We start from the raw sequence: 71258 nt of genomic DNA, 5'->3' as shown, positions 1-71258 counted from the left end.
GGACTGGCTTCCCTTACAAACAGCTCTTCATTCACTATACAAAGACTGGAGGAAAAATGCACATGTGGACAATTTATGGATGGACCACCTGCACCCCAATCCTGACTGCTCCACACTAACACTCAGCAACTAGATCCCTTCCATACCCTCCTGTGTCTGTCCCCAGGCTCCTTAACTGGTTCCGCTGCGCCTCGCCCAGAGCTCACCTTCAGAGAGATTGTCTACCAGCTTCACTCAATGGACAGTCTGTTCCCCAACCCAGGGACAACTTCACATTTACCCTGAACAGTAACTCAGTACATTACAGTACAGGAGTGTACAGTCTGATCCCCCTTTTTCAGAAGAAGACAGAGTCACAGACAGATGATGAGACTTGACCAAGGTCACACAGAGAGTGAGCACTGGGTCAAGGAGAGAACCCATGTGCTGATTCCAGAGCCCATGCTCTTCCTAACCACTAGGCTAGACTGGTCCTTGGATCTCCCCGCTGGCTTTCCACAATACTGAGTCAGCCTAAGATCTGCATCCACATGCCCAGGGCCCTGAGCCCAGGCTGGATGGGCCATCCACCAACAACATGGCTCTCACCTGGAAGAGCTGGTGGGAGTAGTGGTGAAGGTCCGGGTGAAGGCACAGACACAGCCCTGAGAAATTCCTTCCACTTCAACAACAAACAACAAACAATAAGCAAGAGTACCCCCTAAGAACCCGACGTGTTTACAGGCTCCCACGTCATTCCCTAGTCAGGGTCTGACTTGACACTCATGCTGAGGGGATAGCTGTTCACATGGGGAGTTGCATGTCAGGAATGGGGAGGGCAACTGTAGGAGATGTCTGCTCCCAGTGACATGTCCCCATGACAACCACTTCACAAGTTCATGGGATGCATTTTTCTCAGGTGCTGAAGAGATGGATATTATGAGGAAACTGTGAGGTTAAGTAGTAGCCCAGGTTCTCAGTGTAAGGATCTGGTATGGGAGCCACCAAACTCCACAGCCTGTGTCCCTAGTGCCCAGGGTGGGCAGGGCAGACATGGACGCAGTTCAGACCTGGGTTGTCTGTGGGAAGACTGAGGGCTGGGGAGGGGAGGGAATCTGGAAGGAAGAGTTCTGGTGGGAGGGAGCCTGACCAGGCGAGAGAGCAGTGTGGCATCTGGGGGGAGCGGGCTACACACACTCACCTTCCTTGAACACCCCACTGACAGAGAAGCAGAACATCGTTTCCTGATAAGGAAGAGACCAGGTACTCAGTCACCCCTCATCCTCTTTCCCACCTGCGCCTTTCTGCCCCTCACCACCAAGCGAGGAGCAGGTGTGTCCACCTCAAAGGAGCTGAAGTCATGCTGAGTTTTGGGTAATGCACAGAGGGCACGCACAATGTCATGTTTTGTGTGTTTCATCATCTGGACACGTGGGTCTGTGGGGGAGGGGAAGAAGGGAAAGTCAGGGCAGCCACACGATGGAGCCTGTGATTGGCCCCCTTACCACCCTTTCCGGCCCATTCTTCCCACCACACACTCACTGGGGTCCTTGAGCATCTTCATATTCCTGTTGTCCAAGAAGTGCGCACGCATGCTGCTTCTAGGAGACACAGAGGAACAGTGGGTGGTGGTCTGGCCAGCATAGGTGTCAGCAGGAGCTGCCCTGCATCTGCTGGGGAACCACATGGCCTGGGGGAGGAGTCTACGCTGTGATACTCACAAGCCTGAGTCCTTGGAGTGGAATGGAATGGTCAGGAAGAAGCAGGCCTCCTCATGATAAAAGCCCAGCAGTTCCTAGGGATCTCCATAGTCATGGATCAAGTAATAGCTGAGGGAAGAAGTGAGGCGAGTCTCTCTCTGTGGTCTGAAGCACAAAGAAGACTTGAAAACTCCCATGAGCAGACCTGAGCTTGGGTGGCCTCCCCTGTCCTGGCCCTCCCCTTGTTCAGATTCCCAGGGGTACTTACTGCTGCAGGAATTGCAGGATTTGACTGTTCACCTGATCAGAGCCAAAGAAACTTCCCTGGAATTAAAACAGTCCTCTGGACAAGGGCTGACACACACTCTTGTACCACCTAGAACCCTGCTGGATCCTCTGTACTCACCTTACACATTGGTAAGCACTTGGGGGCTTCCACAGCACATTTAGAACCTGAGAGTGTCTCCTGGCCATCCTAGGGGAGGGAAGAGGAAGTCAGCAGTGCAGTCCAGCATGTGGTGCTGGATGGTCAGGGAAAAGGATGGGCCCAGGATGGGTTGGGGATCAGAGGTCAGGGAAGAAAGTGTCCCTGGAAATGCCAGTGGTAGGACTACATTTTCAGTCACCTCCATGGTTTACCTGAAGCCTGTGGCACACATGGCTAAAGAAGATCCAGAGCCTTTTCAGGTTCCCACAGAGAATGGTACGCCCCCCTCCCCCAGGACATTTAAGGGTCAAGTTCAAAAATGGAACTTGAATGGGTCCTAATAGATTTCAGAGTAGTTTATGGGCACTGTCAGTGCTCTTTAGAGGAGTCTGTGATCAAGGAATGCACTTACCAAGCTTTTTAACCTGGGGAACAATTCCAGGATGGTGCTGTCAAAATTAAGACAAAAGAGAAAAGTCCGTGAAACTGTGGACATGACCTTCCTCATTGGAGCAAGTCACTTACATCATCACAGCCCTGTGTGCCCCCCCACAGAGCCCAGTATCCTACCATTCCAGGGCTCTTAGGTCATCTCACCCATGTCACAAATCCATGGACTGACTCAGAGAGAGACTGTTTATTCCATTCCTTCCTACCACCCTCTCTTTCATCTCCTTCCATGGGTAACTCCCAGCCAGACTGTTCCGACTCCCTTCTTTGGTTCCACAAGGGCCAGCACTTCAAATCCAGTCTGCAGGCCTTCTTCCCCTCCCTCTCTCCCTCCCTTCCTTCCTTCAGGACCCAGGGAAGGCTGTGGAGAGAAGAGGATATGGGGAGAGAGCCTGGTGCTTTGCTGCCTCACTGGGGGTCCAGCACTCTTTCAAAAAGTCAGGACACACCTCAGGGATGCCCTCAGGCCCAGGATGCTGTGGCAGGGAGGTGACTGAGGTGGGGCTCAGGAGGTAGGGAGGGAGATGGAAGGGGATGAATATGGAGTGGACGGAGGAGGGGAGAGATGAGACATAGGGGTGTAGAGACAAGGCAGAGGAAGACCTCATACTGGTTATCACGGAAAGCGGTGCACACAGTATTTCTGTCTGCACACATCCCTTCTGGTTCCAGCTGCTGACTGTTGTCCATCTCCCCTGAAGCCTTCACCTGGAATTATGGGAATACCCACATGGACCAGATGGCTCTGCACCCACACCCTTCCTTTCCCTACAAATCCACTTCCGCTCATCTGTCACCACCCCATGAGGCCTCCCACATTTCTTTCAAAGGAGGATCTGGGTGCCCCACCTCGCCTCAGTGTTGGAGAGGTTCAAGTTTTTGGTGGAAGCATTCTCTATAGGGTGGACAGGCCATGCACCAGGTAGGGCTTCTTGTTGCTCAGGTCCAAGGACAAAAGCTATGATGAGAAAAGAGAGTGAGGATCCCAAAGGGGATAACTGAGACAAATCTGCTTTTTCTACCTGATCTATCTGACCACCCACACCATCAGCCCCAACACTGGGCCTAGGTCCTCAAGTTGGGCATGATTGCTGAATGGATGTGAAGGGAAGCAGCCATGCCATTTCTACAGTTCTGTGTCATTCCAATATGACAGGTTATCAAGTCTCCAGGAAGCCAGGATGAGGGAGACAAGCTGAGAGGGTCCACGCTGGTGTACTTACAGCACCAACTGTGATACCCCATGATATCATCTCTGAGTGCTCTACCCAGACAGACCCTCTACCCTCACCTCCCCTACAATTACTGCTGTAGCCATACCAGGGCCAAAGCAGAGTCTCTGGATACCAAGAGCTTGCTGGCAGGCATCCTATGGTTTGTTCATAGTAAGCTGCAGAGTTAGGGATGGGGTTCAGTGGCTCTGAGTCTGAGGGTGGGTTGGGGAAGAGGACTGTCTGGGTATGAGTGCACAGCTTGTGCTAAGTCTGCATTACCTGTCCCACCTTTTCAGACTTCAGCGCCTTCTGCACAGACTGGGGTGTGTCACAGGGTTCAACAAAGATAGATATCTGTAGAGAACACAAGAGGGGCTGGGTAAGCTCCAGGAAATCTGTGCATGGGATCAAGCAAGACCATGCCCCTCCCCTGCCCTCTTATCCTTAGTCAGCCCCTGACACACACTCTTTCATTATCCTCACTGAAAATCTTGCTGTTGACATTCTTCAATGCACAGGCAATGTTGACATTCTCTACAAAGAACTGGGCTTGCATTTTCTCAGAGTGACAGGAGAAACAGAACATGAGACCAGAGTGAATTCTCTGTGCTTGCCACCTACCCCTTTTCCTTTCATCGCCTCCATGCCCTCTCTTACTTTGACTAGAATGAAGGGCACACTGAATTGCTTCAGAATGCAATTAAGCAGCCACTTCTCATCATATTTTATACCAAAGGCAATGTAGGAGCCAAAGAACAAATGGGAAACAAAATTGATATAATAGAATCCAAGGTTAAGGTAAGACACAATTGTGTCTTGCTTTAGGACATTTTATCAGGCTTTAAATCATTTTTGAAAATAGGACAATATCTGTTATCACTGACTTTGGCACCAGACATGGATTTTCTAGGTACCCCCTTTTTTTTCATTCAAATACTTTTCCTGAAAAAATCAAGTTAGTATGTTTCACAGGTACTTCCTTTAATAAAGTTCCACATGAGGTACACCTCACCGGCCCCTCTGACACAGACCCCAGAGACTCAACCTCCTCCTACACCCAGCTAGAGCCAAACACGTAATCTGGTGAAGTCCTCCATCTCCCTGGCAGTAGTTTCCTCCTTTGCTTTTATTTTATTTTATTTTTTCCTCCTTTGCTTTTAGATAAGCTCTCCCATGTTCCTCTTTGCAGCCAGTCTGTTTCCTTTCTGTTGCTTCTCTGAACTCATCCTTAGATGATCTAAGAAGATTCCTCGTAGTAATAAGATGGATTATGAACTCCACTTCCCCAGAAAAGTTCCCAGCATCTCTACATAAGTCCAACATGACTGTCTGTCATCTTCTACACATTAGGTCCATTTAGCCAGGACACTCACTATGATCTTGAACCAGCTCCCAAAGGTCTTATCCTGTCTGTTTCTCTCCATTCTTCTCTCTGGAGGCTTTTGCTTTGTCTCCATGTTAACATGCATTTGGTCTTGTTTCTGAAAACTACTTCTCTGATGATGGGGTGGAATGGCATATGGAGCACTGTGGGGAAGTGGAGAGAACAAAGTGGTCCATATAGGCTTGGCAAGTCTTCTTTACATTTTTCCAAATGATATTAGAGCTACAGTGAAGAATGCTCAAACATTAACCTCGTCCCATCATTTTTCACTCTGCCAGGTTGGAGAGAAGAATGACATGTTTAGCTACAAGGTTTTGGTTGGTACATGTCAGTCATGCTGACTGGTCACTTACTGTCTTGCTTGGTTGTCCATATGAGCATCACGTGCTTCTGATGGGAAGCAGATGGTGCTGCTGGGAAGTGACCTGTTCAGACCAATATTTGTGTTGCCTTTGGTAAATACCCCAGCTTTGTGCTCTTCTTTGTAAAAGGTTCACTTTATCAGTGCGCTCTAAAATCATCAACAACAGGTTGATGGTCACAGTACCAGAAGTCCTCAGTAAATATCATGGCTACTGAAGAAATATCATTGACTTTATAATCTGAACGGAAATGTATCACAATGCTAAAAGTAAAGACTAAGAGACCTCACTGTGGCTCCATTTTTCAGGAAATGAGAGATAGGGATCAGTCACAGCTAAGAAGAAAACAGGCACTGGGGAAAGGGTCTGGATCTAGAGTGTAGTCTGTGATGTTAGACCCTGCTGTACTTGGTTCAGGCTAGGTGGCCTGTGACAAGTGGCTTTTCATCCCCAAGTCTCACTTTTCTGTTCTGCTCTAGGAGGACAAAAAACATACTCTTAAATCTACCATGGTGTGATGGTTCCAGGGTCAAAGTGACCTATCTCCCTGAAGGAAGAATTAGAGAAATAAAAGATAAGTCTGATGTAAAGATCCAGAATGTAGTCTGGAGAGACATAATATGGAGAATACCAAAAGAGAAGTATGGAGAATTACAGGTGATGCGAAGAGTATATCTAACACATGGCTAATGTGAGTCCCAGAGAGGAGAGGGAATAGTAGAGAAGAGGTATTTGAAGAGAATAGGGTTGAGAAGTTTCCAAAAGTAACAAGACATCAACTCAGTATAAGAATATTATTAAGAAAAAAGTATAATGGAGGAGAAACATTCTTACAAGAATATACATTCATTTCATCATCATGTAGCAAAAACTTGGAAATTTGTGACTAAATGTTTCAATCTAAAATATTATAGACTCTTTGGGGCAGAAGAAATATCATCCTTAGTAGAGGCACATAGCAGAGAAGGCAATGGCACCCCACTCCAGTACTCTTGCCTGGAAAACCCCATGGACGGAGGAGCCTGGTAGGCTGCAGTCCATGGGGTCGCTAAGAGTCGGATACGACTGAGCTACTTCACTTTCACTTTTTACTTTCATGCATTGGAGAAGGAAATGGCAACCCACTCCAGTGTTCTTGCCTGGAGAATCCCAGGGACGGGGGAGCCTGGTGGGCTGCCGTCTATGGGGTCGCCCAGAGTCGGACACGACTGAAGTGACTTAGCAGTAGCAGCAGAGGCACATAGACGCTATAAAGAAAGACTAACGGCATTGGGAATATATAGGCAAATTTAAATGAGTATTGGCTATAGAACACAATTGACATTTCCTCTGGGGATTTAAATATAGAGACAACGATAATGTGTGACAATAAATTTGGAGACAGTTTAGAGAATCAAAGTGTCTCACGTCCCATAATCCTCTGAGCAGTTTTAAAGAACTAATTAACTAACATTAGACTGTGAAAATGCAAACATGTCCACTGTAATCTGAAGAGTGAACACTACAAGAACAGCAAAAGAAAGTTTAACTAGATAGCCATGTGAAGTAACGATTTAATAGTTATAAAACATCAACTATATCAAAGGAAAGGCAAGGGAAAGGAATGTATATGAGGTAAAAATAAATATACAGTAATATGATATACATAAACCAAATTAGATCTATTTATATTAAAAGATTCAGGCTAAATACTCCAAATAGACATTTTATCAGACTGGTCAAGAAACCTCTCATCAAATACTCCTGAAAAGAGACACATGCAAAATTTAATCATCAGGAAAATTAGAATATAAAAAATGGCAAAATGTACACCTTTTCCACATTAACCTCAGAAAACTGGTAATAACCATATCAGTAAAAGGTACACTTTAAAGGGAAATTTCTTTATGGTAACAGGTTCAATGCAATAAGAAGATAGTAATACAAATTCTAAATTTGTATGCCTCTTAAAGCCAGCATACAAAGCAAAAACTGACAGAAATAAACAATGGACAAATCCACAGTCACAGTGGGAAATTTTAACACATATCACTGAGTGACACATAAAATGGAGGACAAAATCTCAGCTAGAGGGAAGAGGATTTTAAAATACAACTTAAACAAATTTATTTAATTAACGTAGAACAATGCACATAAATACTCATCAAACATTCCAGAATAGTTCACATGCCAGGCAATAAAGCCTCAACAATCTTCTACGGACTAATACAATTTACCCTGACTAGTTAATGTAATATCCATTAGTAATGGTGGGTTTTTCTGCCCCTCCCCCACCTCTAGTATAAATCCAAAGAATATTAGTTTATATAATCCTACCCTCCACCTAGGTGACCCTCGCCACTCTCCAAACCCTAGACCTGAGAAGATAACATGACTCATGCCTTTTCCTTAGCCAGGGAAAAATTCAAGTCAGCAACGGCCATTTTCGTCGGAGGGGAGGTTTACCACATGGAATCGAGATGGGTGTGTCAGAGCCCGCTTGGCCCATCTCCTCAAGAGACAGGAAAATAGTCAGTCTGGGCTCTCTCCCACCTTTCAAGGACAGTCAAGTGGTTGTGAGGTCCTGTGGTTTGGGGTGGGGGAGGGAACCCAGAACCCTTTCTGCTTTGAGGGGATCTGAAGAGAAGGTCTCATGCAGACCACTCACCCATAGGGTGGCCTGAAGGCAGAGATCTGTCACCACCGTCCTCACAGGCTGCCCTGGAAGAGAATCTGTGGGTCTGGAGCTGGAAGCTTGTAGAATATCAAAGAAGGCTGCTGAGGTAGGAGAGTGCAAGCCCCAGACCACTTCGTCACAGCCACACAAACAAGATGGGGTCCTAACAGGAAGTCCCTTCCCCAAGGTCATAGAGGAGGAGAGTCTTGGGGGCCAGAGGAGACTTAACTTCCTGTACTTACTGCCCTCTGAGTTTGCTACCAACCTAACATCCAGGGAACTCTTTCCAAGGGTACCACCCCTGCAGAGGAGGCCAGTTAGAATTAGGAGGCTTAGGGATCTTGATACATGTAGCTACAAACACAGAGAACTCTCTGTGCCAGACGCTGCATCAGCTACATTACACTGTGTTCCTTCATTTTGCAGACCCAGAGAACTGGGAGGGCCAGCAGTAGGAAACGTGCTGTCCTTGCTACATTGCATCTGTTCTTCCCTGTATTCCTCACAAGGGGAGTCTGATACCAAAATCATCAACTTTCCAAGGTTGCTGAGGCTTACTGAGGTGCTACACTTGTCTAGGGTCATTCAGATGCTTCTGGGAGAAACAGGCCAGAATTGAGCTCCATGGACTGGAAGATGACTTCTTGAAGCATAGCTTTACTAAATACTTGGTGCAATATAGGGGCTTTTCTGAAGTTTGTGCAAAGTACCTGACTATTCTAAACATAATAAAATGTCTAGAATTAATTCTAACCTATTCCAGAGAGATCATACCAAAAAACAACAGCAGCAAAAAACCGTGAAAATATAAAGTAAATACCAAACAGAGCTTGGTAGCTTACTGCAATGACAGTAGAAAAAAACAAAGTAGTCTCTCCTTAAAAAAAAAAAAAAAATGTAGTCAATGTAGGCAGATATCCCCTAGTGCAGGGGTCCCCAACTCCTATTGGGAACCAGGCTGTACAGCAGAGGGTGAGTTGAGGGGGGAGTGAGTAAGGGAAGCTTCATCTGCTGCTCCCCACAGTTCCCCATTGCTCACTTTACTCTCAAACATCTCCTCCCTTAGAGCCAGAACTATAGATCTGAAAGTCTCAAATCAGAGGTTTTCTAAAGATGGAAGGAGGGAGAAGCCTGGGCTCTAGTTCATGAACCAGAATTTTCTTTCACACACACACAAAAAATGAGCACACTGGTCATAGCAAACAACCACTTCCGACAACAAGAGACACTCTGCACGTGAACATCACCAGATCGTCAATACTGAAATCAGGTTGATTATATCCTTTGCAGCTGACGACAGAGAAGCTCTATACAGTAAGCAAAAAGAAGACCAGGAGCTAACTGTGGCTCAGGTCATGAACTCCTTATTGCCAAATTCAGAATTAAATTGAAGAAGGTATGGAAAACCAGTAAGCCATTCAGTTATGACCTAAATCAAGTCCCTTAACATTATACAGTGGAAGTGACAAATTGATTAAAGGGATTAGATCTGATAGAGTACATGAAGAACTGTAGATGGAGGTTCATAACATTGTACAGGAGGCAGGGATCAAAACCATCCCCAAGAAAAAGAAATGGAAAAAGGCAAAATGGTTGTTTGAGGAGGGCTTACAAATAATTGAGAAAAGAAGCAAAAGGCAAAGGAGAAAAGGAAAGATATACACATCTGAAAGCAGTTCCAAAAAACTGCAAGGAGCAATAAGAAAGCTTTCCTACATGATCAATGCAAAGAAATAGAGGAAAACAATAGAATGGGAAAGACTAGAGATCTCTTCAAGAAAATTAGAGATACCAAGGGAATATTTCATGCAAAGATGGGTACAATAAAGGACAGAAACAGTACGGACCTACAGAAGCAGAAGATATTAAGAAGAGGTGTGCAAGAATACACAGAAGAACTATACAGAAAAGGTCTTAATGACCCAGATAACCATGATGGTCTGATCACACACCTAGAGACAGACATCCTGGAATGTGGGCCCTACAAGCAAAGCTAGTGGAGGTGATGGAATTCCAGCTAAGCTATTTAAAATCCTAAAAGATGAGGCTGTGAAAGTGTTGAACTCAATATGCCAGCAAATTTGGAAAACTCAGCAGTGGCCACAAGACTGGAAAAGGTCAGTTTTCATTCCAATCCCAAGGAAGGGCAATGCTAAAGAATGCTCAAACTACTGCACAATTGCACTCATTTCATATGCTAGCAAAGTAATGCTCAAGATTATCCAAGCCCGGCTTCGACAGTACATGAATTGAGAACTTTCAGATGTACAAGCTGGATTTAGAAAAGGCAGAGGAACAAGAGATCAAATACCAATATCTGTTGGATCATAGAAAAAGCAAGAGAATTATAGAGAAAAAATCTACTTCTGCTTTATTGACTATGCCAAACTATTTGACGGTGGGGATCACAACAAACTGTGGAAAATTCTTCAAGAGATGGGAATAACAGAACACCTTACCTGCCTCCTGAGAAACCTGTATGCAGGTCAAGAAGCAACAGAACCGGACATGGGACAATGGACTGGTTCCAGATTGGGAAAGGAGTACGTCAAGGCTGCATATTGTCACCCTGCTTATTTAACTTATATGCAGAGTATATCATGCAAAATTCCAGGCTGCATGAAGCAGAAGCTGGCATCAAGACTGATAGGAGAAATATCAATAACCTCAGATATGCAGATGACACCACCCTTATGGCAGAAAGTGAAGAGGAAGCAAGTCCAGAAAGCAATCCAGCGTTGAGAGAATAGACAGCACAAATTTGTCTTTTCGACAGTTGATTTGAAGCATGTTTTACAGAGTATGTGGTTACAAGGCAGTGTCACAGGCTCATTGAGGATTTCCACACAGATCCGGCACTGGCATTCCAACAAGGAAGGGATGGTGTGTTTGGGTACAGCTGTTTTAATATGCTATAAGGTGTATTCACCATCAATACCAGAATTCTGAGATTGGAAGCATCAAATGTCTTTAAGTAAAAAGGTTCTGTGAGCCAGGTATACCGTATGACACCAGAAGGCAGTGAATTTGTCCGTGTTAAAGACAAGTATCCAGAAAGGAAACAAATGAACCTTGACTGCTACCAGACATTGACAACCGTTGTGGTAGGGCAGATGGTGGGCACTAGGCTTTCTGTGGGGCAGAAGGCACTTGCAAAGTCCCATTCCTCCCTCTTACCAGGTAAGGACCCTCCCTTAGTCCTGGGCAGCTAAGCCTCTAAGGCCACTTAAGCTGAGGCTGCTGAGGTGCACAGACCCCAGGACACCACTCCATGAAGACCAGTGCTTCCTCAGGGATGCCAGGCTCCTCAGCAGAGGGACTTCTGTTTGACTTTTGCTGTGGGGTCATGGCTGTGCACTTTTCAGGGCTTTGAGCCCTCCCTCCCCTCTCTGAGGTCTGTGGGAAAAGGCTAATCTTAGAGGCAGTTAGGTAGCAATCCTACGAGGGCTTGTGAGGTCACAAATTTCTCTCTCTCTCCTTTTTCTGGATTTAGATTCCTCCATACATCCAGGATGATTTCAAATCAAGATCCTTAGTTTCATGTCCACAGACCATACTGCCAAATAAGGTCTCATCACAGGTTGGGGGTGTGAGGTTTGGACATGTCTTTTTCTGGACATAAGTCAACCCACTATAGTGATGTGTGTGTGTGTGTGTGTGTGTGTGTGTGTGTGTGTGTGTGTGTGTTGCTTAGTCATGTCCGACTCTTTGTGACCCCATGGACTTTGGCTGCCAGGCTCCTCTGTCCATGGAATTCTCCAGGCAAGAATACTGGAGTGGGTTGCCATTTCCTTCTCCAGGGGATCTTCCCAACCCAGGGATTGAAACCAGGTGTCCTGCATTGCAGGCGAATGCTTTCCCCTCTAAGCTGCTAGGGAAGCTCTATAGTGATAGAAGGGTTTAAAAAGTAAAATAAAATCTTACCTTTTGTTTGTAAGTGTATAGATAAATATATAAATGTCTGCATAAGAAAGAGTAAAATGGGTTCTTTTAAAAAAATTGTTTTTAATGAAGGATAGTTACAATATTGTGATGATTTCTGCCATCCATCAACATGAATCACTTATAGGTGTATGATACACATATAGTGTATCACTTACATGTCCCCTCCCTCTTAAACTTCCCTCCCTTCTCCCTCCCCAGCCCACCCCTCTAGGTTGTCACAGAGCACAGGGTTCTGGTTCCCTGTGTCATACAGCATATTCCCACTAGCTATGTATTTTTTATGATAATGTATCTGTTTCAGTGCTACTCTCTCAAATCATCCCATTTCTCCCTCCTCCACAGTGTCCAAAAGTCTATTCCCTATGTATGTATCTCCATATCTGCTCTGTGGATAGGTTCATCTGTAACATCTTTCTAGATTTCATGCTGCTGCTGCTGCTAAGTCGCTTCACTCGTGTCCAACTCTGTGTGACACCATAGATGGCAGCCCACCCGGCTCCTCTGTTCCTGGGATTCTCCAGGCAAGAATACTGGAGTGCATTACCATTTCCTTCTCCACTAGATTTCATATATATGCATTAATATTCAGTATTTGTCTTTCCCCTCCTGCCTTACTTCATATTGTATAATAGGCTCCAGGTTCATCCCCCTGATTAGAACCAAGTCAAATGCATTTCCTTTTATAGCTGAGTAATATTTCATTGCATATATGTACCAAAACTTATTTATCCATTCATCTGTGAATAGACATCTAGGTTGCTTCCATGTCCTAGCTATTGTAAATAGTTCTGCATTGAACATTGGGGTCGATTTATCTGTTTCATTTATTGTTTCCACAGCTTATATGACCAGTAGTGGGATTTCTGGGTCATAAGGACAGGCAAGCCTGGCTTGCTGCTATCCACGGAGTTGCAAAGGGTCAGACGTGACCGAGCTGCTAAACAACAAAATGGTAGTTTATTCCTAGTTTTTTAAGGAATGTCCACACTGTTTTCCATGATGGATGTATCAATTTGCATTCCCACCAACAGAGCAAGAGGGTTTCCTTTTCTCCACACCCTCTCCAGCATTTATTGTTTGTAGAATTTTTGATGATGGTTATTCTGATTGGTGTGAGATGATACCTCACTGTAGTATTGATTTGCATTTCTCCTATAGTGAGTGATGTTGAATATCTTTTCATGTGTTTATTGCCCATCTGTATGTCTTATTTGGAGAAGTGTCTGTTTAGGTCTTCTGTCTATTTTTTGATTGGGTTGTTTGCTTGTCTGATATTGAGCTGCATGTGCTGCTTGTATTTTTGGAGATTAATCCATTGTCAGTTGTTTCATCTGAAATTATTATCTCCCATTCTGAGGGTTGTCTTTTCATCTTGTTCAGAGTTTGCTTTGCTATGCAAAAAGTTAGGTTTTAAGTTTTGTTAGATCTCATTTGTTTATTTTTGTTTTTATTTCCATTACTCTGGGAGGCGGATCAAAGAGTATCTTATTGCTATATGTCAGAATGTTCTACCTATGTGTTCCTCTAAGACTTTTATATTTTCTGGCCTTATGTTTAAGTCTTCAATAATCCATTTTGAGTTTATATTTGCATATGGTTTTCTGAAGAGTTGTGTGCCCTGATGACAATGAATCTTATCAAGTGAGAAGCAGCACTGTGAACTAGTTATATGTTGGGTTCAGCAGTCACCTAGAATCTGTTCACAGTTTAGTCTTGTGACTGGTTAGCCTTGCCCTCAATGTGCCTCTTCCCTGAATGAGTACACCCTGTTACCTAAGTCTCTTGGCTAAGAGGTATTCCCATTCTGATTCTGAGTCGCTTTTCTATAGAAGGCTGGGGATGTGTATTTATACATGGTGGTGGTTTAGTCGCTAAGCCAGGTCTGACTCTTGCAACCCTATGAAAAGCCTGCCAGATTCCTCTGTCCATGGGATTCTCCAGGCAAGAATACTGGAGTGGGTTGCCATTTCCATCTCTAGGGTATTTAAATGTATTGTTGTGTAATTGCCAAGTCATATATGACTCTGGGACCTCATGGCCTGCAGCATGCCAAAATTCCCTGTTCTTCACTGTCTCCTGGAGTTTGCTCAAACTCACATCCATTGAGTCAGTGGTGCAATCCAACCATCTCATCCTCTGTCGCCCCCTACTCCTCCTGCCCTTAGTCATTCCCAGAATCAGGGTCTTTTCCAATGAGTCTGCTCTTCCCATCAGGTGGCCAAAGTATTGGAGCTTCAGCTTCAGCATGAGCCCTTCCAATGAATATGCAGGGTTGATTTCCGTTAGGATGGACTGGTTGGATCTTCTTTCTGTTCAAGGGACTCTCAAGATTCTCAATTTGAAAGCATCAATTCTTCGGCACTCAGCTTTCTTTATGGTCCAACTCTCACATCCATACATGACCACTGGAAAAACTATGGCTTTGACAAGATGGACCTTTGTCGGCAAAGTAATGTCTCTGCTTTTTAATACACTGTCTAGATTTCTCATAGCTTTTCTTCCAAGGAGCGTCTTTTAATTTCATGGCTGCAGTCATGCCCTTAATGTGCTTGATTTCCCTGATGTTTAAAGTCAGGTAACAGTAGTTCCTCTTCATAGACTGCGGTGAAGAATTAATGAACAAGTACAGGTTTAGCACTTACAACAGTGTAGGGAACTGAGGGAGTCAGCAATAATAATTAACAATTCTTAGAATTATCACACCATGATAGCACTAATTTTCCATTAGTGTTTCTAATCCCATTTTTATGATTACATGGGTGTATATCATGTCTGACTCTTTGCGACACTATGGACTGAAGCCCGCCAGGCTCCTCTGTCCATGAGAGTCTCCAGGAGGGAGTACTGAAATGAGTTGTCATGACCTCCTCAAAGGCATCTTCCTGACCCAGGGATCAAACCCCTGTCTCTTATGTCTCCTGCATTGTCAGATGGGTTCTTTTACCACTAGTATCACCTGGGAAGCCCATATTGATATTGCTTCAAGAAAGTGGTTTTATAGTATGATAAGTAGGCTATCACCTGATTACTGTGCTCTAAGATGAACAGTTATATGTATATAGTAAAATGTCTCAAAAACAAATATATACTCAACTGTTAAGAACCCTTCTCCATGAATAATAGGATTTTAAGGGTATTTAATTATTTTTCCTAAAGGCATGTTTCATTTTTTATAAAATAAAGTGTCTTGGATAAGTCTTCTTAAGTGAATAATGCAAAGAAGTACAGGAAAACAATAGAATGAGGAAGACTAGAGATGTCTTAAGGAAAATAAAGGTACCAAGTGAACATTTTGTGCAAGGATGGGCACAATAAAAGATGGAAATGGAAAGGACTTAACAAAAGCAGAAGAGATTAAGAAGAGGTGGCAAGAATATACAGAAGAACTATACAAAAAAGATCTTAATGAATCAGATAGCCATGATGGTGTGGCTACTGACCTAAAGCCAGACATCCTGGAGTGTGAAGTCAAGTGCACCTTAGGAAACATTATTATGAAAAGCTAGTGAAAGTTATGGGATTCCAGCTAAGCTATTTAAAATCCTAAAAGATGATGCTGTTAAAATGCTGCACTCAATTTGTCAGCAAGTTTGGAAAACTCAGCAGTGGCCACAAGACTGGAAAAGGTCAGTTCTCATTTCAACCCCAAAGAAGAGCAATGCCAAAGAATGTTCAAACTACTGTACAATTGAAATCATTTCACATGCTAGCAAGGTCATGCTCAAAATCCATCAAGCCAGGGTTCAGTAGTATGTGAACTGAGAACTTTCAAATGTACACGTGGATTTAGAAAAGACAGGGGAGTCAAAGATCAAATTACCAACATCTGTTGGGTCATAGAAAAAGCAAGGAATTCCAGAAAAGCACCTGTACTAAGTCCCTTCAGTTGTGTCTGACTCTTTGTTACCCTATGAACTGTACCCAGCCAGGCTCCTCTGTCCATAGGGATTCTCCAGGCAAGAATACTGGAGTGAATTGGCATTTCCTCCTCCAGGGGATCTTCCCACCCCAAGGATCGAATCCACATCTCTTATGTCTCATGCATTGGCAGGTGGGTTCTTTACTATTAGCGCCGCCTGGAAACATGCTACTTCTGATTTATTGATTACACTAAAGCCTTTGAAGCTGTGGATCACAACAAAATATGGAAAATTCTTAAAGAAACAGGAGAACTAGACCACGTTACTTGTCTCCTGAGAAACCTGTGTGCACATAAAGAGCAACAGTTATAACCAAACACGGAACAACATACTGGTTCAAAGTTGGGAAGGAAGCACATCAAGGCTGTAATCATCACACTACTTGTTTAATTTATACACAGAGAACGTATGCGAAATGCCAGGCTGGATGAATCACAAACTGGAATTAAGATTGATGGGGAAAATATCAACAACCTCAGATATGAAGATGGTATCATTAATGGCAGAAAGTGAAGAAGAACTAAACAGCCTTTTGATAAAGGTGAAAGAAGAGAGTGAAAATGCTGGTTTAAACTCATCATTCAAAAAACTAAGATCATGGCATCCAGTCCCATCACTTCATGGCACATAGATGAGGAAAAAGAAGAAACAGTGGTGATTTCCCCCTCCCCCTTTTGCTCCAAAATTATTGCAGACAGTGACTGCAGCCATGAAATTAAAAGATGCTCCTTGGAAGAAAAGCTATGAGAAATCTAGACAGTGTATTAAAAAGCAGAGACATACTTTGCAGACAAAGGCCCGAGTAGTCAAAGCTATGGTTCTTCCAGTAGATAAGTATGGGTGTCAGAGTTGGATCATAAAGAAAGTTGAGCACAGAAGAATTGATGCTTTCAAATTGTGGTGCTGGAGAGAATCTTGAGAGTCTCATGAACAGAAAGGAGATCCAACCAGTCCATCCTAAAGGAAATCAACCCTGCATATTCATTGGAAGGGCTCATGCTGAAGCTGAAGCTCCAATACTTTGGCCACCTGATGGGAAGAGCAGACTCATTGGAAAAGACCCTGATGCTGGGAATGACTGAGAGCAGGAGGAGTAGGGGGTGACAGAGGATGAGATGGTTGGATGGCACCACTGACTCAATGGATGTGAGTTTGAGCAAACTCCAGGAGACAGTGAAGAACAGGGAATTTTGGCATGCTGCAATCCATGAGGTCGCAGAGTCATACATGACTTGGCAATTGCACAACAATATGTATAAATACAAATCCCCAGTCCTTTTCCTAAAAAAGTGACTCAGCATCAGAATGGGGACACCTCTTAGCCAAGAGACTTTGGTAATAGGTTGGACTCAGAAGTCATTTATGAATCTACTGTACGACCATCCCAATTTAGCAGCTTCAGGGAAATCACATATGTATAGGAGAAAGGAATTTATCTCTACACAAACCTCACATTCAGCAGTTGGGAACAAACTCCTATTCCTAGGACTTTAACGAAGGTCTTGAGTTGAAAGTAGTTTCAGAACACACATTGCTCTGTTCCTCCCAAATAAACTCTCTTGAAATGAAGGCAAGATCATGTGTTTAACCACCCAGTTAGCCAAGCAGTGAACACCACAGAGAAGGAAAAGGTGGAAGGTCTCCATCAGTGACAAACTTTATTTTCTTGGGCTGGAAAATCACTGCAGACATTGGCTGCAGCCATGAAATTAAAATACACTTGCTCCTTGCAGGAAAAGCTATGACAAACCTACAGAGCATATGAAAAAGCAGAGATATTACTTAGCCAATAAAGGTCTGTCTAGTCAAAGCTATGGTTTTCTCAGTAGACATGAATGGATGTGAAATTTGGACTGTAAAGAAGACTGAGCATGAAGAATTGATGCTTTTGAGCTGTGGTGTTGGAGAAGACTCTTGAGAGTCCTTGGACTACAAGGAGATCAAACAAGTCAATGCTAATGGAAATCAACCTTGCATATTCATTGGAAGGACTGATGCTGAAGCTGAAGCTCCAATACTTTGGCCACCCAATGGGAAAAGTGGACTCATTGGAAAAGACCCTGATGCTGGGAAAGACTGAATGCAGGAGGAAAAGGGGATGACAAAGAACGAGATGTTTTGATGACATCACCGACTCAATGGACATGAGTTTGAGCAAACTCCAGGAGATGGTGAAAGACAAAGAAATCTGGCATGCTGCAGTCCATGGGGTCACAAAGCATTGGACACGACTGAGCAATTTACATTTTTTTATTTTTCTGATTTAAAATGAATATATTTCTTTTCAAAACTAATGAAATGCAAAAATGTGTATATGTCAGAGAAAATATTTGTATATATTTTTAATCTTTTTCATCACAAGAAGAATATTCTTGATAATTTAGCTTATGTTCCCCAAATATATTTCTCTGTGTACAATATTATATAAATATTTTTTACATGGACATATCTTCTCTTCCAATTTTTGCTCAGTGTGTATATATACTGTTTTTCATATATATAGATGTATGTTTATGTATATATGCATATGGTAATATATGTGCACTCATATGTACTTGCATATAGACTTGTTTTTGTAATCTTGTTTTGTTTAATCTTTATATGTTTGTGATTCATGGTTCTCATCCAAATTTTTTTCGTAACTCTGAATGACCCACTTTTACTAATAAGATTTATTTATATTATATAATATAAAACATCCGGTCTAAAATATATTGTAAATAATTTGCCAATAGTTCAATTTCCTTTATATGTGACTTTGTCATTTGGAAGAGTTTCAGCCTTTTTTCCTAACTTCTCTTCAATAGCTCTAATAAAGTTTGTAACAGAGTTCAAAGCTTTTCTTGTGTCACATATCTAGTTTTGGTTGTCCTGGTGTCAATGATACGCTGATAGGGTACTCAAACAACCCTCTCCCCCACGTCTTGGTCTTGAAGATGATGGAGATGAAATCCACTCCCTCGATACAAGGCCCCAGGGACTGAAGGGTCCTGAGGGATTTGTGCGGGGCTCAGGTAGAAGCAGAGGAAATTAACTTCTAAGGAGGGAAGGAAATGATCATTTATAGAATTATTTTAGGCCAGAAGCACTTTACATGGCATCTCCTATAAGCAAACACGTATTCAAATATTATATGATCTAAAGCTCTTTTCCATTTTACTCTGAGGCCTTCAAGGTTTGAATCTAGAATTCCCAGTGGACCTGTATTTGATGCAACTCTAGGTATTACTTATTTTTTCAGTCATAGCTGTGCTATATTTAAATTTAGAAAATCCATGAAAATTACAGCAATTTCTTTGCTGGCACAGGAGAAAATAATTTAAAAATTGAAAAGATGGAAGACAACATTTCAAAGGATATTACAGATTTTGTGCTTACATGAAAGAACAAATAGGATTTCTGTTAATCAGCAGAGAAAAGGACAAAAGATGACTGCAAATAATTCAACTCAGCTAAAAAGCAAGTGCTCTTTAATCAAGATCTGGAAAGATACCAAACCATTAATTGAGGAAATGAAAATCTGAAGATATCATAATAAACAAAACAATGAATTTGCATACAAATATTTATATAAATGAAAATTTTATTTTAATTTATTTTTTGTACCTTCAATTCAGTTCAGTTCAGTCACTCAGTCATGTCTGACTCCTTGCAATGCCATGAAGTGCAGCACGCCAGGCCTCCCTGTCCCTTACCAACTCCCAGAGCCCACCCAAACCCATGTCCATCGAGTCGGTGATGCCATCCAACTATCTCATTCTCTGTTGTCCCCTTCTCCTCCTGCCCTCGATCTTTCCCAGCATCAGGGTCTTTTCAAATGAGTCAGCTCTTCACATCAGGTGGCCAATATATTGGAGCTTCAGCCTCAACATCAGTCCTCCCAATGAACACCCAGGACTGATCTCCTTTAGGATGAACTGGTTGGATCTCCTTGCAGTCCAAGGGACTCTCAAGAGTCTTCTCCAACACCACAGTTCAAAAGCATCAATTCTTCAGCGTTCAGCTTTCTTTATAGTCCAAATCTCACATCCATACAGGACCACTGGAAAAACCATAGCCTTGACTAGACAGACCTTTGTTGACAAAGTAATATCTCTGCTTTTTAATATGCTGTCTAGGTTGGTCATAACTTTCCTTCCAAGGAATAAGCGTCTTTTAATTTCATGGCTGCAATCACTATCTGCAGTGATTTTGGAGCCCAGAAAAATAAAGTCAGCCACTGTTTCCCCACGTCCAAGGAGTGGTGGCTGTGCAGGCGCAGGAAAGCTGAGAGGAGCTACTCTACGTTCAAGGCCAGGAGGGGCAGTGGTGAGGAGATAACCCTCATCCAAGGTAAGAGAAACCCAAGTAAGATGGTAGGTGTTGCGAGAGGCATCAGAGGGCAGACACACTGAAACCATAATCACAGCAAGCTAGTCAATATAATCACATGGACCACAGCCTTGTCTAATGCAATGAAACTAAGCCATGCCCGTGGGGCAACCCAAGATGGGCAGGTCATGGTGGAGAGATCTGACAGAATGTGGTCCACTGGAGAAGGGAATGGCAAACCACTTCAGTATTCTTGCCTTGAGAACCCCATGAACAGTATGAAAAGGCAAAATGATAGGATACTGAAAGAGGAACTCCCCAGATCGGTAAGTGCCCAATATGCTACTGGAGATCAGTGGAGAAATAACTCCAGAAAGAATGAAGGGATGGAGCCAAAGCAAAAAGAATACCCAGCTGTGGATGTGACTGGTGATAGAAGCAAGGTCCGATGCTGTAAAGAGCCATATTGCATAGGAACCTGGAATGCTAGGTCCATTAATCAGGGCAAATTGGAAGTGGTCAAACAAGAGGTGGCAAAAGTGAACTTTGACATTCTAGGAATCAGCGAAATAAAATGGACTGGAAAGGGTGAATTTAACTCAGATGACCATTATATCTACCACTGCAGGCAGGAATCCCTTAGAAGAAATGGAGTAGCCATCATGGTCAACAAAAGAGTTCAAAATGCAGTACTTGGATGCAATCTCAAAAACAACAGAATGATCTCTGTTCTTTTCCAAGGTAAACCATTCAATATCACAGTAATCCAAATCTATGCCCCAACCAGTAATGCTGAAGAAGCTGAATTTGAACGGTTCTATGAAGACCTACAAGACCTTTTAGAACTAACACGCAAAAAAGATGTCCTTTTCATTATAGGGGACTGGAATGCAAAAGTAGGAAGTCAAGAAACACCTGGAGTAACAGGCAAATTTGGTCTCGGAATACGGAATGAAGCAGGGCAAAGGCTGATAGAGTTCTGCCAAGAGAACGCACTGGGCATAGCAAACACCCTCTTCCAACAACACAAGAGAAGACTCTACACATGGACATCACCAGATGGTCAACATCAAAATCAGATTGATTATATTCTTTGCAGTCAAAGATGGAGAAGCTCTATACAGTCAGCAAAAACAAGACTGGGAGCTGACTGTGGCTCAGATCATGAACTCCTTGTTGCCAAATTCAGTCTTAAATTGAAGAAAGTAGGGAAAACCACTAGACCATTCAGGTATGACCTAAATCAAATCCCTTATGATTATACAGTGGAAGTGAGAAATAGATTTAAGGGCCTAGATCTGATAGGTAGAGTGCCTGATGAACTGAAGCTCGTGACATTGTACAGGAGACAGGGATCAAGACCATCCCCATGGAAAAGAAATGCAAAAAAGCAAAATGGCTGTCTGGGGAGGCCTTACAAATAGCTGTGAAAAGAAGAGAAGCGAAAAGCAAAGGAGAAAAGGAAAGATATAAGCATCTGAATGCAGAGTTCCAAAGAATAGCAAGAAGAGATAAGAAAGCCTTCCTCAGTGATCAATGCAAAGAAATAGAGGAAAGCAACAGAATGGGAAAGACTAGAGATATCTTCCAGAAAATTAGAGATACCAAGGGAACATTTCATGCAAAGATGGGCACAATAAAGGACAGAAATGGTATGGACCTAACAGAAGCAGAAGATATTAAGAAGAGGTGGCAAGAATACACAGAAGAACTGTACAAAAAAGATATTCACGACCAAGATAATCACGATGATGTGATCACTAAAACGCATGTCTATTGAGTCGGTGATGCCATCCAACCATCTTATCCTCTATCGTCCCCTTCTCCTCCTGCCCTCAAGCTTTCCCAGCATCAGGGTCTTTTCAAATGAGTCAGCTCTTCGCATCAGGTGGCCAATGTATTGGAGTTTCAGCCTCAACATCAGTCCTTCCAATGAAAACCCGGGACAGATCTCCTTTAGGATGGACTGGGAGGATCTCCTTGCAGTCCAAGGGACTCTCAAGAGTCTTCTCCAACACCACAGTTCAAAAGCATCAATTCTTCAGCGTTCAGCTTTCTTTATAGTCCAACTCTCACATCTATACATTACCACTGAAAAACCACAGCCTTGACTAGATGGACCTTTGTTGACAAAGTAATGTCTCTGCTTTTTAATATGCTGTCTAGGTTGGTCATAACTTTCCTTCCAAGGAGTAAGCGTCTTTTAATTTCATGGCTGAAATCACCATCTGCAGTGATTTTGGAGCCCAGAAAAATAAAGTCAGCCACTGTTTCCCCATCTATTTGGCTTGAAGTGAAGAGACTGGATGCCATGATCTTAGTTTTCTGAATGTTGAGCTTTAAGCCAAATTTTTCACTCTCCTCTTTCACTTTCATCAAGAGGCTCTTTAGTTCTTCTTCACTTTCTGCCATAAGGGTGGTGTCATCTGCATATCTGAGGTTATTGATGTTTCTCCCGGCAATCTTGATTCCAGCTTGTGCTTCCTCCAGCCCAGTGTTTCTTATGATGTATTCTGCATATAAGTTAAATAAGCAGGGTGAAAATATACAGCCTTGACATACTCCTTTTCCTATTCAGAACCAGTCTGTTGTTCCATGTCCAGTTCTAACTGTTGCTTCCTGACCTGCATACAGGTTTCTCAAGAGGAAGGTCAGGTGGTCTGGTATTCCTATCTCTTTGACAATTTTCCACAGTTTGTTATGATCCACACAGTCAAAGGCTTTGGCATAGTCAATAAAGCAGAAATAGATGTTTTTCTGGAACTCTCTTGCTTTTTGGGTGATCCAGTGGATGTTGGCAATTTGATCTCTGGTTCCTCTGCCTTTTCTAAAACCAGCTTGAACATCTGGAAGTTCACAGTTCACGTATTGCTGAACCCTGGCTTGAAGAATTTTAAGCATCACTTTACTAGCGTGTGAAATGAGTGCAATTGTGCAGTAGTTTGAGCATTCTTTGGCATTGCCTTTCTTTGGGATTGGAATGAAAAGTAACTTAGATTACATTAATATGAACTGAGTGACTTATCACACCCCCACCCCACCCCACCCCCACCTTGTGAAAGCACATATACACAAAACACACATTACCAGAAGAGAAACACTTCAGGAAAATGTGCACCAATCCTTTTGCATTGGATGTCTTGGGTATCTGTGAGTCATGGTGAAGGGATCATGTAGGTGTAAGGTACAGAATCATGTGAGTTTCTAAGAATATATTTTTAATGTTTCAAATTTTATGACTAGGCTAATTTGTCAAGAGGAACACTGAAAATAATAACTAATTGACAGAAAAGTTCATATATTTATGTGTTAGAAAAATATTCATATGATAATGTTTCATAAAAAGTCAAAATTTTCATCTTTTCACTTGACAGGGTATCTATGTATTCGTATGCATTTCTGCCTTACATTTCCCTCACCTCAGATGTTCACACCCTCTTGTGAGGGTTTCTTCACCTCTCTCGGCCCTAGAATTCTTCTTTCAGGGCATAGAGATCTGGGAAGGGAAAATATTGGAAAATTCCAGAAGATATTACAATTTCCAGAAAGTTCTGGTTCATGAACTGGAGCCCAGGCTTCTCCCTCCTTCTCTCTTTAGAAACCCATCTGATTTGAAGCTTTCAGAGCTACAGTTCCGGCTCTAAGGGAGGGTGGGATGGTTCAGACAGTAAACCTAGTGGTGGAGAGGTGCAGATGAATCTTTTCTTGCTTGCTTGCCAGTCCTCTGCTCACCTCCTACTGTGAGGTCCTGTTCTTAGCAGGCCTGGGACTGGTATCTTTCTGTGGCCCAAGGGTTGGGGACGACTGCATTAGGGGATATTTGCCTACATTGATTATATATTTTTAAAGAAAAGGATATGGTTTAGCTTTTTTTCCCCTACTGTCATTACAGTGACCCATCAAACTCTGTTTGGTATTTTCTTTATACTTTCAAGGTTTTTTTGTTTGTTTGTTGTTACTGTTGTTTTCATATGATCCTCTGGAATGTGTTAGATTTAATTTTAGCCATTTGATTATTTTTAGAATGCTCAGGTACTTTGCATAAACTTCAGAGAACCCCCTATATTGCACCAAGTATTTAGTAAAGCTATGCTTCAAGAAGTCATCTTACATTCCATAGAGCTCAATTCTGGCCTGTTTCTCCCAGTAGCATCTGAATGACCCTAGACAAGTATAGCACCTCAGTAAGCCTCAGCAACCTTGGAAAGTTGATGATTTTGGTATCGGACTCCCCTTGTGAGGAATACAGGGAAGAACAGATGCAATGTAGCAAGGACAGAGCGTTTCCTACTGCTGGCCCTCCCAGTTCTCTGGGTCTATAGAATGAAGGAACACAATGTAATGTAGCTGATGCAGAATCTGGCATAGAGAGTTCTCTGTGTTTGTAGCTACAAGTATCAAGATCCCCTAAGCCTCCTGATTCTAGCTGGCCTCCTCTGAAGGGGTGGTACTGTTGGAAAGAGTTCCCTGGATGTTAGGCTAGTAGCAAACTCAGAGGGCAGTAATTACAGGAAGTTAAGTCTCCTCTGACTCCCAGGGCTCTCCTCCTTTATGCCCTTGGGGAAGAGACTTCCTGTAAGGACTCCATCTTTCATGACCCTGAGAGTTTGGAGCCTGCTGTCTCCTTGCTTGCCAGCGTTCCTTGATATTCTCCAAACCTCCGGCTCCAGACCCACACAGTCCCTTCTAGAGCAGCCTGTGAGGACAATGGTGACAGATCTCTGCTTTCAGGCCATCCCATGGGTGAGTTGGTCTGCATGAGACCTTCTCTTCAGATCCTCACAAAGCAGGAGGATTTCTGGGTTCCCTACCCGATTCCAACCCACAGGGCCCCAACCAGCTGACCCTCCTATAGCGAAAGCAGGGAGAGGGCCAAGGCTGATTAATTTCCACTCTGAGGAAATGGGTCACATGGGCTCGGACACCCATCTTCATTCCACATGGAAAATATCCCAACGTATGGGTATTTTTCCCCTGTTTAAGGAAAAAGCCTGAGTCATGTAGCTTAGGGCTTGGTGGGGGGGGATGGTAACCTAGGTGAGGGGTGGGGTTCGTAGAAACTACCATTCTTTGGATTAATAATAGAGGTGGAAGAGTAAGAAAATCCACCATTACTACTTCTATTAGAAGAATAGAATCTTCTAATAGAATCTTCTATTAACTAGCCAGGGTAAATTGTATTAGTCCATAGACACTTCTTGAAGCTTGCTTTATTTTCCAGCATATGATTGATTCTGCAACGTTCCATCAGAGTTCCTATGTATGTGGGTGGGTCTATATCAATTAAATTAATTTGTTAATATATTTGTCATATTTAAAAATCTTAACTCTCTAGCTTAATTTTGTTTTTTTCCCTTAATTTGCCACTTCATCCATCACTAGATGAGCTGTGTTAAAGTTTCCCACTGTGACTTTTGTTTTGTCCATTCTCTATTTCTGTCAGTACTAGTTTTCAATATTTTGGCTTTGATTTAAGGCATGCATTTAGAATTTTGTGTTAATATCTTCTTACAGCATTGCCTCTGTTAGCATAAGAAAATTTCTCTCTTTCTCTTGTAATGTTTTCTTTTTCTTAAAGTCTACATTTTCTTTTGGTATAATATGGTTATACCAGCTTTCTGTAGGTTCATGTGGAGAAGGTATACATTTTGCCATTTTTTATTTTCAAATTTTCTAGATGATTAAATTTTGCATGTGTCTTTTTTCAAGAGTATTTGATGGAAGGTTTCTTCTCTCATCTGATAACAGCCTTTTGTTTGATTGTTGTTTTGCCTTTTTTTTTTTTAGTAATATTTAGTTTGAATCTTTTAATGTAAAAAAAGATGTAATTTGGTTTACATATGTTGTATTAATGTATATATACATATGCATATTCCTCTTCTAAATTCCTTTGAAATGATTAATATTTTATCACTATGAAAATTGTTACCGCATGTGGCTAGATTGTTAAACATTCTTTTGCCATTCTTGTAGTAGTTACCCTTCAGATTACAACGGATATTTTTGCCATTTCATAGTCTAATATTAGCTAATTAGTTCTCTAAAACTGCTGGGAGAAGTATGGGACCTTGAGACCCTTTGATTCTGTATACTCCCTCCAAACATATTGTCACACGTTTTCATTCTCCCTACATTTAAATTCCCAGAAGAAATTAGTATCATTGTGTTATATAGTCAGTACTCATTTAAAGTTGCTCACACATTCACAAATGGCATTAGGCTTTCTTTCCTGTATCTATGTGACTCCACCTGGGAAGTTATTTCTTCTGCCTGAAGAACAACATATAAATTTTCTTTTAGTTTGAATCTTTTGACCACAAATTTTCTGAGTTTTTGTTGCATGATGATGACATGAACGTAGTTTCTTTTAAAAATATTTTTCCTTAAAAAATACTTTTAATCCGATTAATATTATTATCTTCTGTTGATATCTTGCTACTTCTGGAAACTTTTCAACCAAATTCTCATCAGCTACCATTTCTCCACTCTCTTCCTCTCCTCCTCTCTGGCACTCACATTAACTGTGTGTTAGGTATACTCCTTGCATCACCTGTAATTCTCTACACCTCTCTTTTGATATTCTCCATATTATATCTCTCCAGACTCCATTCTGGATCTTTTCATCAGACTTATCATTCATTTCTCTAATTCTTCCTTCAGGGCGGCAGATCACCTCTGACCTTTGAATCATCACACCACGGTAGATTTAAGGGTATGTTTTAATGTCCTCCCAGAGCAGAGCAGAGCACTGAGACTTGGGGATGAAATGCCACTTGTCCCAGGTCACTTAGCCTGAACCAAGTACAGCGAAGTCTAACATTACAGACTACACTCTAGATCCAGACCCTTTCCTCAATGCCTGTTTTCTTCTTGGCTGTGACTGCTCCCTACCTCTCATTTCCTGAAAAGTGGAGCCAGAGTGAAGTCGTCCAGATTTTTTTTTTTTTTTTTTAGCATGAGATGCATTGCTGTTTATCATAAAGTCAGTGATAATTTTTCTTTAGCCATGATGTTTACTGAGGACTTCTTCTGGTACTGGGACCACTGATATGTTGTTGTCAATTTTAGAGCAGACCGATAAAGTGAACCCTTTACAAAGAAGAGCACCAAGCTGGGGTGTTTACCGAAGGCAATACATCTATTGGTCTGAACAGGTCATTTCCCAGCAGCAACAAGATAGAGATTCAGAAGAAAGTGATGCTTGTATGGACAGCCAAGCAAGATAGTAAGTGACTGGTCACCAAGGCTGACATGTACCAACCAGTGAACAACAAAACCTTGTAGTTAAACCTGCCATGTTTCTATCCAACCTGGAAGACTGAGGGATGACGGGATGAGATTAATGCTTGAGCAATCATCATTGTAGCTCTGATATCATGTGGGAAAATGTAGAGAAGACTTTCCAAGCCTATATGGACCACTTTCTTCTCTCCACTTCCCCGCAGTGCTTCCTGTGAACTTCCATCCCATCATCGGAGAAGTAGTTTTCAGAAACAAGACCAAATGCATATTTATATGGAGACAAAACAAAAGCCTCCAGAAAAAAGAATGGGGAGAAACAGACAGGATGAGACCTTGGGGAGCTGGTTCAAGATCATAGTGAGTATCTTGGCTAAATGGACCTAATATGTAGAAGATGATAGACAGAGTCATGTCAGATTTGTGTAGAGATGCTGGGAACTTTTCTGGGGCAGTGGTGTTGGTAATCAGTCTTGTTCTTACTAGGAGCTATCTTCCTAGATCATCTAAGGGTGAGTTCAGAGAAGCAATAGAAAGGAAACTGATTGCCTGCAAGGAGGAGTATGGGAGAGGTTGACTAAAAGCAAAGGAGGAAACCTACCACCAGGGAGGTGGAGTACTTCATACCAGATCACGTGTTTGGCTCAAGCTGAGTGTGGGAAGAGGTTGAGTCTCTGGGGTCCGTGTCAGAGTGACAGGCCAAGTCTACCTTCTATGGATCTCTTGGAAATTTATAAAAGGAAGTACATGTGAAACATATTAAGTCGACTGTTCAGGAAGACTGTTTGAATGAAAAGAAAGTTATATAGAAAATCCATGTCTGGTAAAAAAAAAAAAAAAAAAGTTAAGATAATAGATACTGTCCTATCTTTAAAAATAATTTAAAGCCTAAAGAAAAGGTCCTAAATCAAGACACAGTTGGGTCTTATGTTAACCGTAGATTTCTTTGTATCCATTCTCTTTCCCATTTGTTTTTTTGCTCCTAGATTCCCTTTGGTATAAAATATGATGAGAAGTGGCTGCTGAATTTGATTCAGAAGCAAAGCAGTGTCCCCTTCACTGCATTCGAAGTAAGACAGGACATGGAGATGATGAGACGAAATGGGGTAGATTGCAGGCCCAGAAGGGAAATGGCACTGGTCTCATGTTCTGCTTCTCCTGTCACTCTCCCTACAGTTTCACTATGAGAAAATGCAGGCCCAGTTCTTTGTAGAGAATGCTGACATTGCCTGTGCATTGAAGAATGTCAATGGCAAGATTTTCAATGAGGTTAATGAAAAGGTGTGCGTCAAGGGCGTGATCAGGCCTGACTAGGGACAAGAGGGCAGGGGAGGGGCATGGTCTTGCTTGATCCCATGCACAGATTTCCTGGAGCTTACCCAGCCCCTCTTGTGTTCTCTACAGATATTTATCTTGGTTGAACCCTGTGAGTCACCCCAGTCTGTGCAGAAGGCGCTGACGTCTGAAAAGGTGGAGCAGATAAAGGTAATGCAGACTCAGCATAAACTGTGCACTCACAGCCAGATCCACTGCTCCCCCCCACTCACCCTCAGACTCAGAACCACTGAACCCCATCCCTAACCCTGCAGCTGACCATGAACAAACCATAGGATGCCTGCCAGCAATCTCTTGACATCCAGAGACTCTGCTTTGGCCCTGGTATGGCTACAGCAGTAATTGTAGGGCAGGTGAGGGTAGAGGGTCTGTCTGGGTAGAGCCCTCAGAGATGGTATCATGGGGAGGGGTTGGTGCTGGAGGTGTTCCAGCTGGGACCTTCTCAGTCTCTGTATCCCTCATCCTGGCTTCCTGGAGATTTGATGACCTGTGACATTGGAATGACACAAAACTGTAGAAATGGCATGGCTGCTTCCATACACATCCATCCAGGAATCAGGCGCTTGGTGAGGACCAAGGCCCAATGTTGGGACCAATGGTGAGGGAGGGAGAGATTAGGTAGAACAGGCAAATATGTCTCAGGTATTCCCTTTGGGGTCCTCACTCTCTTTCCTCATCATAGTTTTCGTCCTTGGACCTGAGCAACAATAAACCCTACCTGCTGAATGTCCTGTCCACCATTATGGGGAATGCTTCCAACACCCAGAACTTGAACATCTCCAACACTGAGGTGAGGTGGGGCACCCAGATCCTCCCTTGAAAGGAAGGTAGGAGGGCTCATGGGGTGGTAACAGATAAGGGGAAGTGGATTTGTAGGGAAAGGAAGGGTGTGGATGCAGACATATCTGTTAGATGCGGGTTTTACCCATAATTCCAGGTGAAGGCTGAAGGGCAGATGGACAAGGGTCAGCAGCTGGAACCAGAAGGGATGTGTGCAGACAAAAATGCCGTATGCACCAACTTCCCTGATAAGTCAACCAACATAAGGTCACCCTCTGCCTTGTCTCTACACCCCTATATCTCTCTCATCTCTCCCCTCCTCCCTCCACTCTCCCTCTCCCTACCTCTTGAGCCCCACCTTGGTCACCTCCCTGACATAACACCTGGTCATCCCTGAGGTTTGTCCTTACTTGACAGAGTGCCGGACAACCTGTGATGTAGGAAAGCACTGGGCTCTCCCCCCATTCTCTCTTCTCTCCATAGCCTTCAGTGAGCCCCTGAGGAAGGAAGGAAGGGAGGGGAGGCAGGCCTGGCAGACTGAATTTGAGGTGTTGGTCCTTGTGGCACTGAGGAAGGGAGTCAGGACAGTCTGGCTGGGAGCTACCCAGGGGAAAGGAGATGGAAGAGGGACTGGTAGGAAGGAGTGGAGGGAACAGTTTCCCTCTAGGTCAGTCTATGGAGTGGTGACCAGGGCCCTGGAATGCTAGGATACTGGGCTCTGGGGGGGGGGGCGCACACAGGGCTGTGATTGCTGTAAGTGACTTGCTCCAATGAGGAGGGTCATCTCCACAGTTTCACTGACTTTTCTCTTTTGTCTTGATTTTGGCAAACCATCCTGGAATTGTTCCCTAGGTTACTAAGCTTGGTAAGGGCATTCCTTGATCACAGATTCCACTAAATAGCATCGACAGTGCCCTCAAACTACTCTGAAACATGTTAGGAACTGTCCACATTCCATTTCTGAACTTGACCCTTAAATGTCCTGTGGGAGGGAGGTGTACTGTTCTTGGTGAGAATCTGAAAAAGATCTGGATCTTCTTCAGCCATGTACTCCACAGGCTTTGGGAAACCATGAAGATAATTGAAAATCTAGTCCTGCCACTGGCATTTCCAGGACACTTTCTCCTCTGATTTCAGACCCCCCCCTCATCCTGGGCCCATCCTTTTAGCTGATCATCCAGTACCACATCCTGGACTGCACTGCTGACTTCTTCTTCCCTCCTCCAGGATGGCCAGGAGACACTTTCAGGTTATAAGTGTGCTATTGAAGCTCCCAAGTTCTTATCAATGTGCAAGGTGAGCACATTGGATCCAGCAGGGTCCTAGGTGGTACATGAGGGTGTGTCAGCCCTTGTCCTGAGGACTGTTTTAATTCCAGGGAAGTTTCTTTGAATCTGATCAGGTGAACAGTCAAATCCTGCAATTCCTGCAGCAGTAAGTATCCCTGGGAATCTGAACAAGGGGAGGGCCAGAACAAGGGAAGCCACCCAAACTCCAGACCAGAGAGACAGACTTTACTCACTGCTTCCCTCAGATATTACTTGATTCATGACTATGGAAATCGCCAGGGACTGCTGGATTTTTATCATGAGGAGGCCTGCTTCTTCCTGACCATTCCATTCCACCCCAAGGACTCAGGCTTGTGAGTATCACAGCCTAGACTCCTCCCCCAGGCCATGTGGTTCCCCAGCAGATGCAGGCCAGCTCCTGCTGGTACCTATGCTGGCCGACCACCACTCAAGTTTCCTCTGTGTCTCCTAGAAGCAGTGTGAGCCTGTACTTCAAGGACAACAGGAATACAGAGAAGCTCAAGGACCCCAGTGAGTGTGTGGTGGAAAAGCTGAATGGGAAGGGCAGTAAGAGGGCCAATCACAGGGTCCATGGTGTGGCTGCCCTGACTTTCCCTTCTTCCCCTCGCCCACAGAACTGCGTGTCCAGATGCTGAAACACACAAAACATGACATTGTGCATGCCCTCTGTGCATTACCCAAAACTCAGCATGACTTCAGCTCCTTTGAGGTGGACATGTGTTTCCACACGGTGAGCACCTGCTTCTCGCTTGGTGGTGAGGGGCAGAAAGGCGCAGGTGGGAAAGAGGATGAGGGGTGACTGAGTACCTGGTCTCTTCCTTATCAGGAAACGATGTTCTGCTTCTCTGTCAGTGGGGTGTTCAAGGAAGGTGAGTGTGTGTAGCCCGCTCCCCCCAGATGCCACACTGCTCTCTCGCCTGGTCAGGCTCCCTCCCACCAGAACTCTTCCTTCCAGATTCCCTCCCCTCCCCAGCCCTCAGTCTTCCCACAGACAACCCAGGTCTGAACTGCGTCCATGTCTGCCCTGCCCACCCTGGGCACTAGGGACACAGGCTGTGGAGTTTGGTGGCTCCCCTACCAGATCCTTACACTGAGAACCTGGGCTACTACTTAACCTCACAGTTTCCTCATAATATCCATCTCTTCAGCACCTGAGAAAAATGCATCCCATGAACTTGTGAAGTGGTTGTCATGGGGACATGTCACTGGGAGCAGACATCTCCTACAGTTGCCCTCCCCATTCCTGACATGCAACTCCCCATGTGAACAGCTATCCCCTCAGCATGAGTGTCAAGTCAGACCCTGACTAGGGAATGACGTGGGAGCCTGTAAACACGTGGGGTTCTTAGGGGGTACTCTTGCTTATTGTTTGTTGTCTGTTGTTGAAGTGGAAGGAATTTCTCAGGGCTGTGTCTGTGCCTTCACCCGGACCTTCACCACTACTCCCACCAGCTCTTCCAGGTGAGAGCCATGTTGTGGGTGGGATGGCCCATCCAGCCTGGGCTCAGGGCCCTGGGCATGTGGATGCAGATCTTAGGCTGACTCAGTATTGTGGAAAGCCAGCAGGGAGATCCAAGGACCAGTCTAGCCTAGTGGTTAGGAAGAGCATGGGCTCTGGAATCAGCACATGGGTTCTCTCCTTGACCCAGTGCTCACTCTCTGTGTGACCTTGGTCAAGTCACATGATCTGTCTGTGACTCTGTCTTCTTCTGAAAAAGGGGGATCAGACTGTACACTCCTGTACTGTAATGTACTGAGTTACTGTTCAGGGTAAATGTGAAGTTGTCCCTGGGTTGGGGAACAGACTGTCCATTGAGTGAAGCTGGTAGACAATCTCTCTGAAGGTGAGCTCTGGGCGAGGCGCAGCGGAACCAGTTAAGGAGCCTGGGGACAGACACAGGAGGGTATGGAAGGGATCTAGTTGCTGAGTGTTAGTGTGGAGCAGTCAGGATTGGGGTGCAGGTGGTCCATCCATAAATTGTCCACATGTGCATTTTTCCTCCAGTCTTTGTATAGTGAATGAAGAGCTGTTTGTAAGGGAAGCCAGTCCCAGTGAAGCTCAGCGTCTGCATTCTCCATCCCAGTGCCTACACTGTCGACCACGTTCATGTTCCGCCTCTCCCCTGAGTAGCAGGAAATGGTGTGGGCTTTCTCCTCCCAGTGTGGAATCACCTCCAATAGTCTCAGAAGTGACTGCTGCGTTTGCATGGAGTTGGGAGGGAGCTGGGAGGAGTGGACGAGTAAGTAATGGGAACTTGAATGTAAATTGTTTTCCTTGTTTATTTCAGTTATTTCTACCCTGAACATTTCATTCTTAGTACATAGTAAGCTACTAGTTGTTTTGAGCAGGCTTGTATCACTTTTGTGAGTTTGGTGAATCCTGCACCTGTCTGTACAGACAGTTGGGTTTTCAGGCACTTTTATCTTGATACACTGGGCCTGAGGTTCATTCCACTCTGTATGTCACAGTAGATGTCCAGTGGGGAGCAGGGAAAATCATTGTTCCACAACATACCACCCAAAGATACCCCTTTAATGTTCATCTTCATTATGTCTTCCTTGAAGTTTGCTTATGTAGGTATAGGCATATTTGTGCATATATATATATATATATATATATATATATTTGTGTATTTATCTACAGAAAATGAGATCTCATCGTGAGAGAGAGAAAAGGAAACCAGAGACAGAAACGAAGAGAAAGAGAGGCATGTGGCTGGATGGGGAAGTGAAGTCCAAGGATTGATTACTTAATCTTCAATGCCTTGAAACTTGAGTAAGATTAAAAGTTAATGTGAAGGAGCCATCCCATCTCATTTTTTACCCTAAAATTTTCCCATGTACTCATTTTCTTTCTTAACCTCTTATTTCTACTGCAGAGTAAAGAGATATTTCAAATGGAATAGAGTAAATTTTAAGCCCAATATATATTGAGTTATTAGTGAATGAAAGAAATACCATTGTATTTCAGTAAAATGGTAGTACTTTTAGTGTTTTGTCCCACATGGAGGCAGCAGATATTGGAAATTCTGGTGTGACATGGCTGGATGTTGCATGATCTGATACCCTCTGCAGTGTTGAATGGGAGACAGGTCCAACATTTTCCTATCAATGTATTAACATAAGGAGCAGTTCAGGAGCAGCAGTTAGGCAACACCACAGCTTACTGCCCTGTTGCCATCTCTCACTGAAATCACCAGGTGAGTCAAAGGCAAGCCTGTCTTCCCAACATTGGGGACTGGATCAGAGTCTGCTCACAGATATGATGTTGGGTACCTCTTAGGAGCTTCTGAGTCTCCCAAGAGATTAGAGTTCCTTCTCTCTTTAGAACTTTGAACTCCAGCCGTATCAGAGAGACTTTGCTTCCTTTCTAATGATATCTACTTTCTTATTAGGAGAACCATGAGAAATGACAGCGCCTGCCTTAGCCCCAGGCTTTCTCACTCACTCCTCAGGACAGCTCTGTGTTAGAGATGAGTCCCATTTCACAGATGACAGAGCTGCTCCTCTTATAGCTTCTGTCGCCTGTCCAGATAAGCAGGAACTTTGGGTGAGGTTCTGTCCCTTGCCCTCTCTGGAGGACAATGGAGCAGCCTCCCTTTTAGACTATGGGCTAGAGAAATGGTCACTTTGCTCTCCTGTGATATAACAGGCTCAAGGGGTACTCCCTCAAAAGCCCCTATTGATGAATATAATACTGCACAGACATGTGCACATGCATTCATTAGCTAAGAAAAGAATTCATTATGTTCAGTTTCATGAGGAGATGAATTAGAATTAAAATGAATTGCCAGCATATCTATGTGTGTGTGTGTGTGTGTGTGTGTATCATCGGGCTGTGTGTAGGAAATGTATAATATCATTACTTATAAAAGCACAGTATGTCAGGTAAATATGTGGAGATGACATACCTCTGAGAGAAAGACATTTCCTTCTTTACCTCGGAGTCTCCTTTCCCTAGTGTGCAGGGCAACTTTTGAGGACTGGGGAAAAGAGAGTATCATTTGCATGTGGAAGCCCTTTAAGAATCCAGTCTGGAAGGTTCCACAGGGGCACTTTTTCTGATACCCAGAAGCAAAGAGCTGAGAGATGGCAATGGAAGGGCAGCTATGGTGGCCTTCAGTGGAGAGGAGCTGATCAGGGCAGAGTGCTTCAGCTAGGCACCTCCCTGGTAGCCTCCACGTCACCACTGTCTGCAGCTGAGAACCAGGAACGCTATTGGGTAAGAATCTTCCCTGGGTCGTTAGAGGATGGGCATAGGGCCAAGCACCCAGGGAGAGCCCAATGCTTGTTTGCATCCCTCACCTCCACACCCTTCACTTCCTATGTACTCCACTCTCAGTTGGGTTCATCCCTAACTTCTTGCTGATTACCACCTCCACCATTCATATTTTGGCTGAGTAGTAAGAAAAATAATAGTACACATAAAACTGAAAAAAAACCCATAAAAATGATAAAAGATACCAAGCACACATATTAGATAAATGACTAACTTATCAAGGTAAATCATTCAGCACATAATGGTTCACAGCATCAAATCCTGGTCTTCTGACTGAAAAGGCTCTGCCCATCACCTCTGTTTCTGTAGTGAGTGTACTTATGCGTTAGGACTGAGGCCAACACAGGTAAGGGACTCAGCACAGGTCCTGTGGTCAGCTGATGACTCTGGAACTGGAGATTTGCTTGATGACTTCTGTCTAGCTGACCTGTGCCTATTCTCTGCTCTCCTGTACTAATCCTTCCTTGGGGGTTCAATAAGAAGTTACTTCTGGTCAAACTAGAGTTTGAAAAAAGACACCAGAAAGTGTGAGGAAATAGGAATTGATGAGATGGAACCAACGTTTACTTGATGCTACATTTCCAGATACATTTTCAAATCTCCTATTTAAGAGGACATAGGCAGAAATGTTCTGAGGTGGTGCTAGTGGTAAAGAACCTGCTTCCCAATGCAGATAGACATAAGAGAGCAGGTTCGATCCCTGGGTCAGGAAGATCCCCTCGAGAAAGAAATGGCAACCCACCCAGTATTCTTGCCTGGAGAATCCCATGGACAAAGGAGCCTGGTGGGCTGCAGTCCATAGCATCGCATAGAGATAGACACAGCTGAAGCGACTTAGCATGCACACACAAGACGCAAGGTGGGCCAGGAGTAATACATCTCAAAGTCCCGTTGTATATGAGCCGTTCTCTGAGGTTTTCTCCTTTTCTTCTAACAAGTCTATAAGTAGGCGCCCGCAGTCCTGTTTTACAGATGGTCAGCCTCAGGCTGACAGAGAATGTAAAATTTCCAGGGTCAGATGCTTACCCTTTGCCCTCTGCACAGGCCAAACCAGCAGCTGCATTTTAGATGATGGATTTCCAGGGCTTAAAGACTGATCGTGGAAAATTCACCTGATGTAGAATCTAGGTTGTGTCATGCTCCCCACTGGACATGAAGATGATAATGGGGACGAAGTCCTACTCCCTGGGCCAGGAGGAATGGGTGTGGGGGCCACAGTGATTACCTGATTCCTGAGGTGCTGAACTGAACCCAGGAGGCAGCACAAGCTGTTACTCTTTGGAAAGAGGACCTGGATTGTAGGACAGTAACATGTTCAACTACTACATGAAACCTGTTTTACATTTTATCTCATTCAGCCCTACTCTTTTCAAGGCCAATATGCACTCACAAACAGTGAGAAAGAGAGTTTTTTGCGTGTGATTTTTTTTTATTTTTTTACTTTACAGAATTGTATTGGTTTTGCCATACATCAACATGCATCTGCCACGGGTATACACGTGCTCCCCATCCTGAACCCCACCTCCCACGTCCCTCCCCATACCATTCCTCTGGGTCATCCCGGTACACCAGCCCCAAGGTTCCTGTATCCTGCATTGAACCTGGACTGGCGATTCGTTTCTTATATGATATTATACATGGTTTAATGCCATTCTCCCAAATCATCCCCCAAATCATCCCCCCCTCTCTCCCACAGAGTCCAAAAGACTAAGCTTATTATACAGAGTGAAGTAAGCCAGAAAGAAAAACACCAATACAGTATACTAACGCATATATATGGAATTTAGAAAGATGGTAACAACAACCCTGTATGCGAGACAGCAAAAGAGACACAGATGTGTGTGAATTTTTTAAATTGAGATACAGCTGATGTAGGGCATTATTTTCAGGTGTACAGTAAAGCAATTTGGATATATATATGTATTTCAGCTTATTATCCATATATTATTATAAATTAATCAGCATAATGTCTGTACCTTACTGTAATTCCTTATTGGTTACCCTTTTTGTGATAAAAGTTTGTATCTGTTAACCCCAAATTCCTATTAATTCCTGTCCCTCTCCACTCCCTATCCCCTTTGGTAATCATAAGCTCAGTTTGTCTGTCTGTGAGTCTGTTTCTGTATTGAATATAGATTCATTTGTATGATTTTTAAGATTCAACATATAAATGATATCATATCATAGTTACTTTCTCTTTCTGACTGACTTAACTAACTATAATATTCACTAGGTCTGTCTATGTTGCTGCAAATGGTAATATTTCATCCTTTTATGGCTGAGTGATGGTCCACTGTTTGTGTGACTGTGTGTGTGTGTGTGTGTATCATATCACATCTTCTTAAGCTAGTCATCTGTTGATGGGTACTTGTGTTGTTTGAGTGTCTTGATTACTGTAAATGGTGCTGCTATGAATGACAGTTTTCTCTTCTTCTGGCTATGTTCCCAGAAGTGGAAATGCTGGATCCTATGGTAGCTATATTTGTAGCTTCCTCAAGTACTTCCATACCAATCTCCATAGTGGCTGCACCAATTTAATTCCCACCCGCAGTGTATCAAGGTCCCTTTTCTCCACACCCTCTCCAGAACTTATTATTTGTAGACTTTCTGATGATAGCCAGTCTGACCCATGTGAGGCATAACCTCATTGTGCTTCTGATTTGCATTTCCCTAATATTTACTTATGTTGAGCCTCTTTTCCAGTTCCTCTTGGAGATCTGCATCTCTTTGGAAAAATATTTAGATCTTCTCCCCATTTTTTCATTTTGTTGTTTACCTTTTGTTTTAGAGTTGTGCATTTTGGATATTAAATCCTTGACAGCCACGACATTTCAAATATTTTTCTCTCATCCCATAAGTTGTCATTTCATTTTGCTGATGGCTTCCTTTGCTGTGCAAACCCTTTTAAGTTTAGTTAGGTTCCATTTGTTTATCTTTGTTTTAATTTATTTTGCCTTGGGAGACTGATCTAAGAAGATATTGCTATGATTGTTTTGTCAGAGTGTTTGTTGCTTCTGGTCTCAGAATTCTAAGAGTTTATATTTAGGTTTTTAAACCATTTTGAGTTTATTTTGTATATGGTGCGAGGGGGTGTTCTAATTTCACTGATTTACATGTAGCTGTCCAGTTTTCCCAGCACCACTTGTTGGAGAGACTGTCTTTTCTCCATTGTACATTCTTGCCTCCCTTGTTGAAGATTAATTGACCATAGGTGCATGGGTTTGGGCTTGCCGGGTGGCACTAGAGGTGAAGAATCCTCCTGCAATGCAGGAGACGTGGGTTCCATCCCCGGGTCAGGAAGATGCCCTGGCAGAGGGCATGGCAACCCACTCCAGTATTCTTGCCTGGAGAATCCATGGGCAGAGGAGCCTGGTGGGCTACAGTCCATGGGGTTGCAAAGAGTCAGACACGACTGAAGTGACTTTGCACGCAGGCACACACTCGTGGGATTATGTCTGGACTCTCTACTCTGCCATTGATACATATATCTGCTTTTGTTCCAGTATCAAGTTGCTTTGATGACTGTAGTTTCCTAGTATAGCCTGAAGTCTGGGAGGGTTATGCCTCAAGCTTTGTTCCTTAACTCAGGATTGCTTTGGTAATTCTGGGTCTTTTTGTAGTTCCATATAAATTTTTGAAATATTTGTTCTAGTTCTGTGAAAGTGTAATAGGTTTTTTTTGATAAGGATTGCATTAAATATGTTGATATCTTTGGGAGGTGTAGACATGTTTAAGTATTCTGATCTAAGATCATGGGATATCTTTTGAATTCTTTGAATTTTCTTCCAATTATTTTATCAAGGTTTTAGAGTTTTTATGTCTTGGTTAAGTTTATTCTTAGGTACTTTTGATGGCATTTTAAATGGGATTGCTGGGTTTTTTTTTTTTTTTTTTTGCAATCTCTTTCTGATATTTCTTTATTAGTGTGATGGAATGCAATAGATTCCTATAGATTAATCTTCTATTCTGCTACCTTGCTCCGTTCATTTCAGGGAACAGAATGTAAAAGTTAAGTAACATGACCTAGGAAACAGCATTATTAACTACTACTTCAGGATTCATAAACGGGAGTTACAAAAATGATTCAGCATTTCCCATTTTATACTTTAACTGACATTCGACATCCCAGGAAGCATCATTATTCAGTTGTTCTTTTCAAAACAATGTGAAGAACATGGAAAACACTAAAACTCATTACAAAGTATTGGATACCCTCTGCATAACAACAGTAAAAGCTGTGTAAACACCTGGAGATTCACATATAGATTTCTTAAGCTATAGAGTAGGTCAATGATATCAAGAGCACACAAAAACACTTGAAAAGAAAAAAAAACTATGTAAATAAGTAAGAATTAAATCATATTAAGTGAACAGGATTGTCATGATGTACCAAAACTATGATGCTATTTTTTTGCAAAGAATATATATCAGCATGGGTGTATGAGTGTGATTAAATATGTTAGTGCATTACATGCAGAGAAAAATCTGGAAAGTAGGCACCAAGAAGTTAAGAGAAACTCATGTCTCTATTTTTTCCATATGTGTTAAACAAAGAGAAGTATTAATTGGTGACTTATCAACATATTAATAGAAAGTTTTGTAAAACAGGTTTATCAACAGCTGAGTCACAAAATAATGGTGTAGAAATACATTCATTGACTTAGGTATTAAACAGATCTCTGTAATGATTATTCGGTGAATATGCATTGTCAAAGATAGAGGATGTTTTTATTTTATAACGTTGCCTTTCTAGGGTGTTTTCAATATATAATTTACTGAATAAAATGTTGAAAATACAAAAAATTGCACCCTGATAAAGATACAACATTCATATATTCATTGTTTCAGAAGGCGTTGAAAACAATGTATTTGACAGTTTTCTATATGTGTGTGTATTTATATGTGTTTTTTGTCTCAAATTGTTTATATCAATTATCCATACACTAATTCGTGCAGCTTTCTACTCAATTCACTAGGAGGCTGGATTTCCAGTCCCGGGCTTGACGATCCCAGCATGGGCATAAACACAGAAGGATTGCTGCCAGTGTGAAGTCTAGAAATCTTGGCCTGTGGAGGGGAATCCGTTCCATTCCACACCAATACCACGGCTCTTTCCGTCCCCCATCCTTTGCCAAACCCCCAGTTCAGACATTCACACCTGCAGTTCTGACTCTGTTCACCAGGTGGCAGCACTCTCCATTTTTCTACATATTTTTCTTTCTCTCCCTCAAGGAAAAGACATTATTTTTTTTTAAGTAAAAAGTTTCCTAAAAGACAGAAGTAGGTACAATGGGCTTTAAGTTTCTTTGAAAATTCAGACGTGTGTAAAAAGACTAACAGGATATGCGTGTAGTTTCTATCCTGCTTCTCACTGAGGTATTATGTATACCGTGTGTGTACTATGTGGAGGGACTGTCGGTCCAATTCCTTATCTGCATCTCAGCCTCTCTGTCTTCATCCGCAGACCTGCATAACTGGAAATGCCTATAGGAAACATGATGGACGTTAGTGGCCATCCCTTGGGGATGGGGATACAACCCTCATCCCTTTGACTTCAGACCTCATTCTAAGCAACAGTAGTCCAAGCTTGACCCCGAGTCTTGGAAACTATCATGGAAACAAGAAATGATGTAGGTGAGTGGGAGAGCTTGTAACATGGGACAATGTGGCACCTTTTAACTCAAACCTCTGTCCTTTTGCATAGGACTAATACCTATTTATTACCTTTTCTGACTGGGCATTGCTCAGAGAGTCAAGGATGAGGTGGTCAGTGTTGGTTTCAGTTTTGCTTCTTCTCACCAGATCCAGCTGCAGGTTTCCCTTTCTTTTGTTCTGTCAAAATGGTACACTTTGGAATTGGTTTGAAATTTATTACCCCTGAGGAGATAAGAGGGTGGTTCTATCCATTTAGTCATCTGACATGTCCATTTGAGATGCCATGGAATTCCTGCTTTATAAAGATGTTCTCTGCCAGTCAGGGGGAGCCTGGCATGTATCCACAAGAGATGGAAAAGAATAGAGACTGAGCTATCAAGACAAACACAGGACAGAAACTCTGGTCCAAATGCCCAATTCTATTGACTCAAAGAAATGGTTTTCCCAGATTTCTCCCATGATGGTCACTTGTTTTCTGGGTTCCTCTTATACCTGACACTCTAATATGATCCTTTGTTCTCTTTCTCCTGTCCACAAATGTACACCCCCAGTCGTTTCCTCTAGAAGCTAGTAGTTGAGAAAAGTTTTCCAAAGATGACTTCAAATCCAGAAACAGGAAGGGAAAACCATGGTAACACTCGATTCCATTAAAAATTGCATGGCAAAAAATCACATAAGCAAAGTAAAATGAAAAATTACACATTGGGGAAAATATACAACTTATCTAACCAACGAAGTTTATGTCCTTGTACAGAAAGCTTATGAAAATAAAAGGCAAATTAGAACATTCTGAAGCAGATAGTGTACTACATACAAAGAAATATTTCCAGAAAATATGTTCCTTAAACATGTTAAAAACTATTTAACCTAACTCTTGACTAAGAGATGCAAAGAGAAAAAAAAAAAAAAAAACAAGATGCCTCTTCTCATCATTTACATAGTCTGTGAAGTAATATGGAGACATATACGTTGCTGGTTGTAATGTGACATGGTACAACTCCTAACCAGGGAATTTGTTATGATTTTATAAAATTACCAGGAGACTTACCATTGGAATCAGCAACCTCTTCTAAGAAATTACCCTAAAGTAACAATGTAAAAAGAAAAAAAGATTTAAGTACAAAATCATTCCTGCCAGAATAATGCATACAGCAGAAGATAAGAAACAAGACATATACAACATATATATTCAACCAGCCCCCTGTTGGGGGAGGGGCTGGTTGAATAAACTGTGGTCCATCTACATCCAAAAGGACTACGAAGCTATAAAAACCAATAAGAGTAAAAAAAAAACCCACTAAGACTCTCTTTCTCTATTGCTATGGAGTCATTGTTCAGTGATACTAAACAACAGGTGCAGAAAAGTGTGTAGAGCTGCTGCTGTCCCATAGGATAGCCACTAGCCTCAAGTAACTACTTACAGTAAGTTAAATTAAAATTACATGGCATTAAGAATCAATTACAGTTGCCACGTTTTAGTAGCTAAATGTTCAATTCCTGAATAAAATGTTAGTTAATGACTGCCGTGTTGAACAGCACAGATACAGAATATTTTCCTAGCTCCACAGAAATTTCTATTGGATAGCACTGGTATAAAGTATGACAACTTTTACATCTGAAAGGAGAAACAAATGTATGTTATCTGTTCTTATATTCTCTAAACTGGGCAGGAAATACAATTGATGGTAAAAATGTGTACCTATAAGGGGACAGAAGAGCAACCCAGGATGCATGACAATGATGTAGATTTTCTGACTATGAGATCTAGGTTTATTAGCTCTATTCGCTGAAAGGGGCAAGAAACATTGACCAATCTAGTAGCAATCAGCAACTGTAGTCCCTGCACTGAATTTTCTAAACACATTTCCCACTGAAAGGCACCAGGCTTCCTGGAGAAATGCCTGATTTCTGGTCTAGGTAAGGATTGTACAAGGTGGGTCTGGACTGAACTCTCGTAACAGAAATTATATCAAAAAGAAAAATAACCTGAGGGGCTCCCACTGACCAAAGATAGAACAATTGGACCATCAAAAACATTCATGCTTATAATGGGGACTGCAGCCATGAAATGAAAAGACGCTTGCTCCTTGGAAGAAAAGCTATGACCAACCTAGACAGCATATTAAAAAGCAGAGACATTACTTTGCCAAGAAAGGTCTGTCTAGTCAAAGCTATGGTTTACCCAGTAGTCATGTATGGATGTGAGAGCTGGACTATAAAGAAAGCTGAGTGCTGAAGAACTGATGCTTTTGAACTGTGGTTTGGAGAACACTCTTGAGAGTCCCTTGGACTGCAAGGAGATCCAACTAGTCCATCCTAAAGGAAATCAGTCCTGAATATTCACTGGAAGGACTGATGCTGAGGCGGAAGCTCCAATACTTTTGGCCACCTGATGGGAAGAACCGAGTCATTGGAGAATCCCCTGGTGCTGGGAAAGATTGAAGGTGGGAGGAGAAGGGGATGACAGAGGATGAGATGGTTGGATGGCATCACCAACGTAATGGACATGAGTTTGAGTAGGCTCCAGGGGTTGGTGATAGACAGGGAAGCCTGGCGTGCTGCAGTCCACGGGGTGGCAAAGAGTCGGACACGACTGAGTGACTGAACTGAACTGACGTAGGGAATCCTCAGGCTCCCAACACGGGAGTCATCTGCTGTTCCCACTCTCAGCTTCCCTCCACAAGCCTGGCCACCTGCAGCCTGTGAGAGGTGGGCCAGGCCCAACTGCAGGGAATGGGTCTTGAAGGGCAGCCTGGGGGGCCTTGCAGAAACTTGGGGTGCAGAGGAAGTTCTGGGGTCTGTCCTTTGCACTCAGACATTGAAGGTCCATTTCAGTGCACCCCTCCCCAATATCTAGAAGCTTAAATGAGGCCAAAGATCGAGGGTGTGAAGGTTTAAAATATCCCAGCTGGCTCCAGATGGGGTGGACCATGAAATTGAAGCCAGCAAGAGGGCCTAGGGGGCTCATTGCCTAGTAGGGGAACGGTGGGGGTCTTCAAAGCCTTCAGCAGGCCACGATTGGCTGCCCCAGCCCAGGAGGCTTTGCCAAGGAAAGCTGTCACCAGCCCCCCAGTTTGAGCCTCACCTTAACACACCCCAGTAACCCCCTGAACACCTGATGCCACAATTTGTTCACACGTCCCCTCGGGCCCCCAGACCACAAGATGACCACATGCTGCATGTGGGTACATTCAGCCCAGCACACTTGCCAGGAGGATCAAGCATGTAGGAGGTGCCCCAAGGAAAGGGGACACCAGGGGTCAAAGATGAGGTATACCTGCTCACACAGATAGGTAATAGTTGTGGACCCAGGAATCATTTATGACTCTGCCGTATGATCATCCCAATTGAGCAGCCTCAGGGAAATCACATGGCTAAGAGAAGGGAATCTGTCTCTAAACAAATGTTACATTCAACAGTTAGGAAGGGTCTCCACTTCCCAGCATTTTAACTAAGGTCTTGAGTTGACAGTAGTTTCTCAACATGCATCACTCTGTCCTTTCCAAATAAACTCTCTTGAAATGAAGGCAAGCTCGTGGGTTTAACCACCCAGTTAGCAAAGCAGTGAACACCACAGAGACGGGAAAGGTTGAGAGCCTTCATGAACATCCAGAGGGACAAATGTTCAAAGGGCAGGTTTCAGGGAAAATTTAGTCCCAGGATCATTCAAAGTCCCCATAAACAGTCAACAGAGGTAAATGAAAGCACCTTTGAAGTACCTTCCTTGTTGTTGTTCAGTAATTGCTCATGTCCAGCTCTTTGCAACCCTATGGACTGCAGCACACCAGGCTTCCGGTGTCCTCCACTATCTCCCAGAGTTTGCTCAAACTCATGTCTACTGAGTCCATGATACTATCCAACCATCTCATCTTCTGCCATCCCCTTCTCCTCCCGCTTCAATCTTTCCCAGCATCAGGGTCTTTTCCATTGAGTTAGCTCTTCACATCAGGTGGCAAAAATACTGGAGCTTCAGCTTCAGAATCAGTCCTTCCAGTGAGTATTCAGGGTTGGTTTCCTTTAGGATTGACTGGCTCCATCTCCTGCTGTCCAAGGGACTCTCGTGGGTCTTCTATAGCACCACAATTCAAAAGCATCAATTCTTTGGCGTTCAGCCTTCTTCGTGGTCCAACTGTCACATCACTGCATGACTACTGGAAAAACCATAGTATTATACGGACCTTTGTCGGCAAACTGATGTCTCTGCTTTTTAATACGCTGTCTAGGTTTGTCATAGCTTTACTTTCAAGGAGTGAATGTCTTTTAACTTCATGACTGCAGTCACCATCAGCACTAATTTTGGAGCCCAAGACTATAAAATCTAACACTGTTTTCATTTTCCCCCATATATTTGCAATAAAGTGATGGGACCAGATGCCATTATCTTCATTTTTTTGAATGTTGAGTTTTAAGCCATTTTTTTCACTCTCCTCTTTCGCCTTCATCAAGAGGCTCTTTAGTTTTTCTTTGCTTTCTGCCATTAGAGTGGTATCATCTGCGTATCTAAGGTTACTGATATTTCTCCCTGCAATCTAATTCCAGTCTGTGATCCATCCAGCCCAGCATTTCACATGATATACTCTGCAGATAAGTTCAATAAACAGGGTGGTAATAGATAGCCTTGACGTACTCCTTTCCCACTTTGGAACCAGTCCTTTGTTCCATGTCTGGTTCTAACTGTTTCTTCTTGACCTGCATACAGGTTTCTCCAGAGGCAAGTAAGGTGCTCTGGTATTCCTGTCTCTTTATGAATTTTCCACAGTTTGTTGTGATCCATACAGTCAAAGGTTTTAGCGTTACCTCTGAAGCAGAAGTAGATGCTTTTCTCGAATTCCCATCTTCTTTCTATGATCCAACAGATGTTGGCAGTTTGATCTATGGTTCCTTTGCCAATCCAGCTTGTACATCTGGACATTCTTGGTCCTCATACTTTTGAAGCCTAGCTTGAAGGATTTTGAGCATTACCTTGCTGGCATGTGAAATGAGTGCAATTGTGCCGTAGTTTGAATATTCTTTGGCATTGGCTTTCTTTCGGATTGGAATGAAAACTGACCCTTTCCAGTCCTGTGGCTGTTGTTGAATTTTCCAAATTTGATGGCATATTGAGGCCAGGACTTTAACAGCATCATCTTTTAGGATATGAAACAGCTCAGCTGAAAGTCCATCACCTCCACTTGCTTTGTGTCTAGTAATGCTTCCTAAGGTCCACTTGACTTCACATTTCAAGATGTCTGGCTGTAGGTGAGGGACGACATTATCGCAGTTATCCAGGCATTAAGATCATTTTTGTACAGCAGACACCTTCTTTGGGGAAGCTAAAATAATCCCAGGAAAGGAAAATATACACATGCCCAACACTAGTAATACAAAATTGGGTCACCTTCAAAATTGAGGCATCCATAAAGTGACCAAAAGTCTGTGTGTTAGTCTGGATACAGGAAAACACACTCCTTTCAGTCACTGTCTTCTTAGACCAGGTTGTGGCTATCAGATTTTAGCTCTGCAGAAATGCAAAGTGCAAAAAAAATGTAAATGATAGTGAAGGTGAATATTAAATTTGGGGTTATCTTGGGGTTGGATAAGACTCTTGAGAGTCCCTTGGACTGCAAGGAGATCCAACCAGTCCATTGTAAAGATTAGTCCTGGGAGTCCATTGGAGGGACTGATGTTGAAGCTGAAACTCCAATACATTGGTCACTTGATGTGAAGAGCTGACTCATTTGAAAAGACCCTGATGCTGGGAAAGCTTGAGGGCAGGAGGACAAGGGGACGACAGAGGATGAGATGGTTGGATGGCATCACCGACTCAATGGACATGAGTTTGGGTAGACTCCAGGAGTTGGTGGTGGACAGGGAGGACTGCCGTGCTGTGGTTCATGGGGTCACAAAGAGTCGAACACGACTGAGCAGCTGAACTGAACTGAACTGAACTGTCACGGCAGTGCTGTGTTGTGATACACCTCACTGAGCTGATGAAAGGACTTGAGACAACAAAGGGGGAGAAAAGCCTGAGTGATGTCAGCGACGATGCAGAGATGGAACAAACCAGAGAGCTAGCAGGTGGACAGAATGTTCTGGCTAGGAATGTGACTCCAGGAGGCAGGTAGGACCTCACTGGCAGATGGAGTCCCTGTGGTCTGGGGACAGAGAGAAATTAAAGAGGGTGTATATTTTCCAGATGGCATGGGGCATCTCTTACTCACGAATTCTTCCCCTTTAAGTCTGCTTCCTACTTTCAAGGAGGTTCAGGGAACTGAGTATCAGCACAGTTTCCCTACTCTCAGTGGACCTGGTCCTTCTCTGCTCCGTGGACCAGTGACAGACATGTGTCTGTCTTTACTCCTTACCATCGTTGTGCCTTTTCAGTGTATGAAGGGGCTGTGTAGTGTCCATGGAAGCAAATATGGTCCTTCCCCAATCAGTCCTACACCCAGATAGCCTCAGTGCCCAGGAGTGTCCCATCAGTTACCTCTCAGCCTTATCTGTTTACCTGGGAGCCCCCACTCTTCACCCCAGGCAGTGTGGACTCCCCATCTCTTCCCTTCCATCCACCCCTCCTTTAGTCTTGCCCACTGTCCCAGGCCTGGGTCCTCTTTCAGGAATCTCTGATGGCTCCAGTGAACATCAAGATTGTTCAAGATTGTTGTCTATTCAGGATCTTTTGTTCCCTACCGATTTTAGAATTATTGGATTTGGTTCTATGAAAAATGTCATTGTCATTTTGATAGAGGTTGATTTGAATCTGTAGATTGCTTTGGTGTTATGGTCATTTTAGCAACATTAAGATTTTCAATCCATAAGATGCACTATCTTTCCATTTAATTGTGCCTCTTTCATTTTTTTTCACCAGTGTCTTACTGTTTGCACTATAGAGGTGTTTCACCTCATTTGTTAAATCTGTTTCTAGGTATTTTATTCTTTTTTATGCAATTGTAATGATATTGAGCACCTTTTCATATACATGTTGACCATTTATATATAATCTTTGGGAAAATATCTCTCTAGGTCATTTGCCAAATTTTACTCAGACTTTTGTAGTTGTGTGATTTCCTTACATATTTTGAAAATTAATTGCATGTTATATACACAGTTTACAAAGATTCTCTCCAATTCCACAGGTTACCTGTTTATTTTGTTGACTGTTTCTTTTGTTGTGCAAGATGTTTTGTTTTGTGGTCCCACTTGTTGGTTTTTGCTTTTGTTACTTGTGCATTTGTAATATATCGAAAAGTCACTGCCACGACCAATGCCAAGGAGCTTTTTCTTCTATTCATAAAACCTGGGAGTTTTATGGTTTCAGGAAATAGCAAGAGAACTAGAAATAGAAAAGGGACCTGAATACCTGAATGCATTTTTGCAATCTCATGATAAAACTTTAACCCCGAGGAGCTGTTTCTTATGGGAGTGAAGAAAGTGGTTTCTTGAAAGGAATCTACCCTTGGTGGAGATGCTGTGAAGATTTTTGAAATGACAATGAAGGATTTAGAATATTCCATGATTTAGAATATTAGATAAAACAGTGGCAGGTTTTGAGAGGATAGACTCCAGTTTTGAAAGAAATTCTTCAGTGGGTAAAAGGCTAACAAACAACACTGCATGCTAGTTGTTTCTGAAAAAGAGGAGTCAATTGATACAGCAAACGTTAGTGTTGTTTCATTTAAAGAAGTTACCATGGCCACCCCAACCTTCAACAGCCACCACCCTAATCAGTCAGCAGCCATCAAAACACATGCCTGACCCTCCACCAGCCAAACGATTATGGCTCTCTAAACTTTCAGATATTTGTTAACAAGTTTCAGCACTCAAGTATTTTTAATTAAGATATGCACTTAGTTTTTTAGACAATGCTATTGTACACTTAATAGCCTACAGTACAGTATAGACATAATTTTTATAAGACATGGAGAACCAAAAAATTTATGTTATTCACTTTGTTGCCATATGGGCTTTCTTGCAATGGTGTGCAACCAATTCACAATATTTCCAACATATACTTGTATCTATAATTGAGGCAAGGTTGAGTGAATTGGTAGGAAGAATAAAGTTTAGGTTCAGAAGACGTGGGTCCCAGTCTGGAACCAGCCAATGAGTAGGAGCATGCCGTGCAGCAGTGTAGGCCATTAAAGTAGGTCCCGCACCTCAGGTTCCCCATCCAGGGAGTGACCACTCTCTCCTTCATACGGTCCTTGTCAGGATTTATTGAAACCACAAGACAGTAAAGGCCACCCAGAGCGTTGAGTCTCGGTCAGGTCTGGCTGAGGCTCAGTTTTGTCACCTATAAGGAATGAATCACAATGTGGAGTTTGTAGTTATGTCAAAAGGATTAAATGTTATATGTAGATTAAAGATAAGCCAGTGTCATTTTATGTACATAATTAATGAGAATATAAAAATGGTGATATCTCATCAGAGGTTAATGGAACATTTTTCTTCCTTCTTTAGTTTTTTTTTTATTACTTTCAAAGCTCATTTAAATATTTTGAAATATATTTAAGAGTATTCCACAAAACAAATTATTCAAAAATTTTAAGACTTGCAATTCTACCTCAGGAAGATTCATTTGGTTTTTGCCACGCAAAACCAATCCACTAAAACTGACAGACTGTCCATACATTGCTACCATGGGCTCTTTTACAGAAGGAGAAACAATCCCCAGCTGCCACAGGTTCTCGGAAATACAGAGTCTGATTTTTGTCTGAGGAACGATGCTGCAGTTCCTTTGCTGAAGTGTCCCCAGCATCCCCCTTCAAAGTGGAACAGTGAATTTTCGATGACTCTTCAGATAAGATATTTGAAAAGTTCAGCATCTGAAGTCCACTATGTGATGCTACAGCCTCTGAAAACTGGTGCGCTCACAGCCTTCGGTCCCCTTTCACATGCAAAGTGTGTCTGGAGACGACAAATGTGGTGGAGTCATTATATGCCTGAAGTGAAGTGAAGTGAAGTCGTTCAGTCACGTCCGACTCTTTGCGACCCCATGGACTGTAGCCCACCAGGCTCCTTGGTCCGTGGGATTTTCCAGGCATGAATACTGGAGTGTGTTGCCGTTTCCTTCTCCAGGGGATCTTCCCGACCCAGGGATTGAACCCAGGTCTCCCGCTTTGTAGGCAGATGCTTTACCATCTGAGCTACTAGGGAAGCCCCCCATTATATGCCTAGTGGTAATCAAACCAGTAGGGTGTGTCTGGGACTTCTCACATGAGGTGATCTTTAAGCTGAGATCTGAGCTTAAGGAGGCTTTAGCCAGCAAAAGGGGTAAGGGTGGAGACGAGCCAAATATAACAGGAAGGACATACCCTGTAATCTGGTTCATCCCTTTGGAAAATCCAGAGTGGAAATCCCTTACCCATCAGTCTATCACTCAGGGAAAAACTTTGTGAACCTTAACAGGACAGCTGTAGAGAGATGTACATGAACCCCTTCTGCCTTCCTTGCTCCCACCTCAGGCATATACTAACCAGTCGTTCTCTAAGAGTCATATTATTACTATGATTTCTATGTGGGAAACCACAGAGGAGAAGAAAATTGTTAGGCAAAGCAATCTGAGCATGAATTTATTTTATATATTCTCCCACTACTCGCAATGCAAAGCAACTTTTACATTTTTCATTCCTTTTCCCAAATAGCACTTCTCACTGGATAAAATTCAAAAACTGGAGATCTGTGCCACCTGGTGAACATATCTGGAATAAAAGCCTTGGAAGGAGGAAAGGAGCAAGATGCCCATCACTAGGAAATATCTGGTAGGATTTTATGGTAAATGAATCAGTAAGGGTGAGTCAGAGCCCATGTACATTAAATCTACTGGCAAGAACTTTTCTTCAGCCTCTCCCTCCCTGTTGTGACAGGAAACTGATATACATGTGATTAAAAGAGTAAAGAGAAAGTGTAGTGTGAAAAAAATTATCGACTCATATATAAACACAGTTAAGCCACATAAATTGTTTTTTGAAATGAAATTCACAACTAGTTCTATACTATAATGTTATAAAAATTGTCATTAATTACTTTTCTGACTTCAAATTAATATCTTTCTTTTCAAAACTAATGAAATGCAGGGATGTGTATACAATAGATAAAGTATATTTTTATGTTTTATTAATCTTTTTCCGTAACACGAAATGTATTCTTGATAATTTACTTTGCTCCCCAGATATATTTCTCTGTGTACAGTATTAAATAAGTAAATTTACACGAGCATATTCGTTCTTCCACATGTTGTTCACAGTATGTATATATACTAAGTTCTGTATCTATATATCTATGTTGATATATGTATGTATGTTTATGTAAATATACATATGTAAATGTATGTACATTCATATATACTTCCAATATAACTGCTTTTGTATTTGTTTGATCTTTATATGTTTGTGAATCATAGTTCTCATTCAAGTTTTTAAGAGACTTTAAATGACCCTCTTTACTGATCAGATTTATTTGTATTATATAGTATAAAACATGTGCTCTAAAATATGTTCCTAATATTTTGCCAATAATTTGATTTATTTTGTATGTGACATTTTTGTTTGGGAGAGACATGGGCTTTTTATCACTTCACCTCAATTGCTCTAATTAATTTTGTAACAGAGTTCCAAGCTTTTCTTGCCTCTCAGATCTAGTTTTGGTTGTCCTGGTGTCAATGCCATGTTGATAGGGTCCTCAAACAACCTTCTCCCCCATGTCTTGGTCTTGAAGATAGGTGAAATCCACTCCCTGGATATAGGGCCCCAGGAATTGAAGTGTCCTGAAGGATTTGTGTGAGGCTCAGGTTGAAGCAGAGGAAATTAGACTCCATGGAGGGAAGGAAATGGTCATTTATGGAGTTATATTAGGCCAGATGCACTTTACATGGTATCTTGTATAGGCAAACACAGATTCAAATATTTTCCCCATTATTAATCAATGTAGATTTTGGGCTAAAGCTCTTTTCCATTTTGTTATAAGGCCCTCAAGTCTTTGGATCTAGAATTCCCAGTGGACTAGTACTCAATGCAACCCTATGCATTACTCACTTTTTCAGTCATGCACGCTAAATTGCTTCAGTTACATCTGATTCTTTGCAACCCTATGGACTACAGCCTGCCCATCTTCTCTGTCCATGGGATTCTCCATGCAAGAACAGTGGAGTGGGTTGCCATGCCCTCCTCCAAGGGAGCTTCCTGACCCAGGGGTCGAACCCGTGTCTCTTGTGTCTCCTGCATTAACAGGCAGGTTCTTTACCACTTGCACCATCTGGGAAGCCCTTTATTTTTATATTTAAAAATAACCCACGAAAATTAAAGGAATTTTTTTACTGTCAAAAGAAAAAAATGTAAAAGATTGAAAAGTTTGGAGACAACATTTCAAACAGTATTACAGCTTTTGTGTTCATGTGCAAGAGCAAACAGGATTTCTGATAATCAATAGAGAAAAGACAAAAAAAACCCACAAATAATTCATCTAAAAAACAAAATGCTTTTCAGTAAACATCTGGAAATATGCCAAACCATGAACTGAAGAAATGAAAATCTGAAGATGTCATATTAAATTAAAAATTAATTTGCATACATTTGCATAGGTAACTTAAAATTTTATTTTATTTATTTATTTTTGCACCTTGTGGCATGTGTGATCTTAGTTCCCCAACCTGGGATCAAGCCAGTGCCCCTGGATTGGGACTGCAAAATCTTAACCACTGGACCATCAGAGAAGTCCCTGTAATGGAAAATTATAAACAATATTATATCTAGAACTACATACCTACCCAAATCCTTTAAGATAGGTATATGCATTACCATAAGAGAAACACATCTGGAAAACGTGTACTAATTGTTTTACATTGGATACCTTGGGTACGTGTGGGTCATGATAAGGTGATCGTGTAGATGGAAGGTTGAGAATAATTTTATTTTCCAGATATACATTTTCAATGTTTGAGAATTTCTGATTAGGCTAATTTGTTAAGAGGAACACTTGAAAACAACAACTAATTGACAAAAACGTCCAATATATTTACATGTTATAAAAATGTTCACATGTGGTTGTTTAATAAAAAGCCAACTTCTTCAACTTTTGACTTGACAATGTATCCGTGTATTCGTATGCATTTGCGTCTTACATTTCCCTCACCTCAGATGTTCACACACTCAGGTGTAGATTTTCTTCATCTCTCTCAGGCGTTGTACTTCTTTCAGGGCACAGAGAGCTGCAGAGGAAGATATTAAACATTCCAGAAAATTCTAGCTCATGAACTAGAGCCCAGGCTTTTCCTTCCTTTCTTCTTTAGAAACCCTCTGATTTGAGACTTTCATATCTACAGTTCTGGCTCTAACGGAGGCAGTGTTTCAGAGAGTAAAGTGAGCAATGGAGAGCTGTGGGGAGCAGCAGATGAAGCTTCCCTTGCTCACTCCCCCTAGGCTCACCCTCTGCTGTGCAACCCAGATCCCAACAGGAGCTGGGGACCCCTGCACTAGGGGATATCTGCCTACATTGGCTATTTTTTTTTTAAAGGAAAGACTAATTTTTTTTTTTTTCTACTGTCATTGCAGTGACCCACCAAGCTCTGTTTGGTATTTCCTTTTTATTTTCAAGGATTTTTGTTGTTTTGGTATGATCTCTTTGGAATGGATTAGAGTTAATTCTAGCCACCTGATTATTTTTAGAATAGTCAGGTGGTGGCTCAGACGGTAAAGCGTCTGCCTGGCAATGCGGGAGACCCGAGTTCGTTTCCTGGGTCAGGAAGATCCCCTGGAGAAGGAAATGGCAAGCCACTCCAGCACTCTTGCCTGGAAAATCCCATGGACAGAGGAGTCGGACACGACTGAGCGACTTCACTTCACTACACTTGCATAAACTTCAGAAAAACCCCTTTATTGCACCAAGTATTTAGTAAAGCTATGCTTCAAGAAGGCATCTTCCAGTCCATGGAGCTCAATTCCGGCCTGTTTCTCCCAGTAGCATCTGGATGACCCTAAACAAGTGCAGCACCTCAATAAGCCTCAGCAACCTTGGAAAGTTGATGATTCTGGTATCAACGTCCCCTTGTGAGGAATACATGAAAGAACAGATGTAATGTAGCAAGGACCGCGCATTTCCTGCTGCTGCCCCTCCAGTTCTCTGGGTCTGCAGAATGAAGGAACACAGTGTAATGTAGCTGATGCAGCAACTGGCACAGAGAGTTCTCTGTATTTGTAGCTACAAGTATCAAGATCCCTGCTGCTGCTGCTGCTGCTGCTGCTGCTGCTAAGTCGCTTCAGTCGTGTCCAACTCTGTGTGACCCCAGAGACGGCAACCCATCAGGCTCCCCCATCCCTGGGATTCTCCAGGCAAGACACTGGAGTGGGTTGCCATTTCCTTCTCCAATGCAGGAAAGTGAAAAGTGAAAGTGAAGTCGCTCAGTCATGTCCGACTCTTAGCGACCCCATGGACTGCAGCCTACCAGGCTCCTCCGTCCATGGGATTTTCCAGGCAAGAGTACTGGAGTGGGGTGCCATTGCCAAGATCCCTAAGCCTCCTGATTCTAGCTGGCCTCCTCTGCAGGGGTGGTACTGTTGGAAAGAGTTCCTTGGATGTTATGCTGGTAGCAAACTCAGAGGGCAGTAAGTACAGGAAGTTAAGTCTCCTCTGGCCCCCAAGACTCTCCTCCTCTATGACCTTGGGGAAAGGACTTCCTGTTAGGACGCCATCTTGTTTGTGTGGCTGTTAAGACGCCATCTTGTTTGTGTGGCTGTGACGAAGGTGTTTGGGGCTTGCACTCTTCTTACCTCAGCAGTTTTCCTTGATATTCTACAAGCTTCCAGCTCCAGACCCACAGATTCTCTTCCAGGGCAGCCTGTGAGGACGGTGGTGACAGATCTCTGCCTTCAGGCCACCCTATGGGTGAGTGGTCTGTGTGAGACCTTCTCTTCAGAGCCCCCCAAAGCAGGAAGGGTTCTGGGTTCCCTCCCACACCCCAAAGCACAGGACCCCCAACCAGTTGCCTGTTCTTCAGGGAAAGCGGGGAGAGAGCCCAGACTGACTATTTTCCGGTCTCTTGAGGAGATGGGCCAAGCGAGCTCTGACACACCCATCTCGATTCCATGTGGTAAACCTCCCCTCCGACGAAAATGGCCGTTGCTGACATGAATTTTTCTCTGGCTAAGGAAAAGGCATGAGTCATGTTATCTTCTCAGGTCTAGGGTTTGGAGAGTGGCGAGGGTCACCTAGGTGGAGGGTAGGATTATATAAACTAATATTCTTTGGATTTATACTAGAGGTGGGGGAGGGTCAGAAACCTGACCGTTACTGCTGGATATTACATTAACAGTTAGGGTAAATTGTATTAGCCCTTCGAAGCTTCTTGAGGCTTTATTGCCGGGCACGTGATATATTCTGGAATGTTTGATGAGTAGTCATGTGCATTGTTCTACGTCAATTAAATTAATTTGTTTAAGTCAGATTTTAAAATCCTCTCCCTCTAGCTGAGATTTTTGTCTGTCATTTTATGTGTCACTCAGTGGGATGTGTTAAAATTTCCCACTGTGGCTGTGGATTTGTCCATTATTTCTGTCAGTTTTTGCTTTGTATGCTGGCTTTAAGAGGCATACAAATTTAGAATGTATATTACTATCTTCTTATTGCACTGAACCTGTTATCATAAAGGAATTTCCCTTTTAAAGTGTACCTTTTCCTTTACTGATATGGTTATAGCAGTTTTCTGAGGTTAATGTGAAAAGGTGTACATTTTGCAATTTTTTTATTTTCTAATTTTCCTGATGATTAAATTTTGCATATGTCTCTTTTCAGGAGTATTTGAGGAAAGGTTTCTTGTCCAGTCTGATACAATCTGTCTTTCTATTTGGAGTATTTCGCCTGAATCTTCTAAAATAAAAAGATATAATTTGGTTTGTGTATATCATATTATTGTGTATTTATTGTTGCCTCTTCTAAGTTCCTTTTCCTTTCTTTTTCTTTGATATGGTGAATATTTTTTAACTATCAAATCATTACTTTGCATGGTTATCTAGGTAAACATACTTTTACTATTCTTGTAGTGTTCACCCTTCAGATTACAATGTACATTTTTGCCTTTTCACAGTCTAATATTAGTTAATTAGTTCCTAAAACTGCTCAGTTATGGGGCTTTGAGACACTTTGATTCCATAAACTCCTTCCACATTTATTGTCACGCATTTTCATACTCTATATATATAAATCCCTGAAGGAAATTATTATCATTGTGTTATATAGTCAATACTCATTTAAATTTTCCTCCATATTCACAAATGTCATTCGTCTTTCCTGTATCTGTGTGGCTCCACCTAGGGTGATGTTTCTTCTGCCCAAAGAAAAGCCTATAATATTTCTTTAGTTTGGATCTTTAGGTCACAAATTTTCTGAGTTTTTGTTACATGATGTGGAAATGCATGTCTTTTCTTTTAAGGATGTTTTTCCGTAAAGCATATTTTTTGTCCTATTAATATAGGTCTTTTAAAAATTGATTTATTTATTTTTGGCTGTGCTGGGACTTGTTGCTGGGTGAGGGATTTCTCTAGTTGCAATGAGCAGGGACTACTATCTAGTTGCAATGCACAGGATTCTCATTACCACGGCTTCTCTTGTTGCACTCTTATTGCAGAGCACGGGTTCTAGGGCACATGTGCTTCAGTAGTTTTGGCTCATAGGCTCTAAAACACAGGTTCCGTTTCTGTGGCACAGGGCCTAAGTTGTCCTGAGGCATGTGGAATCTTCGCAGACCAGGGACCCTGGTGTCCCCTGCATTGGCAGGTGGATTCTTAATCACTGAACCACAAAGGAAGTCCTCCTATTAATATTGTTATCCTAAGTTGATATCTTGGTACATTTGGAAACTTCTCAGCCAAGTTCTCTTCAAATACCACTTCTCCCCTGTTCACTTTCCTTCTCTATGGGGCTCACATTAACCATGTATTAGGTATACTCATTGTATCACCTTTAATTCTCTTTTTAGGGGGAGGGTATTCTCCATATTATATCTCTCCAGGTTCCATCTTGGATCTTTTCATAAGACTTACCTTACATTTCTTTAATTCTTCCTTCAGGGAGGCAGATCACCTTTGACCCTTGAACTGTCACATCAGGGTAGATTTCAGGGTAGGGTTTATTGTACTCATAGAGCAGAGCAGAGAAGTGAGACTTGGGGATAAAAAGCCACTTTCCCAGGTCACCTAACCTGAACCAAGTAGAACACAGCCTAACATCACAGACTGCACTCTACATCCAGACCCTTTCCCTGGTTTCTTGTCTGTGACTGCGCTCGACCTCTCATTTCATGAAAAGTGTAGTCATGGTGAGGTCTCTCAGCCATTTCTTAGCTCTATGATGCATGTATGTTTAGATTATAAAGAATGATGTTTCTTCATTAGTCATATTTACTCAGGACTACTTCTGATACTGGGACCACTGATATGTTGTTGTCAATTTTAGAGCACACTGATAAAGTGAAGTCTTTACAAAGAAGAGCACAAAGCTCGGGTATTTACCGAAGGCAATACGCCTGTTGGTCTGAACCGGTCACTTCCCAGCAGCAGCAAGACAGAGATTCAAAAGAAAGTGATGCTCATATGGTCATCCAAGGAAGATAGTAAGTGACCAGTCACCATGGTTGACATGTACTAACCACTGAACAACAAAACCTTGCAGTTAAATATGTCATTCTTCTCTCCAACTTGCCAGAGTAAAAAGTGATTGGATCAGGTTGATGTTTGAGCAGTCTTTATTACAACTCTGGTATCATTTGGGAGAATGTAGAGAAGACTTTCCAAGCCTATATGGACCACTTTTTTCTTTCCACTTCCCCACAGTGCTCCCTATGCCATTCCATCCCATCACTGGAGAAGCAGTTTTCAGAGAAAAGACCAAATGCATGTTAACATGGAGTCAGACCAAAAGCCTCCGGAGAGAACAATGAAAACAAATAGACAGGATGAGACCTTGGAGAGCTGGTTCAAGATTATTGTGAGTATCCTGGCTAAATGAACCTAATATGTAGAAGATGACAGAGTCGTGTTGGATTTGTGTAGAGGTGCTGGGAACTTTTCTGGGGCAGTGGTGTTGGTAATCTGTCTTGATATTACTAGGAGGTATCTTCTTAGATCATCTAAGGGCAGGTGCAGAGAAGCGGTATGAAGGAAACAGACTGACTGCAAGGAGGAGCATGGGAGAGGTTGACTGAAAGCAAAGGAGGAAGCCTACTGCCATGGGGATGGAGCATTTCATACCAGATGACGCAGTTTGGCTTGAGCTGGGTGTGGGAGGAGGTTGAGTCTCTGGGGTCCGTGTCACAGTGACAGAGGTGTACCTCATGTGGATCTCCTGGAACTTTATAAAAGGAAGTACATGTGAAACATATTAAGTCAATTTTTTTTCAGGAAGAGTATCTGAATGCAAAGAAAGTGTATATAGAAAATCCTTGTCTCATACCAAAGTTAGTGATAACAGATATTGTTTTATCTTAAGAAATTATTTAAAACCTGAAAAATGGCCCTAAAGCAAGACACAGTTGGGTCTTACCTTAATCTTGGATTCCATTGTATCCATTCTCTTTCCCATTTGTTCTCTGATTCCTAGATTCCCTTCGATATAAAATATGATGAGAAGTGGCTGATGAATTTGATTCAGAAGAAGTGCAGTGTCCCCTTTACTGCAGTCGAAGTAAGACAGGACATGGAGATGATGCGACAAACTGGGGTAGATTGCGGGCCCAGAGAAATGGCACTGGTCTCATGTTCTGCTTCTCCTGTCACTCTTCCTACAGTTTCACTATGAGAAAATGCAGGCCCAGTTCTTTGTAGAGAATGCCAACGTTGCCTGTGCATTGAAGAATGTCAGCGGCAAGATTTTCAATGAGGATAATGAAAAGGTGTGTGTCAAGGGCTGACTAAGGGCAAGAGGGCAGGAGAGCGGCATGGTCTTGCTTGATCCCATGCACAGATTTCCTGGAGCTTACCCAGCCCTTCTTGTGTTCTCTACAGATATCTATCTTTGTTGAGCCCTGTGATGCACCCGAATCTGTGCAGAAGACACTGACATCTGAAAAGCTGGAGCAGATAAAGGTAATGCAGACTCAACACAAGCTGTGCCCTCATAGCCAGACCCACCTCTTCCCCCAACTCACCCTCAGACTCAGGCTCGCTGGACCCCATCCCTAACTCTGCAGCTCACCATGAACAAACCATACGATGCCTGCCAGCAAGCTCTTGACATCCAGAGGCTCCACTTTGGCCCTGGTATGGCTACAGTAGTGACTGCAGGGCAGGTGAGGGTAGAGGGTCTGTCTGAGTAGAGCACTCAGAGATGGTATCATGGGGAGGGCTTGGTGCTGGAGGTGTTCCAGCTGGGACCCTCTCAGCCTGTGTTTCCCTCCTTCTAGTTTCCTGGAGACTTGATAACACGTGGTATTGGAATGACATGGAACCGTAGAAAGAGCATGGCTGCTTCCCTGCACGTCTATCCAGGGATCAGGCCCATGGTGAGGACCTAGGCCCAATGTTGGGTCCAATGGTGAGGGCGGGGGACATTGCGTAGAAGAGGCAGATGTCTCAGGTATTCTCTTTGGGGTCCTCACTCTCTTTCCTCATAGCTTTCATCTTTGTACTTGAGCAACAAGAAACCCTACTTGGTGCATGGCCTGTCCACCATTATGGAGATTTCTTCCACCATGGAGAACTTGAATCTCTCCAACACTGAGGTGAGGTGGGGCACCCAGATCCTCCTTTGAAAGGAATGTGGGAGGCCTTATGGGTGGTGACAGACAAAGGAAAGTGGATTTGTAGGGAAAGGAAGGGTGTGGGTGCAGAGCCATTTGGTCCATGTGGGTGTTCCCTGTAATTCTAGGTGAAGATTGCAGGGGAGATGGACATGGGTCATCAGCTGGAACCAGAAGGGATGTGTGCAGACAGAAGCGCTGTGTGCACCACCTTCCGTGATAAGTCAACCAACATGAGGTCTTCCTCTGCCTTGTCTCTACACCCCTATGTCTCTCTCATCTCTCCCCTCCTCCCTCCACTCCCTTTCTGTCTTTATTCCCCTCCCTACCTCCTGAGTCCCACCTCAATCACCTCCCTGCCATAGCACCTGGTCATCCCTGAAGTGTGTCCTGACTTGACAGCATGCTGGACTCCCAAGTGAGGTAGCAAAGCCCCGGGCTCCCATCCTCCCATATCTTCTTTTCTCTACAGCCTTCACTGGGCCCTGGAGGAAGGAAGGAAGGGATGGAGGGGAGTAAGGCCTGCAGACTGGATTTGAAGTGCCGGTCCCTGTGGCACTGCAGAAGGGAGTCAGAACAGTCTGGCTGGGAGCTACGCAGAGGAAAGGAAATGGAGGACGAGGTTCAAGGAAGGGGTGGAGGGGACAGTCTCCCTCTTGGTCCATCCATAGATTGGTGACCAGGGCCCTTGAATGCTAGGATACTGAGGTGTGAGTGTGCTGTGATTACTGTAAGTGACTTGCTCCCATGAGGAGGGTCGCGTCCACAGTTTCACTGACATTTTTCTTTTGTCTTGATTTTGGCAGCACCCTCCTGGAGTTGTTCCCCAGGTTACTAAGCTTGGTAAGTGCATTCCTTGATCAGACGCCTCTGACTAGCGCTGTTCCCTCAAACTACTCAGAAACCCGTTAGGACCTGTCCAAGCTCCGTTTTTTAGCCTGGCCCTTAAATGTCCTGTGGGAGGGGGGTGTACCATTCTCTGTGGGCACCTGAAAAGGCTCTGGATCTTCAGCCATGTTCTCCACAGGCTTCGGGGACCCATGGTGATGACAGAACATGTAGTCCTGCCTCCAGCATTTCCAGGGATACTTTCTTCCCTACCCCCAGCCCATCCTGGGCCCATCCTTTTCCCTGACCATCCAGCACCACATCCTGGACTGCACTGCTGACTTCCTCTTCCCTCCCCTAGGATGGCCAGGAGACACTCTCAGGTTCTAAATGTGCTGTGGAAGCCCCCAAGTGCTTACCAATGTACAAGGTGAGCACAGAGGATCCAGCAGGGTTCCAGGTGGTACAAGAGGGTGTGTCAGCCCTTGTCCTGAGGACTGTTTTAATTCCAGGGAAGTTTCTCTGGATCTGATCAGGTGCACAGTCAAATCCTGCAATTCCTGCAGCAGTAAGTACCGCTGGGAATCTGAACAAGGGGAGGGCTGGGACAGGGGAGGCCACCCAAGCTCAGGTCTGCTCATGGGAGTTTTCAAGTCTTCTTTGAGCTTCAGACCACAGAGAGAGACTCACCTCACTTCTTCCCTCAGCTATTACTTGATCCATGACTATGGAGATCGCCAGGGACTGCTGGGCTTTTATCATGAGGAGGCCTGCTTCTTCTTGACCATTCCATTCCACTCCAAGGACTCAGGCTTGTGAGTATCACAGTGTAGACTCCTCCCCCAGGCCATGTGGTTCCCCAGCAGATGCAGGGCAGCTCCTGCTGACACCTATGCTGGCCACACCACCACCCACTGTACCTCTGTGTCTCCTAGAAGCAGTATGTGTGCGTACTTCTTGGACAACAGGAATATGAAGACACTCAAGGACCCCAGTGAGTGTGTGGTGGGAAGAATGGGCCGGAAAGGGTGGTAAGGGGGCCAGTCATAGGGTCTGTGGCATGGCAGATATGACCTTTGCTTTCTTCCCCTCCCCCACAGACCCGCGTGTCCAGATGATGAAACACACAAAACATGACATTGTGCATGCCCTCTGTGCATTACCCAAAACTCAGCATGACTTCAGCTCCTTTGAGGTGGACATGTGTTTCCACACGGTGAGCACCTGCTCCTCGCTTGGTGGTGAGGGGCAGAAAGGCGCAGGTGGGAAAGAGGATGAGGGGTGACTGAGTACCTGGTCTCTTCCTTATCAGGAAACAATGTTCTGCTTCTCTGTCAGTGGGGTGTTCAAGGAAGGTGAGTGTGTGTAGCCTGCTCCCCCCAGATGCCGCACTGCTCTCTCACTTGGTCAGGCTCCCTCCCACCAGAACTCTTCTTTCCAGATTCCCTCCCCTGCCCTCCCCTCCCCAGCCCTCAGTCTTCCCACAGACAACCCAGGTCTGAACTGCGTCCATGTCTGCCCTGCCCACCCTGGGCACTAGGGACACAGGCTGTGGAGTTTGGTGGCTCCCATACCAGATCCTTACACTGAGAACCTGGGCTACTACTTAACCTCACAGTTTCCTCATAATATCCATCTCTTCAGCACCTGAGAAAAATGCATCCCATGAACTTGTGAAGTGGTTGTCATGGGGACATGTCACTGGGAGCAGACATCTCCTACAGTTGCCCTCCCCATTCCTGACATGCAACTCCCCATGTGAACAGCTATCCCCTCAGCATGAGTGTCAAGTCAGACCCTGACTAGGGAATGACGTGGGAGCCTGTAAACACGTGGGGTTCTTAGGGGGTACTCTTGCTTATTGTTTGTTGTTTGTTGTTGAAGTGGAAGGAATTTCTCAGGGCTGTGTCTGTGCCTTCACCCGGACCTTCACCACTACTCCCACCAGCTCTTCCAGGTGAGAGCCATGTTGTGGGTGGGATGGCCCATCCAGCCTGGGCTCAGGGCCCTGGGCATGTGGATGCAGATCTTAGGCTGACTCAGTATTGTGGAAAGCCAGCAGGGAGATCCAAGGACCAGTCTAGCCTAGTGGTTAGGAAGAGCATGGGCTCTGGAATCAGCACATGGGTTCTCTCCTTGACCCAGTGCTCACTCTCTGTGTGATCTTGGTCAAGTGTCATCATCTGTCTGTGACTCTGTCTTCTGAAAATGGGGATCAGACTGTACACTCCTGTACAGTTACTGTTCAGGGTAAATGTGAAGTTGTCCCTGGGTTGGGGAACAGACCATCCATTGAGTGAAGCTGGTAGACAATCTCTCTGAAGGTGAGCTCTGTGCGAGAGGCAGAGGAACCCGTCAAGGAGCCTGGGGACAGACACAGGAGGGTATGGAAGGGATCTAGGTGCTGAGTGTTAGTGGGAGAAGTCAGGGTTGGGGTGCAGTTGGTCCATCCATAAATTGTCCACATGTGCATTTTTCCTCCAGTTTTTGTATAGTGAATGATGAGCTGTTTGTAAGGGAAGCCAGCCCCAGTGAAGCTCAGCATCTGCATTCTCCATCCCTGTGTCAGCCACCTTCATGGTCATCCTCTCCCTCGAGTAGCAGGTAACAGTGCGGGCTTTCTCCAACCAGTTTGGAATCACCTTCAATGGTCTCAGAAGTGAGTGCTGGGTTTGCGTGGACATAGGAGGGAGCTGGGATGAGTGTAGGAGTAATTAATGGGAACTTGAAGGTAAATTGTTTTCCTTGTTTATTTCAGTTATTTTTACCCTGAACATTTCATTTTTAGTACATAGGAAGCTACTAGTAGTTTTGAGCAGGCTTGAATCATTTTAAGAGTTTAATGAAACTTCTCCCTGTGTTAGTGGACAATTGGGTGTTCAGATGTTTTTATCATGATACACTCTGCATGAGGTTCATTTCAGGGTATAATACACAGTATATGTGAAAGAGAAAAATAATTGTTCCACAACATAACACCCTAAGATAACCCTTTTGTTTTTTATCATCATTGTATCTTCCTGAAAGTTTGCTTATGTACGTATATACGTATTTGTGCATGTATATATATATATATATGTTTGTATATTTATCTACAGAAAATGAGATCTCATCATGAAAGAGAGAAAAGGAAACCACAGAAGATACGAAGACAAAGAGAGGCTTGTGGCTGAATGGGGACCTGAAACTTGAGCAAGATTAAAAATTAATGTGAAGGAGCCATCCCATCTCATTTTTTACCCTTAAATTTGCCCATACACTTATTTTCCTTCATAACCTCTTATTTCTATTGCTGAGTTAAGAGATATCTCAAATGGAATAGTACAAATTGTGAGCCAAATAAATATTGAGTTATTACTGCATGAAAGAATGGAGCGTTGTATTTCAGTAAAATGGTAGTACTTTTTAGTTTTTTGTCCCGCATGGAGGCAGCAGATATTGGAAATTCTGGTGTGACATGGCTGGATGTTGCATGATCTGATACCTCCTGCAGTGTTGAATGGGAGACAGGTCCACACCGGGAGTCAGCACGGGAGTTCCCACCCATGACAAAGGTCATGCGGAGAGGCCTGATATGCAAAGGCGAGTCAGGACTCGAGGGGCCCCCTGGATCTGCTTGAGCATCTACCCCAAAACCAGAATCTGTCTGTTTTACTATTTTACGACTTTCACCAACTCCTCTGACATTAACGGGGGGCTATCCCCGACCACCTTTCTCTGAAGGAAATCAACTTAAAGCTCCAGTTAATTAGCCTCCTGGGCATAAGAGGAGTGTTTCAATCCAAACCCCTCAGATGGCTCTCTAACTTCCCTGACAGGTTTATCTGGACTCCTATAGCTACGCATATGATTGTTTACAGCCTCCCAACCGCGAGAGGCACGGGAAGCCTAAGATATTCAAATAGTATAGAGCCTCTTGGGGAGTTAGAAATTATTAGAATAGATCTGGTGGAGGATTTCATTGTTGAGCCAATGCTTGCTGCCAAGTTTCCACATCCCCTGTATTGGGTCCTGGGGAGTATATTAATTAATATAGTTGGTATATAGAAAAAATAAGTAGTGGCCTTGGTGTTAACAACTTTAGACCCTTAAGGTAATAAATTCTTTCCTTGTTGTAAGCCCACTGCACCTTTGCCCTATAGGAATGCAACTTTATCTAACACTTTCGGAGGATGGCGCCAAACTTTGAAATAATTACTCTTAGAAAAAATAAATTTTCTGGTTAACTAACCTTTATCAGAACAAAGAGTCATAAAATGTTAATAGGCCTCCTGGCCAGAAGATGATGTAAATCACCTAAAGCATTTGTATACAATACGTTTGCAGAAAAGAAAGCCTGGTCTCGATAAGGATCAAGGACTGCTGACTGTGCATGACTTTACACCTCCTATTATCCTCTATGCACAACTTAAGGTATATAAGCTCCCTTTGAAAATAAAGCTACGGGCCTTGCTCATCAGGCTTGGTCTCCCCGTGTTGTTCTTGCTTCCCTTTCTCTCCTTTTCTTCTCTGTTCTTCCTTCAGCATGACTGAATGGAGCGTGGGGGCTCTCTGAGACCACTTACTGCCTGGGATTCTAAGATCCACTCGAGAAGGTGCCTAAAGTTGGGCACCTTCAGCTATTTGGGAGGGCGCCTGCAGCCTCCGTGGTCAGAGCAAGTTCGGTGTCACGAACTTTATTGGTGTCCCACGTAAACCAGTCAGATGAAGCCTCTGTCTCTCCGCTTTTGCTATTCTTTCACCAAAGCTGTTCTCCTGAGGGTATCCCTGGATCCAACTGGTAGGTCCAAAATTTTCCTATCAGTATATTAATATAAGGAGCACTCCAGGAGCAGCAGTTAGGCAACACCACAGCTTGCTGCCCTGTTGCCATCTCTCACTGAAATTACCAGGTGAGTTAAAGGCAAGCCTGTCTTCCCAGTGAGGGGACTGGATTAAGGTCTGCTCAGAGGCATGATGTTGGGCAACTCTTAGGCACTTCTGAGTCTCCCAAGAGACTAGAAGTTATTCTGTCTAGAAGTTTGAACTCCAGCCATATCAGAGTCATTTGCATCCTTTCTAATCATATCTACCATATCATTAAGGAGAAGTGTGAGAAATGACTTTACACAGTCCCTGCCTTAGCCCCAGGCTTTCTCATTCACCCCTCAGGACAGCTCTGGGTTAGAGATGAGTCCCATTTCACAGCTATAAGCTCTTCCTCTTATAGCTTCTGTCCCCTGTCCAGATACGTGGGAACTTGGGGTGAGGTTCTGTCCCTTGCCCTCTCTGGAGGACAATGGAGCAGCCTCCCTTTTAGACTATGGGCTAGAGAAATGGTCATTTTGCTCTCCTGTGATATAACAGGCTCAAGGGGTACTCCCTCAAAAGCCCCTACTGATGAATATAATACTGCACAGACATGTGCACATGCATTCATTACCTAAGAAAAGAATTCATTATGTTCAGTTTCATGAGGAGATGAATTAGAATTAAAACGAATTGCCAGCATATCTACGTGTATGTGTGTGTGTGTCTGTGTGTGTGTATCATCAGGCTGTGTGTAGGAAATGTATAATATCATTACTTATAAAGGCACAATATGTCAGGTAAATATGTGGAGATGACATACCTCTGAGAGAAAGACATTTCCTTCTTTACCTCGGAGTCCCCTTCCCTAGTGTGCAGGACAACTTTTGAGGATTGGGGAAAATGGAGTATCATTTGCATGTGGAAGCGCTTTAAGAATCAAGTCTGGAAGGTTCCACAGGGGGACCTATTCATATATCCAGAAGCAAAGAGCAGGAAGAAGGCAATGCAAGGGCAGCTATGGTGGCCTTCAGTGGAGCAGGAGCTGAGCAGGGCAGAGTGCTTCAGCTAGGCACCTCCCTGGTAGCCCCCACGTCACCACTGTCTGCAGCTGAGAACCAGGAACGCTATTGGGTAAGAATCTTCCCTGGGTCGTTAGAGGATGGGCATAGGGCCAAGCACCCAGGGAGAGCCCAATGCTTGCCTGCATCCTTCACCTCCGCAATCTTCACTTCCTATGTACTCCACTCTCAGTTGGGTTCATCCCTAACTTCTTGCTGATTACCACCTCCACCATTCATATTTTGGCTGAGTAGTAAGAAAAAGAATAATACACATAAAACTGAAAAAAACCCACAAAAATGATAAAAGATACCAAGCACACAGATAAATGACTAACTTATCAAGGTAAATCATTCAGCACATAATGGTTCACAGCATCAAATCCTGGTCTTCTGACTGAAAAGGCTCTGCCCATCACCTCTGTTTCTGTAGTGAGTGTACTTATGCGTTAGGACTGAGGCCAACACAGGTAAGGGACTCAGCCCAGGTCCTGTGGTCAGCTGATGACTCTGGAACTGGAGATTTGCTCGATGACTTCTGTCTAGCTGACCTGTGCCTATTCTTTGCTCTCCTGTACTAATCCATCCTTGGGGCTTCAATAAGAAGTTACTTCTGATCAAACGAGAATTTGAAAAAAGACACTAAAACGTGTGAGCAAATAGGAAGTGATGAGATGGAACCAAAGTTTACTTCTTGATTCCTCATTTCCAGATAGTTTTTCAAATTTTCTACTTAATAGCACATAGGAGACAAGCTTCCCAGGTGGCACTAGTGGTATAGAACCCACCTCCCACTGCAGGTAGACATAGGAAACTCGGGTTTGATCCATGGTTGGGGAAAATCCCCTGGAGAAGGAAATGGCAACCCACCCAGTATTCTTGCCTGGAGAATCCCATGGACAAAGGAGCCTGATGGTCTGCAGTCCATGGGGTCACACAGAGTCAGACACAACTGAAGCAGCTTAGCATGCATGCACAAGGTGCAGGGTGCTGCTGCTGCTGCTGCTGCTAAGTCGCTTCAGTCGTGTTAGACTCTGTGCAACCCCAGAGACGGCAGCCCACCAGGCTCCCCTGTCCCTGGGATTCTCCAGGCAAGAACACTGGAGTGGGTTGCCATTTCCTTCTCCAATGCATGAAAGTGAAAAGTGAAAGGGAAGTCGCTCAGTCGTGTCTGACTCCTAGCGACCCCATGGACTGCAGCCTACCAGGCTCCTCTGTCCATGGGATTTTCCAGGCAAGAGTACTGGAGTGGGGTGCCATTGCCTTCTCCGGTGCAGGGTAGGCCAGGAGTAATACATCTCAAAGTCCCGTTGTATATGAGCTGTTCTTTGAGGGTTTCTCCTTTTCTTCTAACAAGTCTATAAGTAGGCAGCCATAGTCCTGTTTTACAGATGGCCAGCCTCAGGCTGACAGAGAATGTAAAATTTCCAGGGTCAGATGTCTTCCCTTTGCACTCTGCAAAGGCCAACCGGCAGCTCCATTTTACATGATGGATTTCCAGGGCTTAAAGACTGATAGTGGAAAATTCACCTGATGTAGAATCTAGGTTGTGTCATGCTCCCCACTGGACATGAAGATGATAATGGGGATGAAGTCCTCCTCCCTGGGCCAGGACGAATGGGTGTGGGAGCTACAATGATTACCTGATTCCTGAGGTGCTGAACTGAACCCAGGAGGCAGCACAAGCTGTTACTCTTTGGAAAGAGGACCTGGAATGCTGCATGGGCACAGGAGGGCCTAGAGGAGCTATGCCACGTTGAAGGTCAGGAAGGGTGGCGTTGAGGAGATACCCCTCGTCCAAGGTAAGGAGCAATGGCTGCGCTTTGCTGGAGCAGCCATGAAGAGATACCCCACGCCCAAGGTAAGAGAAACCCAAGAAAGATGGTAGGTGTTGCAAGAGGGTGTCAGAGGGCAAACACACTGAAACCATATTCACAGAAAACTAGTCAATCTAATCACAGTAGGACCACAGCCTTGTCTAACTCAATGAAACTAAGCCATGCCCGTGGGGAAACCCAAGATGGGCGGGTCATGGTGGAGAGATCTGACAGAATGTGGTCCACTGGAGAAGGGAATGGCAAACCACTTCAGTATTCTTGCCTTCAGAACCCCATGAAGAGTATGAAAAGGCAAAATGATAGGATACTGAAAGAGAAACTCCCCAGGTCAGTAGGTGCCCAATATGCTACTGCAGATCAGTGGAGAAATAACTCCAGAAAGAATGAAGGGATGGAGCCAAAACAAAAAGAATACCTACCTGTGGATGTGACTGGTGACAGAAGCAAGGTCCGATGCTGTAAAGAGCAATATGGCATAGGAACTTGGAATGTCAGGTCCATGAATCAAGGCAAATTGGAAGTGGTCAAACAGGAGATGGCAAGACTGAGTGTCGACATTCTAGGAATCAGCGAACTCAAATGGACTGGAATGGGTTAATTTAACTCAGATGACCATTATATCTCCTACTGCAGGCAGGAATCCCTCAGAAGAAATGGAGTAGCCATCATGGTCAACAAAAGAGTTCGAAATGCAGTACTTGGATGCAATCTCAAAAACGACAGAATGATCTCTGTTCATTTCCAAGGCAAACCATTCAATATCACAGTAATCCAAGTCTATGCCCCAACCAGTAACGCTGAAGAAGCTGAAGTTGGACGGTTCTATGAAGACCTACAAGACCTTTTAGAACTAACACCCAAAAAAGATGTCCTTTTCATTATAGGGGACTGGAATGCAAAAGTAGGAAGTCAAGAAACACCTGGAGTAACAGGCAAATTTGGCCTTGGAATACAGAATGAAGCAGGGCAAAGACTAATACAGTTTTGCCAAGAAAATACACTGGTCATAACAAACACCCTCTTCCAACAACACAAGAGAAGACTCTACACATGGACATCACCAGATGGTCAACACCAAAATCATATTGATTATATTTTTTGCAGCCAAAGACGGAGAAGCTCTATACAGTCAGCAAAAACAAGACCAGGAGCTGACTGTGGCTCAGACCATGAACTCCTTATTGCCAAATTCAGACTTAAATTGAAGAAAGTAGGGAAAAACACTAGACCATTCAGGTATGACCTAAATCAAATCCCTTATGATTATACAGTGGAAGTGAGAAATAGATTTAAGGGCCTAGATCTGATAGATAGAGTGCCTGATGAACTATGGAATGAGGTTCGTGACATTGTACAGGAGACAGGGATCAAGACCATCCCCATGGAAAAGAAATGCAAAAAAGCAAAATGGCTGTCTGGGGAGGCCTTACAAATAGCTGTGAAAAAGAGAAGCGAAAAGCAAAGGAGAAAAGGAAAGATATAAACATCTGAATGCAGAGTTCCAAAGAATAGCAAGAAGAGATAAGAAAGCCTTCTTCAGCGACCAATGCAAAGAAATAGAGGAAAACAACAGAATGGGAAAGACTAGAGATCTCTTCAAGAAAATCAGAGATACCAAAGGAACATTCCATGCAAAGATGGGCTCGATAAAGGACAGAAATGGTATGGACCTAACAGAAGCAGAAGATATTAAGAAGAGATGGCAAGAATACACAGAACTGTACAAAAAAGAGCTTCACGACCCAGATAATCACGATGGTGTGATCACTGACCTAGAGCCAGACATCCTGGAATGTGAAGTCAAGTGGGCCTTAGAAAGCATCACTATGAACAAAGCTAGTGGAGGTGATAGAATTCCAGTTGAGCTATTCCAAATCCTGAAAGATGATGCTGTGAAAGTGCTGCCCTCCATATGCCAGCAAATTTGGAAAACTCAACAGTGGCCACAGGACTGGAAAAGGTCAGTTTTCATTCCAATCCCAAAGAAACACAGTGCCAAAGAATGCTCAAACTACCACACAATTGCACTCATCTCACACGCTAGTAGAGTAATGCTCAAAATTCTCCAAGCCAGGCTTCAGCAATATGTGAACCGTGAACTTTCTGATGTTCAAACTGGTTTTAGAAAAGGCAGAGGAACCAGAGATCAATTTGCCAACATCCAGTGGATCATGGAAAAAGCAAGAGAGTTCCAGAAAAACATCTATTTCTGCTTTATTGACTATGCCAAAGCCTTTGACTGTGTGGATCACAATAAACTGTGGAAAGTTCTTCAAGAGATGGGAATACCAGACCACCTGATCTGCCTCTTGAGAAATTTGTATGCAGGTCAGGAAGCAACAGTTAGAACTGGACATGGAACAACAGACTGGTTCCAAATAGGAAAAGGAGTTCGTCAAGGCTGTAGATCGTCACCCTGTTTATTTAACTTATATGCAGGGTACATCATGAGAAACGCTGGACTGGAAGAAACACAAGCTGGAATCAAGATTGCCCGGACAAATATCAATAACCTCAGATATGCAGATGACACCACCCTTATGGCAGAAAGTGAAGAGGAACTAAAAAGCCTCTTGATGAAAGTGAAAGAGGAGGGTGAAAAAGTTGGCTTAAAGCTCAACATTCAGAAAACAAAGTCATGGTATCTGGTCCCATCACTTCATGGGAAATAGATGGGGAAACAGTGTCAGACTTTATTTTTCTGGGCTCCCAAATCACTGCAGATGGTGACTGCAGCCATGAATTAAAAGATGCTTACTGCTTGGAAGGAAAGTTATGACCAGCCTAGAGAGCATATTCAGAAGCAGAGACATTACTTTGCCAACAAAGGTTCAGCTAGTCAAGGCTATGGTTTTTCCTGTGGTCATGTATGGATGTGAGAGTTGAACTGTGAAGACAGCTGAGTGCCGAAGCATTGATGCTTTTGAACTGTGGTGTTGGAGAAGACTCTTGAGAGTCCCCTCGACTGCAAGGAGATCCAACCAGTCCATTCTGAAGGAGATTAGCCCTGGGATTTCATTCGAAGGAATGGTGCTAAAGCTGAAACTCCAGTACTTTGGCCACCTCATGTGAAGAGTTGATTCATTGGAAAAGA

The 71258-nt window shown here is 43.3% G+C and overlaps 3 protein-coding genes across 3 annotated transcripts in view; 2 read left to right on the top strand and 1 right to left on the bottom strand.

Moving 5' to 3' along the window:
• LOC147340854 (nuclear RNA export factor 2-like) overlaps positions 1–1573 on the bottom strand; it is a 2293-nt gene extending 720 nt beyond the window's left edge. Inside the window, exons 1-5 of the mRNA XM_086389679.1 lie at positions 1522–1573; positions 1322–1416; positions 1181–1223; positions 589–661; positions 1–45 (exon numbers count right to left, since the gene is read on the bottom strand). The exon at positions 1–45 is cut by the window's left edge and continues 190 nt beyond it. Of these exons, the coding sequence (XP_086245805.1) occupies positions 1–45; positions 589–661; positions 1181–1223; positions 1322–1416; positions 1522–1573 (308 nt within the window). The remainder of the gene's footprint in view (positions 46–588; positions 662–1180; positions 1224–1321; positions 1417–1521) is intronic.
• A 23482-nt stretch (positions 1574–25055) lies between these two features.
• LOC147340853 (nuclear RNA export factor 3-like) lies at positions 25056–33143 on the top strand. The gene is made up of 13 exons (XM_086387146.1): positions 25056–25091; positions 28574–28657; positions 28764–28868; positions 28992–29072; positions 29605–29712; positions 29860–29931; positions 30930–30998; positions 31081–31136; positions 31237–31344; positions 31464–31558; positions 31627–31742; positions 31839–31881; positions 33097–33143. The coding sequence occupies exons 1-13, from the start codon at positions 25056–25058 to the stop codon at positions 33141–33143; spliced, it is 1020 nt and encodes a 339-aa protein (XP_086243272.1).
• A 21502-nt stretch (positions 33144–54645) lies between these two features.
• Positions 54646–63085, top strand: LOC147340852 (nuclear RNA export factor 3-like). Its single transcript, XM_086389678.1, has 18 exons — positions 54646–57525; positions 57746–57899; positions 58512–58595; positions 58699–58803; positions 58916–58996; positions 59101–59199; positions 59314–59412; positions 59524–59631; positions 59778–59887; positions 60456–60492; positions 60839–60907; positions 60990–61045; positions 61185–61292; positions 61413–61471; positions 61578–61693; positions 61790–61832; positions 62362–62434; positions 62962–63085. Exons 1-18 carry the CDS (start codon positions 57350–57352, stop codon positions 63083–63085), a joined length of 1701 nt encoding a protein of 566 aa, XP_086245804.1. The 5' UTR covers positions 54646–57349.
• The last annotated feature ends 8173 nt before the right edge of the window (positions 63086–71258 follow it).

The sequence above is a fragment of the Bos grunniens genome, chromosome X (genome assembly GCF_055505025.1).
Source record: "Bos grunniens cultivar Pamir isolate PY7600 chromosome X, Bosgru_T2T1.0, whole genome shotgun sequence".
NCBI classification, from domain to species: domain Eukaryota; kingdom Metazoa; phylum Chordata; class Mammalia; order Artiodactyla; family Bovidae; genus Bos; species Bos grunniens.
The sequence above is the reverse complement of the archived record's forward strand: the minus strand, read 5'-3'. Positions and strand labels throughout refer to the sequence as shown.

What these genes read in the sequence shown, in the direction of transcription:
- LOC147340853 (XM_086387146.1), top strand. Translation starts at nt 25,056, where the DNA reads ATGGTGACAGATCTCTGCTTTCAGGCCATCCCATGG. An exon ending in CACCCCAAGGACTCAGGCTT is followed by an intron (nt 31,345 to 31,463) that starts GTGAGTATCACA and finishes TGTGTCTCCTAG; the next exon opens with AAGCAGTGTGAGCCTGTACT. An exon ending in AAAGCTGAATGGGAAGGGCA is followed by an intron (nt 31,559 to 31,626) that starts GTAAGAGGGCCA and finishes CCTCGCCCACAG; the next exon opens with AACTGCGTGTCCAGATGCTG.
- LOC147340852 (XM_086389678.1), top strand. Translation starts at nt 57,350, where the DNA reads ATGTTGTTGTCAATTTTAGAGCACACTGATAAAGTGAAGTCTTTACAA. An exon ending in CACTCCAAGGACTCAGGCTT is followed by an intron (nt 61,293 to 61,412) that starts GTGAGTATCACA and finishes TGTGTCTCCTAG; the next exon opens with AAGCAGTATGTGTGCGTACT. An exon ending in TGGACATGTGTTTCCACACG is followed by an intron (nt 61,694 to 61,789) that starts GTGAGCACCTGC and finishes CTTCCTTATCAG; the next exon opens with GAAACAATGTTCTGCTTCTC.